The 72,089-nt window shown below is 38.9% G+C and overlaps 1 protein-coding gene across 3 annotated transcripts; it reads left to right on the top strand.

The window, feature by feature from the left end:
* Window positions 1–20,363: 20,363 nt before the first annotated feature.
* On the top strand, window positions 20,364–70,110 carry TMEM161B (transmembrane protein 161B). 3 transcript variants are annotated; one of them, XM_075021854.1, is made up of 12 exons: window positions 20,364–20,477; window positions 31,946–32,049; window positions 37,309–37,389; window positions 42,643–42,740; window positions 44,601–44,757; window positions 51,355–51,506; window positions 52,059–52,119; window positions 53,823–53,963; window positions 57,314–57,427; window positions 58,576–58,750; window positions 60,941–61,037; window positions 61,919–70,110. In XM_075021854.1, exons 1-12 carry the CDS (start codon window positions 20,475–20,477, stop codon window positions 62,194–62,196), a joined length of 1,461 nt encoding a protein of 486 aa, XP_074877955.1. In that variant the 5' UTR covers window positions 20,364–20,474; the 3' UTR covers window positions 62,197–70,110. The 3 variants fall into 3 exon arrangements, with proteins under 3 accessions (XP_074877955.1, XP_074877957.1, XP_074877954.1); XM_075021853.1 differs by lacking the exon at window positions 20,364–20,477 and adding an exon at window positions 31,833–31,858; XM_075021856.1 differs by lacking the exons at window positions 20,364–20,477; window positions 53,823–53,963 and adding an exon at window positions 31,832–31,858.
* Window positions 70,111–72,089: the final 1,979 nt, after the last annotated feature.

Below are 72,089 nucleotides of genomic sequence, written 5' to 3'. Positions count from 1 at the left end.
GCTGGGTGGGAGAGATGCTCCCAGATACCCCAAGCCAGCACCCGGGGCGGGGTGGGGGGGACGGTGCGTGTGTATGGGTGTGCATCACCAACGAGGGGCGATAGCCTGGGGGCTGCCGAGACCCCAAAAAACTCAGCCCACCGCCTCCGCGGACAAAGCCCAGGGCAAGATTTACGGCTCCAAATCTACTCCCCCCCCCCCACCCCAGGTGTGATTTAGGGAGCGCCGAGGCAAAGGACAGGGGGGCGAGTTACCTGGGGGACACCTCCGCAAAGCGGGGGGGGGGGGGGTGTCGATCTGCGGTGTGGGCACAAAATTAAATACTCACACCCTTCTGCAGGACACCGGCGCTAATGCCATTAAGAGGAGAAGAATGAGTTAATTATCTTTATACGCGAGGAAATCAATCTGTTAGAGGATGTGATCTGCTCTTACCCAGGGAGGAGAAGAGACCCCCCCCTCCGTGAGCCCCCGCGGTGGCCGGGGGTGCGCAAGAAACTTCTCCTCATCGAGATAACAGTGATGATAAGTCGAATAAAAATGGCACGTACTTAGTTTGCTTGCACTGGAAATAAAAATATTGTCGTCGTCGCCCTTCCCCCTCCGCCCCGGCCCCCCCCCTCCCTCGGCCGAGGAAGACACACACGCACACGGGAGTTTTTTCGGGGTTAAGTTTAGTTAAAGGAGGAGTTGCGTGTGCCACAGGCAGGTTCAGGCTTCTCTGATAAAGGCGGCGAGGAGAGATGATGCGTTTTGCCCGGTTCCTGCACTGATACGGACTGGACGGTGCTTTATTTCGGGGGCGGGGAGGGAGAGGTGATAATTGTTTTCCTCCTAATCAGCATTTCTTTTCCCTTTTGGAAATGGATCTCGGTAATTGTTGTGTATAAAGCTTTTAGAAAAATTCTCGAAAACATGAGAAACAAAAGTTTGGTTTATGCTGTTTGCAAGAGGAGAAATAAGAGGGGGGGGCCTTCCTTTTTTTTTGTTTTGTTTTTTTTTTGGTGCGTGCCCGCGTGTGAGCGGATGCATGTGTATGGGGGATATTATTCTGAAACACCAGAGTCACGAATTATCAGTGTCCTCAGAGTTATAAACAACACTTAGTACTTCCAACGCGCTTTGCATTTACGAAGAGCTGACGAAACACACACTAATTAGCCTTGCTATTTTATTTTGCATTTCCAGACTTTTTTTTTTTTAAGGGCGAAAAGTTTTCCATTTCCCCCACAAGTTTTCAAACAAATTAAAACGCGCTATGTTCAAGCTACTATTGAAAGTTTGATAATAAAGTGCCAATAGTGGCATAATCGATAACGTCTGTAACAGCTAATCCTGAATCGAATAGTCTGCATGTTAATGACGGTGTGGCTGACAGCGTTTATTTCATTGACAAATAGCTTCACACCCTTATTCTCACCTATTGGTGTTTGAGTTTTGAATTTCAGATTTTAGCTTTCCTTTTAGAAAGCTATAACAAGGTAGGAATTGCATAATGCTCGTTGGTGCAATTATTAAGTTACAATAAGCAGGTTTGGTTTGGGGGGGGCATTTTTTTTTTTGAGTCGATATCTTTAAACTATACAATACTTTAAGTACAAAGTTAAGAATTGCATTAAATATTTCTTTTGTTGAAATAAGATCGACATATTGAAATGGAATCGACGTTAACAGGGCGTTAAAGCTCTTCAGCTTTCCACAGAGTCAATGTGAACGATTAAAACAGTAAATCGGTCTTTCAATAAATATCACCAATATTAGCGAGAACGAAGTTAGTTTGGGAGAGGGAGCGTCCAGGAGATTTCCTGTTTTATCATTCCTGAACGGTATACCTGCACGTTAGTTTGCAGACAAATTAATCTTGTTCGGAAGAATAATATTTTGCTTACATATTTGCTTTCTGTAAATACATCTCCACAAAGAGCCATAGAATGCAAAAATTAAGTTTCATTCATATGTATGAGTAAATATAAAGGCAGATGTAGTATCCTTGTAACCGCGAGGCAGCGATTGCCTTAAGTGCCAAAGGGGAATGCAACTTTTCTATAGTATATGGAATGATGAAAATATCTTTTTGCATATCAAGTACTACCTTCGAGGCTAATTAGGGTGAAAGGCAATAAGACAGTAAAAAGAAAGACTGGGTGGAAAAGAACCAAGGAGAAAAAGTGCAATATGACACCCACAAGATGGCTGCCTTTGCATTCTTTCTCTATGATTATGGTCCAATTTCTATAGGAAAATTAATGAAAAATGTTCTTTAGCACATTAGCCTGAGGAACTACAGTCGCGTTCTCCGAACGCATGTGCAAACAGTAATAAAACGGATTAAACACAGTTAAGCTCGTATAAATACAGCAGAACATGATATAGGTTTGTCTGGAGCAACGCCTCCTGCACATGTTAGTCGTCATACTAATATCGACAAGTTTGGGTGCGTGAGAAGGACTGTAAGGTACAGGCGAATACATAAGATAAAAGGGATCCCTTCAATATGAAAGGCAGAATTAGAGTAAGCGTATGCAACAACTACATCGTTTTAGCAGATGAGAAATTACAACGTGAAAAATACATCTGGATATTTAAAACATCCTTAGGCTTTCTCTAGGGAGGTTTCTCAAATTATAAAAAATATATCTTTGTATGATCGTATTAACTCCTCTCCTCTTGGCCGAAATCTACAATTATTAAAAATGATGGCAATAAAATAAAGAGAACGTTCACCGTTGGAGCAGAAGCTTAATAAAAAAAGACCAATCTACATTACAAAACATTAGATTCAATCCAGCGAGTTTACACAAAAATAAGGCTTCATACAAACTGTAAATAGTTTGGATTTTAGCCTATTCAGCAAAAATTGGTAGGTTACAAGGTTACTATGTGGGCTGAGACTACAGACGAAGAACAAAGCAAATGGTTCAGTTTCAATAGGAAATATAATAAAACCCCCTTTATCTAAAAGCCATCAGGGACAAGCACTCAATACAAGTTAACAAGCAGGAACTGATAAGATAACATTTATATGAGGTCAGAAGTCAAATGCCAGTCAAAGGCTTTTAACCTCTTGGGTCATAAACAGGAATAGTTAAAACACATAGATAGTTATTTATCGGATTTTAAAGGTATCTGATCATTGTGAGTGAATAACGCGATCATTTAACTAATTGGGATTTATAGAAGAGGAACTTTGTCGTCGTTAACATAAAAAACAAAGCCTCTAGCCTGTAATTCTTTTTTTTTCTTTCCTCCTTTTTTTTTTTTTTTTTTTTTTTTTTAAATTCGCCTTTCTGTCTCTCATAAATCTGTAAGACCAAAGCAGACAGGCGACCAAAACGATAAACATTGTCTTAAAACAGGCGCATATTCAGTCAATACGTGGATTGATCTGTGCACTGCAAGGCTTGTCTGAGGATTCAATAGCCTAAATATTTACAGTCAACATACATAAAAGAACAATAACCACCCTCCCTATTGTGGTGTTAATGCCACTGGAGATTTGTTTTGCTGCTTTTCTTCGAGTCCACTAAAGTAAAAAGAAATCTCGTTCCACAGTAAAAATGAAGGGGTTTCCCTTAATGAAAAAACAGTATCTGATATTAAAAAATTACCTCATTTTAAGTGCATAAATACTGCGGGTGGATTTAGAAGAGCTTTAATTACACTTCTAACCTAGCCGGGAACAGTAATTTCTCCTTTAAGTAGTTTTTATTTCCTCTTGCAGATTGAGTCTCCAAATTCTGTAACTTGCCTACATTTATGTCCAAACGTGCATTTTGAAGGTAATGCTAAAAAATTACCGAATAAAATACAATATCCATCGTCCAAGACAGACACAGGGACTGATGGAAGGCCTTTCTAGGCCCACCGTTTCTTTAAACAGAGTTCACAATACACTAGGCGAACATTGTGGATTTAAAACGCTTTTAAATATTTATCAGAAGTATTTTATCACCATATTCAAATGACACCTGGAGTGCACTCACCTTTATTGACAATCTCTGTTCTGAAAGTCCATTTGCTTCACGAAAGCCCCCCAAGCAGAACAACAAGGACTAACCGTTTTCATTCAGTTAATGTTTAGTAAAAAACCAAGCAACCTTAATCAGCATGCTGATTGCATCGTCAACTAACAAATAATTTACTACTCTGAGCATTGCATTCCATTAAAAGCTCATTAAATTTTCTGTTCTCCAATGGGAGCTTTAGCTTTTGAACTGCATGCTTTTGCTCCGAATTATCATTTATTCAAATTTTTTTTTTTTTTGCAAATTTTTTTTTCCAACGCATAGGTGATAATTTCAATGCCTAGATACACGAAAGCCATGGGAAAATAGATCTCAGATTTTGATTTCTGTTGTAAATTTAAGATCCTTGCATGTCGGGGAGTGCAGAGGGAAACTACTTTGCCAGATTCTCACTCAAGCAGTTTAACTTTGGTGAAACACCCTTCTTCCACGGAGGGGAATGGTGGGTGATTTAGGTGTGGGTATGCTTTGAACAAGTCCGGGGGGCGGGGAATATAACAGGCAACATTTTGTCCCCTAAGTTGGAAGGGATGGCTTAACGAAAAAGGAAAGAAAAAAATGTAAGAAACCCCAAGCTCCTTCTATTTTATTCGTGTATACAATGAACAAAAGAGGGGGGAAAAACCCCCACCAAAACCACCCTTTGGGTTACGGAGTACAAAACTTCTTGCCCGTCCTAAATATCAGGGACTGTAGTTAGGATGCTTTGGGGTGCTCATGGGGGGAGTAAAAAGCTCATCTTTCTCAGCCTTGCATACTAAGCTGCACATAATCGTTATGTTTAATAAGTAAAACGCAAGAAAATGTCAGCCCCTAAATTAACATGCATCCTTGGATTGCTAATTGTGCTCATTGCAAATTTGGGTCATTTTGCATGAGTGACTCTAATGTAGGGCTGAGATTGCCATATAGCGCAGTGGATTCCTGATTCCCTGTGCTAATCCTGAACTCGGTGATTGTGTCAGGTGCAGTTCTGTATGCTCCAGCAGCTGGTTCATCCTCATCAATGCAAATAAGGCAACTCCTACAATCAAAGCCTCGTGAGTCTAAAGCCTGATTGCTGAGGGCAGGCTAAAGCGCCGCACAGGCTCACTTTCAAATCACACTAACTGACAAGACAACTGTAATGTCCCTCCGGTTCAAAAACAGCCTTTTGCTAAACAAAACAAACCAACAGTTAAAAAGAAAAAATACAGGGACATGCATCAGTTTGGGGGTGTACCAACTATAGTCAGGTTTTCCGTGGTAGGTGGGTGAAATAAAATATATATATATATATATTTATATGCCCTCTGAACTTAAATGAAAGTCTGCAGTGGCGATAATTAACGTAATATTTGAATACGTATGAGGAAGACGGGCAGCCAGTGATTACATGCAAAGGGCGGGCCGCCTCTTTTCTCAAGGACATTTCCTCAGGACTCTTCCAAAGCCCCCGTCCATTTCCAGGGGCGCAGCGGGGAAGCCCGGGCGAAAGGTGGGCGCCTTCCCCCCACCCGGCTCTGCCCCGCCGACGACCCCAAAGGGGAACCGGGTTTGGGGTGTCCCTCGCCCACCCACTCACCTTTTCCTCCCGGTTCTCGGGAAAACCCTAAGGAGACACTCCTACCGAAATCCCTCCTCTGCCTGCCCCCAAACTTGGGGTGTTGTCCTAGCTGCCTTTCCAGAAAGCCCCCAAACGTGAGCAAAACGTTGCCTGAAAACGATTAAGGGCGCCAGAGGGACTGTAAAAAACCAAAGGCCACTCCAGTGGATCCGAATCAACGTACAGAATACGTGCATATACTATAAATGTAACACATACAATAATATAAATGCAAAACAAGGAAAAATTAACCTTGGCAGCAGGAGGTTACCAACCCTCACGGACAGGGGAAAGTAGCGACCTGCAGCCCCAGCAGCACCGCCCGGAGGCTGAAAATCCGGAGCAGGCAATATTTGGTGCTGGAAAGCCCCCCTCCCAGGCAGCGGGAGCTGTGCCGCATCCCTCCCGCCTGCCCGCAGACCGGCATCGGGCGGGGGATGCGGGGATGCGGGGATGCGGGGATACAGGGATACAGGGATGCCGGGATACAGGGATACAGGGATACAGGGATGCCGGGGTACAGGGATGCAGGGATGCAGGCATGAAGGGACACAGGGATGCCGGGGTACAGGGATGCAGGGACACAGGGATGCCGGGGTACAGGGATACAGGGATGCAGGGATACAGGCGTCGGCAGCCCGGGCCGAAGACAGGGCTCCAAGCCGACCCCCTGAGGGGAAACGGGGAAATCAAACATCCCCTGCAAAGTTTGCGGAAAGGAAACACCAGATTTCCCTTTCCCCTTCCCTCCGCACCTCCCCACTCCTGCCGCCCCCCCTCCCCGTTCACAGGGTTTGGGGCGGGGGGCAGCGCCAAAAGGTGCGACGGGTAAACCCAACCCCAAAATCCCGGATTTTCACAGCGGCTGCAGCCACACTCCCGGTCCGCGCCCCCTCGTCCCTCTCCCCCTCCCTTCCCCTAATAGGATTAACAGACATTTTCCTAAAAGCAAATCAGAATTTGCCAAATCGTGTGTGACAGTCGATTTGCTCACAATATCCACTTTCTTCCGCTACGGGGACAGCACCGTCCTCAGACAGTTTAATCCTGGCTGACATCTTTCAGGCAACCGTTTGCTTTGGCAAAGCACCTACACCCACCTGAATTCTTCACCTCTCCTTCAAGCACCCCCGAGCAGGGGGGGGTCCCAGCGCCTGAGGGACCCTGGTATCCTGGAGATGCAATCCGTGCACAGCATTATTGCCGTGAAATGTTCTTTTTTTTTTTTTTTTTTTGTCATCTGCTTTCTGCTCTGTCCCAGGTTCAACAATCCTTTTTTTTGGCTCCCAGAGCGGTGCCGGCGGGGGGGGTGTCCCTGGGGTGGCCCCATGCCCATTCCCTCCCCAAGACCCTCCGACCCTTCCCCGCTGCACTAGTCTTCAGGGCACCGCTGCGACTTGCACACGCTGCAGGAGGAAAGCAAGCTCTGCCCATCCAGAACCGGACCGAATCCTGCAAATGAATACACCTGGAGTCCGGCTTTCGGGTCGTGCTCACCCACCTCGTCCCCGGCCTTGGGCTAGCGGCTGGGCTGCTCGGGGGAGATGCTCTGTGCCCTCCAGGTGCTGCAGCTACATCTCCATCCTCTTGCAGGGGTCTCAAAAAGAAAAAAACCTGTTCCACTCCGAAATTCCCTTTACTTTAGAGGTTTCGGGTTTATTTCTTCTTTTTTTTTTTTTTTAATTTTTCTTCTTTGCAGCAGAGAACCTCCAGAGATATCTCTTTTACACAGAAGACCATACAAACTCTCTTGCCGCAGTTAACATTACAAATAAAGTTTCCTAGGTTGATCTGAGCTCTGATTTTGCTACACATTGTGAGGACAGAATGAGGACTCTGCGATTATTTAACTTCCAGTAACTATATATCCGTACCTCAATAAATATGTGCTGTTTTCTCTGTTCTTTACAGGTGAGGACATCAGATTTGAATCAAAGGTTACTTGACTTTGCAGCAACCTTCTTATAAACTAACTAGAACCTGGTGAAAATAACAGTAAAAATTGTTTAAAAAGGTTAATTTAAGTTTTCCACAAGTCATATTCTATTCTAATGTCATTCTCCCTCCTGCTTTTTAAAGCATTTCCTCTATTTGCAACCAATGAACTTTGAAGAGTGAGGGAGAGGTACACATTACCAAAGTGATACACTAACTTGTGAAACTTAAGAAATATAGAGTGAGCCACATATCCTAAGTAATTCTGAGGGAGACAATGGAGCAGTAGCTCCACAGTTAGCAGTCATAAAGAACATGACACAAAGGCTTTAACTGTGTCCAAATTGAGGAAACAACACTGCATATGCAAATAAATAATCTTTACAGCAAGGGACTCCCCAGCCAGCAGCAACCTCCTCAATCCATTTGACCAGAAACAAGGGCAACTCTTCCCAAGGTAACCCGAGAGCTGTTTGGCTAACAGCTTTCCAGGACTAGTCAACTAAATTGAACATTGGACAAATTCGTCCCCTCTTAGAAAGACTAAAAACTACCTTACACTCATTTCTACAAGCCTCTTGGTGGGCTTGGTAAACTCGTTGCAGATTGAGCTAGCCTCCTGCCTTCTTCCTGACCAAAGCAGAAACAGAGACACTAAACTCTCCCTGCTTTTCTTATAATGTCAGCTAAGGATTTCTGACTTGTCCCACAGTGAGGGCCAAATACTTCTTTGTCACTGAGGGAGAAATTATGACAGAGGTTCATGCCCATTATAAACACACAAAAATACTTCAGAAGCCTGCGCCTGATCAGTGACTGTCCTTGAAAAGGTTATTTAAGTAACTACTGTTAACTGATCTATTTTAATACTGCTCAGCCTTTGCTCACACTCCTTAGAGCCACCCTGTGTAGATGAGTTTGTAGCAAATACTTACTATGTATTACTGTGTTCTTATACTCCCATGAGTTATCACAGCCATTATGTTTTATGAGTCAGGATGTCCATTCAGTACAGGCTGAACAAACAAACCAGGTAGGCGAATAAAAAAAGCAATGTACCTCAAAAAAAGCTAATAATGAATATATGAATATGATCTAATATTGAAATGGCTCAGTGATACATACTAACCACACAATTTCTAGGTAACAATAGCATATTGCATGCTAAGAGTCACAGTTTTGGTCAACACAGGCTGTTGAAATGACAGTGCCCAGAATGAAACGTTAGTCCTAAAGCTAAATCTAAGAAGTCAGCTGCCATGGACAGAAACTGTACCAAACTCAGTTTTCCTTGTGGGTCAAGTGCAGAGATGGATATATACCAGGGTACACACAAGAAAAGCTCAGCAAGATGCAGGTTGCAAGACAACAGGGAGAAGACAGAATGACCCGGGCTAGCAAAGAGATGAGGAAGCTCCCGGCAGAGCTGGTGTGGATAGGCGTGCAGGAGGGGATGTGAAGTTTGGTGCCAATGACTCCCTAAAAGCCCATGTACACGACACCATCTCTCAGCTAGTCACAAAAATTTCAGCCCTGTACAAGACAAGAGGGAAAAAACACATGTCAGAACATAAGGTCGTTTTAGGTACCTGCTGTAATGTTCAGCATTTATGATTCCATCTTTATTCTGGGTACCAAGCTTGGTTTGAAAGCACAGCTATGACACCTACACATTCATATAATTATCGCACTGTTCTAGGACAGGTTCTCTGGACTCTTGAATTTACCCTATTTGTACACCAACATGCCTTAGCCAAAGTTCCTAAAAAAACTGGAAAATGATCATATAATTTTTAAAATGCCAGCTCTGACCATTAAGGCAATATCCAAGATACTCTGCTGGCAAACAAAGAGGAACAATACTTGCTGTGAAGGCACAATGTGCCAAATCAAAGATATCAAAACCAATTTCATTTTCCATTTTTTTCTGATTTTCTGCTCTCTCATTGCACAGACAACTAGTTAGTATTTAAAGGAACATGGGAGGGTGGAGCTGGTTGTAAGGTATTTACTCAAGTAAGTACTTGGGTGTAGTAATGAGTTTGTTTTAAAATATTCATATTATATAAATGTTAGTTGAAGTTGACAGTAAATATTGAATAGACATATCAAAAGGGCAGCATGTCATCTTCACTTCTATGTTGTCTACCATTCAGGCAGCTGTTTGCTCTGTTTGTATCCATTTTCTTATAGAAAATTAATTTTTAAAAATTATACTGAAATGATGATTGAGTATGACAGAAGAAGAAAGAGATTATGACCAAATTCCCAGGACTACTGTTTGATTTGTACCAATAATTAGTACTCAGCTATTAAGCCTCTTTTTCAGGACATTAGAACGAGAGACGCATGGAAGGGCGAGGTCTAAAGCTGTTGTAATTTTTCAGCACAAGGGAAGCATCAGGAAAGTGCTGTTACTAAAAAAACCCCTTCCATCATTTTTTTCCAAGTGATGCACGACAAATAAGTGTTTCATAAGCATTCATGCAGATATGGCAAAGATCAAAAACACTCCTGAGACAGGGACAGAAAGAAGAAAATAGTACTAAAAGTGGTGTGAGAGAATGTCTCAGCTACATGTTTCCCATCGTGTCTAAAGGCAAAATGCTCTGATTCCCTCCCGCCTTTTACAATATGGTTTCTAAATATGGCATTACTTACCGAGAAAGCTGATACTGTTCACATCCTTTTTAAGCTAAAAAAATTCTCCCACACCCAAAAGATCTTGGTGTAAATGTCTCCACAACACTTATGCTCTTAAAGATGCTACATGCAGGAGTCTGAAATGGAGGACAGGTCTACTGGATTCAAAATACTGCTTGTGTGATGTGAGCAGAGATTTGAAAAGGGAAGAGATAGTGCCATCAAATTTTCTCTTAATTTAATATTGATGTAATTCGGTCTGCTACTAGAGGGTTACTGGGGTTGGGGCTTGCATTCCTTGTGTCCTCTACAATCCTTAAGAATTTATATGGGTAGATGGTATTCAGCATGTGCAAATGCAAATGTATTCACAATTATGTTTGTTTACTTTCATAACTAAAATACTTTTTGTTTGTCTTTTGGGCTTGTTCGCACTTGTATATAACCAATGCAACTATTTGCAAAGCACTTCTGAACTAGTATCCCATTATGAATGTTTCCTTGTTCAGTGGCCAGGCTGAGTTCAAACGTTTTTGCAGAGAACTTAGTTCTTGGCGGGGGGGGGGGTTCATGTGGGTTTCTTTTTTTTTCCCCATAGACAACCAAACCAAAATGCTTTGAAATATTTATAAAACACTCACAAAGGGGGAAAAAGCCTCACCTGGTTGCAGTGAATAGAGAAGCACTTTGAAAGCCAAACGGCTACTTAAGCATTTCTTAGCTCTTCTTTTTCCCCTCATAGTCAGCAAAGCCTTTCTGCATAAAAACATATCAGAATCCTTCACTGCTAAGCTGCCATATGCAGTTTTGGTTAGAGAATTGTCATTAAACTATTGTTTTCCAACCATCTTACATCAACGGAGGACATAGAAGCATTTACATGCCAGGAAATCAAGACACGTGATGCAAAAGTAATTTTTCTTGGGGCACTTTGCCACCAGCAGTTTAATGATTTTAAGTCTCAGACTTAACTAATTTCTCATTTGACACAGATGGTCCTTGTCTTTGGGCTGTAATTGAGAAAACACTTTCTTTTGCAAGTGCTCTCATGCCATAGGCATGCTGGACTCATCTGTCCCACCTTACGTAAAGGTCCACTCCTCTACTTACCTGGAATAGAGGAGGTGGAAGGGGAGGGGAGGGAAGGGAAGCACTTGCCTGATGCAGTCCTTCTGCCTGAAGACCAGTATTTGCACAAGAGGTACATAAACTCATTTTGATAAATAAATTTTTTGGTCACCTAAGTGCCTCACTTTTCAAAGATTCAGCTCAGCACTCTCCACTGGAGTCTAAGTGCAAAGTCCGCAACTGAGACACCTACTCACAAATTTTAACTAAGAATGTGGCGACAGCATTTTGTCTAGCTTTCTGTAAATATAAACATATATAGTATATAGAGACACACGTGTACATAAACACACACATAGATATATATATATATGTTTCAGGGCTTTTCATACATACATATATACACACATACACATATATAGTATTTCTCTCTCTCTCTGTACTTTGGAGTATCTGCAAGGCCAGGTGCAGACCCGCCTTGGAACATTTGTGAAGAACACTTCACAGATTATTGCGTATAAGACAGTGCATAAATTCTAAAAAAGCCTTTAAAACAGGCAACTTTCTCTTCCAGGGTGCTATTAAACGACAGACTCAAATTTGCCTGAGTACAAATATCACATTAGCAGCGGAGCTAATGATGCCTGCTCTCCTTTGTATTTGTGTCTTCTGCTTGGATTTGCTAATGTCTGAATAAGATATGAGGGCCAGCTGATGCTTTGCCTGTGTTTAGCGTGCTCTTCCATGTAGATTTTAATAAGGGGTAAGTTCACACTGCGGTGTCAATAATTAGGGTTTTCTCTTGACACTGGCTTCACATTTTCAGGAGACTTGGAAGAACTTGGCATCCTTCAGGCAGGTTTGGAAGGAACTGGGCAACAAGCTCTGAAGTATCCAGGTGAAAGACTATGAAACTATCATGCACGCACTCACACACAAACACAGAGTGATTACAAACAGTTTAATTCCTCAGGAAAACAGGCTTAAATGTTTAAGAATGAAAAAACATGCTTACTTCCAGTATGTTTGAGTTTTCCTGTGATCCATAGTATTGCAGGCTGTTAGAGAATCATTTTAGAGGAGGTACCTCTACAGCAGAGAGTTTGCCAGCAGAACTGTTTTTATTTTTTGTAAATCTTTTTCAATTTTTACTTTATTATTTCCTTTTAATCTCAGAGAACTAAAAGGGCATGACTGAAAACATTCAGCTTTTTCAAACAGGTGCCAAAACTCAAGGGTCCTGGCATTCAGAACTGTGTATTCCCAGTTAACACCGAAACACTGACTGTTTCAGCATCATTTAGCCGAAGCCAGTTTATAAAACTCATTGATCTCTCCTTTGCATACCACAGAACTAACGCTAACTCTGCCTCTGTGACACTGCATGTTACAGAAGGATGGTAGAGTTCTTCAGGTTTTTACCTCAGGGCTACGTTGGAATCATAGTAAGGCACATGAGGGCACAGTTGAAAGCACTCAACAGACGTGTTGTTCTGTTTCACTTTTTAATTTGAGCCTTACATCTCGACTACATTTATTTTAGACATTTTTGACCCAGATTCATCCTTAGTGTGGCTGTGCTGAAATAAATGGATTTACATTGGGGATTAATTTGGCCCGTTACGCTAACATCCCTATTTCTTCACGATCAGCCTGCATCGAGATGTTTTCAGGGTTTCCTTTATTTTAAACTGAGTGAAGAATTGCTCCTATAAATAACACTCTGATAGGGGGAGAGGGAGGAGAGAGAGAAAAAACACAGAGATAAATAAGTACAGGCAACAAAACTCCTTGAGAGCTTTTATTCTGTGATCACAGAGCATCATTTCCAGCTAATGCTACTGAAGCAATGCAAGACTTCACTATTGGGTATAAACAACATATAATGAGCATCTATGGGACACCGGATAACTCCCATTAGTGAGGAAAGATCTTCATAACTCACATGTTGGTTTACCACTTCATTTTATTAACTCTCACTCATAGATGGCAGCGGTGCTTTCAGCTACAACGACAGTCAACTTCTTTAGGGCCCACTGCATGACAGGTTTCCTGCTGCTGGCCTTTTGGTTTTTTTTCTGAAGAGCGGATGGCACACATGATTTGCTTGGGTGTTGTCGGAAAGGTAGCCAGAGCTGACAAATAAAAATGAAGGGCTGCTTGGTTTTCCGTGCATGCAGCCCTCTGTACACAGCTGACTGAGCCAGCCCTGTCTCCTTCCCAGGCAGCATAGGGAAGTAGAAAATTCATCACTGACCTTGATCTCCTCTTCTAGCAGAGGGACTGGGACAGGGGAAAACCTGTCTCCTGACCCTCGTCTCCCCTTTGACAGCACGGGACTAGAACAAGAACAAGTCACTGCCTGATCTCCACCCACTCATGGTCATTCATTCTGGGGCCCCTGTCATGGTTTAGAGCTCTACAAATCATCATTCTTATGTGGAATGCAGAGGCATGTGCTCGGAGTATCAACAGGGGGTGGAGGACTCCTTGTCCTGGGCCTTACAAACACTGCTTATTTAATTTGATTCATAGAAGGAATGGCACCTTGGGGTGCCAAGTTTTCGTTTACCTTTTTTTTTTTTTTAATTTTACAAACAGAATCACCTGAAGGCTCGTAACAATACTTTGCAAGTGCTTGGAATACATTTCTGCATGCCCAAGGAACTGAGACACTGAGTAGAGGTCTATGGCACTTTTGCCGAGCGTTTGAAGAATGCTCCTGTCAGGTTGTTACCTTGCTCCCAAGCCTCCAAACATACCAGAGTTGCTTTGTTCATTACACTGCTTCCCCGTGAAGCAGAGGATTGATTTTAAAATTCTCTTTCTGACCTGCAAGACCCTCTGTGGTCCAGTTCCTGCAAGCCAGCACAAGCTCTTTTCCCCATGTGCACTGCAGATTGGAATGCCCTGTTCATCATCTGCTGCTAGCTCCAATACCAAAATACCAAAGAACTTCACCTTTTTTTGCAATACACATCTGGAACACTTCACCAATTTGTAGTACGCTCACCCGCGGTAAGATTTTTTACACATGAATGCCACTCTGGGAAACTGCAGCATGTACTGGCCCATAGCTGATATAATTACGTTCTGCTTGCTGCTGTTATGACTTTATCTTTCAAACACTTTAGTGTCTATTAAAACAATGTAGATGAAGCCTTAAGGTACAGTACAAAGAAGAAAACATCAAAACCACTCAGTGCTTTTTAAAAAGAAATATTACTGTCAGAGGCATTTTAAATTCTTTTAAGATGTAGTGGTTAAGTGAAGTCACAACACACCACATGCCTTTCTAGCTCTACTGCACTGCTCAGCAAGAAGGCACTTGCTGCTCAGTAACTTGATTTTTCAGGAAAAAAAGGAAATGTGTGTTCACCAGCAGAAAGTATATTTCAAGTTAGCTTAATTGAACAGAACAGTAACCACTTCAGAAGTGACGCACAGTAGATAGAATGAGGAGCACCTTGTTTTACGTGGCAAATTCAGAGCCTACAGTTTGATTAGTCTGTTGTCTGTTGTGTTCCCATTTGGAAGAGCATGTCTTTTAGGTAACACAAGTTTTCTATGCATATAAATATATATATATATGTGTGTGTGTGTGTGTGTGAAATGTGTGTGTGCATGGCATAGCTGTGGGAATGAATATCTAAAAAGATGTCTTTTCATACACAAAATAATTTGGTCATAATTTCAAAGTATGATAAGAGATGTTGGGGGTGGTGATTAACATCTAGAAAACTCAGGCCAGACCTAGGTCCTGTGAGGTGACTTAGTACACACACGCTCACACGCACACAAACAAACCCACTGCCTTTGTAGTCATCACTTCTCGTCTTATGGCACAGTAAAACAGGTGAAATGAACACACTGCTGGCACAAACACAAGTGTTTTCTTTATGGTCTTATTTCCTAAGGAAATAAGGCATATATGGTCCTGCAGCGTGGCTATACGTAAACCCATATGGATGTGCGAATCTGTCTGCTTGTATGCTGGTGATTTTTCATTCAGTTTGGAACCCACTGGCCTGTATCAAACACATTTGTAAAGTAAAATTCTCAATTATTACTACACTGCCTGTGTGTAGACCAGAGACATCGTAAAGGCCCCAAACCCCCACACTCTTAAAGCAGAAACTTGCATTTCTAATCTATCAATCATGAGATAGAAATTCACAGGAAACCAAGCTTCATTAGCCCCACTATTCACAGAAATAGTTTAAATAAGCTGAGCAGCCACCTACCTAAATCAAAAGAATGACCAAGTAACCCGCCTTCCATTTTGTATGCTAAATGCCTCTGTTTTATTTTAAAATGCTGGGAAATATTCTTATTTTACTCAGAAGATTCAGAATTATTCATCTAAATGGAAACTTTCCAGTCTGACACTCTGTCTTCCAAAAAAGAAACTAACAAGCCCTCTCTGGAACACATTTTGATGGTCTTGCCACCATTTTCCTTCAATATCCTCTTGTGTCAACTTAGGCTTTAAGTGAGTCTCTTAATAGTCTTCACCTTACAAAAACGGAAAGTATCACCAGAAATGGAAAGTTAAAAGTAAAGAGAACACAGTGCAATGACGTGTTCTTGTTGTTCCCTTCATAAATAACTTCATACTGATATAGGACTGTAAATTTTCACATATTTACAGGGATTTGTTCACCTGCAGAAAACCCCAGTGATTTTAAAAGAACTTAACATAAAGGTCAGCTTTGGCTTTATCTGAGATTCCTGTTCACAGAAAATTGCAACTTCCCTTACCTGGTTGGTAAACTCTAATGCCAAATCCACGAGAGATCCCCATGCTACAGTACTGGCAAGGGAGAGTAACACCTACTGTTGCATTCAGGACCTTGAAAGGACCAGGGAAAATAAGGGAAAATTTTCAGGTGGCCAAAACTGCACCCAAGTTTTGGTGGGTAAGTAGGGGGTAGACTGTTCCAGTATCCGATTCAGATCTCTGAATGACTGCCAGAGACAGTTAAACCTCTTCATAATTAGCCAGAGAGACTCAGGAGGTATTTCAGCCATCCAAATGTGAGCCATAAGATTTATGAATATACTGTAAGTGATAAACCGGTGTTACATTTCATATCAACTTTTAGAAGTCTTACAGTTGGCTCTGCTTCACTACGTGCAACAAATTCTTCAGAGCAAGCAAAGATGCTCTTTAATTTTTCTCATAGATCCAATGAGAGGCAGAACTTCCACAAATCTAGGAAAACAAACAGGAACATTCATTTCTTTAAGCAGCTTTTGTTCACGCTTGTGGCATAACAATGGAAGAAGAGGTTCCTTAAATATGTCTCCATGTTTGATTCAGAAGAACACGGGAAATTTCTAGTATGTTTTATGTTTTGGCTTATGCTAGACAACTCAAATCCCAGCATATCGTAGGAAGTGGAGCTCTTATTCTTTCCTGCAACTTGCTCTAAAATGTTGCTAAGTAACTGCATTGTTGTTTTTTTTTTTTAAATTAGGTAACTTTGTTGATCTAAACTTACCTTCTGCTTACCATCCTGTCATCTAGGGACTGTAGATGGTATTATAATAAAATAAATATTCTCTTTTAAATGTTGTTTCAGCAGCTTGGTTGCCTTGCTTTAGCATTGTATTGCAGACTTCTCAAGTGTCTGTAAGTGTTTCAACTCCTTCCAGGTTCATTTTCCAGAGAAGGATTTCTTGGGCTTTTTGCTGTGTGGGAAGCTGTGAGATAAAATGCATCTTCAAAAACATTTATAACATTTTATCACTTTCAAATGATAAGCATCAGCTGGAAGTCACTGAAACCCCCCAACTCCTGACAGCAAAGTACTGTTCCAAAGATAACGATGAGATTAGATCTCCTTAGCACTTCACTTGAAAAAAAGAGAATCTCCTTGATAGAAGTCTTCCTCCTCTCTGTTTGCCTTTGTCTGAAGCAAGACTGCTGCCCTTTCAGAGAGTGCAAAGTTATTTCATAACGTAGTTGTGCTGGAGATCAGAAACAATTGTGTCACAGCCCTGTTAAGCTTCCTTTATAGCCCCAACGATGTAAAGGTCTGCTGCATACAAAAGTGCAGGTGATCCTTGACAACATGTTAACTGTGATATCATGAGGAACTTCAAAGCCGGAGGACCCTGTTTAGATATTTTCTCACTAAATCTGATTAAGATGATGTTGTCTCCCTCACTCTCTTTGTTGGAAGTCATTACCCGTGTGGCCATGGCAGCAGAATGAGACCCATGGCACAGCCTCGCAACGGTCACACACACTTAAACCACTCATGAAACAGCTCGTCTCAAAAACCACAACAGTGGAAATGCTCTTCATAAAGACGGTGGGACAGTGACTGGCTTTAATACCAAGCTTAAGGAAGGAGCTCATAGAGACTGTAATGAAAACGTTCTCAGAGCTTGTCAGCGTGGCGAGTCCTGCTCCTGCCTACAGGCGGAAAATTTTTCTGAACCCCTAATGATGTGATCTCAGCATACATTCAGCAAAACTGGCAAGCTTACATCTGCTTAGACCTAAAGTAGAGTTTAAGTTACACTAGTTGCCATATAACATGTTGCATGTTACGCAAAAAAATCGATTTTTTTCCGTGGTTAAATAATCCTTGGGGCGGGGGGACGAAACGGTAACCCGGAGGAAAAGAGAGTTTAGCGATGTGGAATAAAGAGAATGGAGAGGCTGCGGAGCCCACATTTGACAGCCTAGAAATGGCTAGGTATTTTGGGGGAGCCTTGCCCGTTTCCTGAAGAATGAGGCATACGTGTTCCACTTAATCCAGCCTTGCATCCAGGCAGCATGGGCAGCAAGGCCGTGTCTGTTCTAACGGGCTTCTTAAAACTTGCCCGCTGTGTGAGACGAGTGGGTCTAGAAGAGCACCAGCATGGGTGAGACGGTGTTTGTATCAGCGGCACTTAATAATGCATAGGACAATCTTCTTCAGCTTGCTTGCGGCAAAGGTCCTACTCAGCCCATATAAAACCTTTCAAAAAATCCATTTTTGCATAGTGATTACAACAACTTTGGCCTCATTTTTGTGTGAATATTAATTCAGTAACACTATAACTAAAATACTAGGGCGCTAAACTCATGCTTGTTATAGAGTTCAAGCCAACCAATGCATAATTCTTGTTTCAGTTAATGAAATAGCTCTGCTTGTTGACAATTTGCTTATTTTTCTTAAAATGCTACCAAATCCTTATCAGCGATGAAATCTCATGCCAAAGAGCTCCACAGGCAAGCTACGAGTGTCCTTTAAAAGACACACACTTTTGAGACTTTTACATTCAGAAGTGTTAAATGTCTCTCAAATCAGCTGCTGTCCAAGTGCATCTGATCTCTTACCATTCCTACACTAGGACAGGACAAATGCTTCTCAGTTATAACTATGCTTTTTTTAAGAACTTCCTAATTTTCTTTAGTATTCCCTGTAAGCCAGAAATGCATGATCAATGGTGTAAACAGCATGCCTTTAGACTTTGTTATTTCCTTAACTTGACAGTGCTCTTCTCTACCATGCCACATTTGCCACAAACGTCACCAAATTAGCATTGATAAATTGGGAGGCCCGAGACTTGTTGACTAAAATGAAATGGTTTGAACAGGACAAAACCTTCTCATCTTTGTCCCCGGTACTATAATCTCTGGTATCTGAGAGGATTTCCTTTGCTGTCTGTTTGCTCTATTGTTTTATTATTGTGATGTTGAGTGAGTTGTGTCGGGCTTTTCTTTTAGCCGCCACGTATTTCAAAGGAACAATTAAAAATGTCAGAACGTCAGAGTTTGTAAGTCTCCATGACAGTTGTTAAGATGTTACTGAATTATCTTAAGTATTTGTGCGTGGAGCGAGATTCACTGTGAATCCCCCCCTTGGGATTCTTGGAAAAGCAGGTAAAGCTTGTTAAAATACCAACAGACATAGATAAATATTTTCTATAAAAATACTATCTATCCATTCAAGCAGAATGCTTGCGCTTCAGTTCCCAGTTCACGCATGACGGACCGTGGCGGTACATTTAAAGCAGCAGGATTTACAAGAAAGACGTTATTTCGGTTACAAATGCGCCAACGTGCCCCCGCTCTTTTGGGGCAGGCGTCGTGACAGGAAAGAACGCGGGAAACGGACCGAAGCTCAACGAGCCCACATCGTTTTTGCCTGGAAGGGTTGCGGGCAGGCGGGTAGGGGGTACATTCTCCTCAGGTCGAACGGCTCCGCGCCCTTCCCCGCCGCCTCAAGCCCATCGGCCGGCCCGTGAGGCGGCGGTGGGCCCTATTCCCCTCAGGAAACGCCCCCGCGTCCCTCCGGGGTGTGTGTGTGGGCTTTTCGGAAGGCCTCGTTACACGCTCGCACCCCTCAGGGGATCAGCGCTTACCGCCGACAGCCCCGCCATGGCTGAGGGAAGGCGGAGAGAGGAGGGGGGGGGGCGGGGCCGGAGACCGCGCGCCGCCAACGGCCGTTGGCGGCTCGCGGTCTCCGGCCCCGCCCCCCCGCCTTCATCCACCCGCTCTGCGCATGCGCCTCAGCGCCGCCCGCCCCCCCCGCAGAAGGGGACGGCGGGGGGGGGAACGGCCACGGCGCATGCGCGGGGTGCCCCCCCCCCCCGCCCCCCGCCGTACACCCTCCCCAGCCCCCTCCCCTCGTTTCACAGGGGAAATGAATGACCCCGCCGCCGCCGCCCCCGGTTTCTCTCCCGGTGGACACCGGTTCCGCCGCCCTTCCGCGGGGTGGAGTAGGGAAGCCGGCTTGTCGGGTGAGGAAAGACCTCCCGTGTCACGTGACCGGGGTCGCGCCAGTGCCCTGCCCGGCACCGGCTGCCCTTCGCGGTGCCTGACGGGGCTCGCGCAAAAAAAAATGTGCCCCGGTGACCGCTTCCCCCCGCCGCCGCCGCTTTTCCTTCCGCCCACGGGGGGCAGCGGAGGGGACCCGGAACGGTAGGCGGGGGAATTTGGCTGCCAAAGCGCGGCCTCGGCGCTCAGCCGTCCCCGCTCCCTTTTCCGCTCAGGCAGTTGCGCGGACAACACAAGCGGGCTTCGGGCTGTCGGCGGAGGGGTCCTAGCGTGACCTCTGCGGCGAGGCGTGCGCCGGGCGGGAGCCGGCGCGGCGGGGCCTGGCGGGAGCGGCGGACGGTCGGTCGGTCGGTCGGCCGGCCGGCGGATTTATGTGCTGGGAGAGGGGCCGGGCCGGGCGGCTGAAGCGGTGGAGGCGGGTGGGGCCGGTTCGAGCATCATGGTGAGCGGGGAGGGGGGGGGGGGGCTGTGTGGGGTTCGGGAGGTGGGACGGGGCGGCGGCGGTGGTGGTCGGGGTCTGTGTCGGGTGCTGAGCCCGGCGGCGGGGACTCGCTGCGTTCCGCTCCGCTGATGTCCCGTGGCTCGGGGTTGAGGTCCTGCCGTCCCCGGGCCCGCCGTGGCTGCAGCAACAGGTCGTGGGTTTGGGGACGGCTGGAGCGGGGTGGGGGTGGGGGCGGAGGCCTTTCCTACCCGTTATTAGTACTCATTAAGAAAACGGCCTGTCGTCTGCTTCCTCCCCGCGACTGTACGCCGAGAGGCGGTTTTACTTCCCAGTGGTTATTTCTTTCCTCCCTGGTTTTCACCGAGGAGGAGAGCGACCCGCTGCACTCGATGGCCTGTGCCAGCTTTAAAACGGGTTTTTCTAGATATATAGAACTGCCTGTTCGTATCTCCTGTAGAGCTCCTGCAAATAGATCATTTAATTAGCTGTGGTCTTGAATGTGCCTACAGAACTTTGCCGAACGCTTTGGTTGTCATTGCTGCTAGTTCATTTTCAGTGCCCTGGGTTACGTCGCAGCCGTAGTATATGCTGTGGCGAATACATGCGAATACATTGGGTTTATGAAAAATCCTGCCTCAGATTACTTTTGTCGACGGGTGTTTTAGCACAGACACAACTTACTGCACTTGGCATAATACGCAGTAAATGAACTTGTAATATAGGTAGTAGCAGAAGAGCAGAGTTTGGTGTAACGGCTGCTAATGAGCTCGTCGGACATATATAGCTTGAATAGTGGAGGCCGAGTATTTCATGAGTGGACCTCCTTGGCTATAAAGATGTGCTGAATTTTGCTTTTTGGTCTTAGTTACCATTTAAAACACCAAAGTTGATTGGTTCTGCTTTTGAACTACTTATTTTACAAGTATGAGACATACACAGCACCATAGGGGTACATGAATGCAGGTGTAAAAACATATTTTGTATGTGCCATCAATGCATATGTTTTTCTTCCATATGGATATAAATGTCAATATGTCATGTTAACTATGATGACATAGTGTTTGTTCAAATGATGAAAGTCTTGCTTAGGGAATATACTTTAGAGTTATACTGTGAGTAAAATCTGACTTTAACAGTTCTAATACTTAAATATTTGATCATCTGATTCTACTAAGGTATTTTTTAATTATGTATGTTTTGAAATCTGAAAGGAACTGTGCAGGTTTTTTTCTCACTATGTCTTTTCCTCCATATTTTTTTTCCCTATTCTTTTCTGTAGAGGTTAATCAAAAGGTCTTGAGAGACTCTTGTCATTTGTAGGACTGCATGGGTGCTGTTGTCTAGCTCTGTATTTGAAGCTGCTTTTGGAAAGTTGCAAGCAAATACAACTTTTCCTCTCAGTGTAGGTCCTTATTTAAATAAACTGAGTGCTTGCTTCTGTTGCCTGATGGGGTTGAAAAATCAGGTCACTTTTCTTTGCTAGTTGCTGGCAGTGTGGACAAATAATCTTTGTGTGTGATTCCATGATGTAAGCAAAGTGAAAAGATGATAGTCTACTTTTAGGCAGTTTGGAAGCTGTATTCTCCGGTTCCAAAGCAACTGGAGAATGAAATGCTCATCAGTTTCTTTTGCATCAAGAGGCTTATAAATCAAGTCATCAAAACAATTTACTGGCAGCGCTCTGCCAAGTTGGGACTGCCAGGACTCATCTGTGTAGTTGCAACACCAGTTATGCTCACAACTTTAAACTCTGCACAAGTATCTTAATACTGTATAAGGCCATGGTGTTTTAGACTGTTCAGCAGAGACATGAAACACTTTTTGCTTTTTGTCCTTGGAAGGATTCCTGTAATGGCAAGGCCTGCTATTTAAAAAGCAAATGTTCTGGAGAGTGAGAGCTTCCAGAGTTCCTACTTGTGTTAATTGGAGAAGTATAGGTAAACTGGATTTTTAAAACCTTTGAATAGTGATAGTAGAATATAACCTTGTTTTTTCCTTTGTACTAGATCAGTTCTCTGAACTAGTTTTACTTGTAATTTAATAATACATTGGATATGTGTTGGTGTTCTGCACAACAGACATTCTGTATTGGCTTCTTCAGTAATAATGATAATTCTGTGATTTTATAAATGCCCTTGTTCCAGTCATGAGACTTCTATAGCAATAACTTGATTTGCCTAATGATCACTAGTTCTGTAATCCTTGTGCTTAGAGAGCCTCAGTGGAAAAAGAAGCAAGACTGTCAGGTAAAACACAGTTGACTGACTGGAATATAGTTTCGGTTTGAAACAAAACACCTTTTTCAAAGGGATTCATGCTGCTGTTGACTGCTTCCATCTAGCAGTTTATGGCTCTCCTTTGAATACGTGTAAAGACACTGGTCAGGAGGGAAGTGAAGTTTGGGTGGGAAAGAGCCACAAAGGTGAGCAGTTTGGTAGTCCTGAATTTCTTGTATGTTCTTCATGCCACCTTATGCATCTTTTGTTTATCTCTGCTATGTTGTAAACAGTGGTAGGTGTAGGAAAATACAAATTCAGTGAAAACTTGGCCATGAAAAAAGAAAAAAAAAAATGTGAATTTTGAAGAGGTCTCTTGGCATAGATTTCTTTCCCAAAATAAGCTTTATGAATGTCTGATTTTTACAAATAGTAAGATTTGAACTGCCTCAGATTGCCAACTATACAAGTTATCATTCTGACTATAGGTATTTTGTGAAAGTAGCCTTTTTTTCACAGGAGGCATTCATTTTAAGACTTTGCACAGTAAGCTCACTTTTTTTGGCCATCCCATATAATGTTTTCTACTGTTCAGCAAACAATTTTGAATTGCATTTATGTTTCAGGAGAGCACTGACTTGCTTTTGTAAGCTGCAGCTTGAGCATGGATGTATACAAATGGAAGAATTTTGCATATCGAAAAGTCTCAGATAATAGCAAGAGCAATAATGTGTCATCGATTAAATGGCATGTCAAATAGGTTGTATAGATTTAGCTTCTAGGCTTCGCAAACACCATTGCACTTTTGGAATTGCAGTAGATAAGAGTATTTGTTATATTCTCGTAGAGGTCTTACTGGTTGCTACTAATATAAAAGCTTTTCCATTTCTTACTTGATGATTCACAGCCTTGTTAGTATGTTTGTGTGCTACCACTGAAAGAGATTGGTAGGCCCTGAATTAACGTCTGTAGAACACTCCAGTGCACTTGTGTGAAAATCTTGTTTTTACAAGACTTGCCACTTCAGAAAGTAAGTAGCTGGCATTGCATTTCTGAATGTGAAGTTGTAAATTGGATTCTACTAGCTGCTTTTTCAGGCATGCACTTGTATTGCTACTGCAATCCTGGTGCATGTGGCGGTTGGCTTCAGCTCAAGGCCCTTGTCTTGTATCGGAGGAGATGGTTATTGTTAGAGAACAAGTAGTTTCAAAGTCCTGTATAAAGCTAGGTGTTTGAATTATTTGTAATATCTAGGTATGTGGTAAGGGAAAAAAGAGGGAAAAGCCTGACCTGTTACTACCAGTGTGAGAGAATAACCTTGGGCAAGGTCAGAATGAGGAAACTGGAGTGGTGTCTTGGCATAAAACTATTAACCTTGGTTATCTTTGCTTTGCATCTTCCGTAAATCAATTCATGATGAAAAGAAAAATGTCCTTTAGGCAGAAACACTTTTAAAAATTTGTTTGTTTTTTTTTTTTGTTACTATTCCGAGATAGCTGTCGCTGTGTTATAAGTATACTTAACTGGTAGATAAGAGTATTGTAACTTTATCTTAAATGCTTATTCTTACTTTTTGTTCTCCTAATTATCAGCAGCTGTGTCCCCAGGTATGTAGTATAAAAGGCATAGACTGTGAAACCCAAAGTCTAAATTATAGTTTTTTCAATCTTATACTGTTGCCTTTTGGACCTGTCATCTTTTTTTTTCATGATTTAAAAAATTTGGCAACCTTCCCTTTAATGTAGCTGCTAAGACTTCTCTTGTAGACCACTTACGCATTCTGTGCTATGTTTTATTACAAGCTTTCTTGTATGACATGTGCTATATTGCACAAGCAAAAGTAAGAATGCCGTACCTACTTCAGGTCCTGGAACTGAGGACAGTCATCAAGACTTTTAAGACACCTCTAACCAAAGACCTCCCTCTGTCACTGAAACACAGCCAGACCGCAGTTTATTAGACAGTGTAGTCCCTACGTGGTTGTACTATTTCAGTCTCATCTTTGACCAAGAAGTTGCTTGCCAGCCTCTATTTTGCAGAGAAACTGACTTAACTGTCTTACATAGTCGTCTTTTCTTTGGGCTGAGTGGTTCCCGGCGTTATACAGTTTGACAGAAATGTCTCTGACCAGTGAAATACTGACTTCTCTCTCCAGTGTCTTGAATTTGGATTTCAGATTCCAAGCTGGGAAGCTGAAGCATGATATGGACATGGCTGTATGTGGAAACAGAGAGTGCCGAAGGTCTTATGAAATGTATTTAGATAATGTAATTTTCCACAAACTGTTCTGTAGCTGCAGACCCTTTACTTAATCTGTGCAGCAGTTCCTTATCTCTAAGAGGTGAATAGTGCTTCTATTACTTTTGAGTCAGGCCTGTTAATGACTGTGTACTCAATTACTTTATCACAGATCACATGGGTTGATGGGTTCCAGGTTTTGTTCACCAGAGGCCTTCAAAACCCCCATGTGATTGTAGACTTTGCCCTTGAGCATCTTCTTGCTCAAACACATACACCCTATGAAGCAGGGCTAGATTTTTTAAGTTGTGGATTTCTGGCCAAATTCTAAATTCTGTGTCCTCTAACTTAGAGTATGGCAAGTAGAGGATTTACAATACTGGTGGGAACCAACACCTAATCTTCATTCATGTTCCTGAAACGAGTAGTTTTGAATTTAAACTGGTATTAGTGGTAATGGGAAGACTTAAAAGTATGTGGGAGACTTGATCTAGACAGAGCCTGAATTGGAATGAATGCTGTATTTTGGGGTTTTGTGTGTGTGGGAAAAAAACTCCCACGTGTTCTAGTGTTGCAATATGAGATAGTTCAGGATGTTGTAGATTTTTCCAGAGTGTATTAATAAACATATAAGTAGTGTGTAACCATGTACAGGCAAAAGAGTAGAGTTGGGAAAATATGCTTTGCACACAGCATGTTATTGTGAGTGGATGTATCACTTACTGTATTCCAGTGCCATGTGTTCTTGGCTGATTGCAAGAAGATTTATGTGGTGGAATTTTTTAATTTCATGCGACAGCTTTACTCTGTTAACCTATGGCTTGTGGTTGATTACTAACCTTCAGGAATCAAGAGAAAAATGCCCTGATCAAGTGAGTTGATATATCCATTTTTTAATTGCTTGAAGTATAGAAAAATACTAGAAGGGTATTTCCACCACAAAGTCAGATTTAAAATTAAGATTACAGTTATCATTGTTTTTTTAAATTTTTTTTTAATGGCTTAAAATTTGCTAAGTTGTTTTGAGTTGTAAGCTGAAATATTTTTGTAGGTATTTATTTTTAAGAAATGCAACAGTAACATTTATGGGAGTGAGTAGGGTGAATTTCTGCTGAAGGGGGGCAGGGAGGATGTAGAGAGACTTTCAGTGGCTTTAAGGCAAAATGATCCTAAAGGGTTCAGTTACAACTTGCAGCCTTCACTTGAGTAAGGAACTGGGTTTTTGCACGTGCACTTCTAAATGGTCTGTTGAATTTTAAGTATTTTAGCTCAGCTGGTGGACCTGGTACCCTGTATAAAAAATAACTGCCTTGATTTGCATCATTTTCCCTCCTGTTACCTTGAGTTGAAAAGGCATTTTCTTTCCCTTACAAATAGGAAGCCCTAGGAGTAATTGAAGAGATACTCTGGCACCTGGTTAGGCAGTCCTCCTAACAAAAACATTATTCTAGAGAAATATTAATGTAACTTTACGCTGAGATAGTAAATTTTGAGGATCATGGTTTAGTAGGCAGACTAAATGGAGGGACAGTTGTTTCTCTCTCACATTGGGTCGAAGCAGTTAGGCTTATCGTGAGGTGGTCAGAATAAACATTTTATTTTAAAATGCATGGTTTGATTTGTGAACAGATTAAAGCGTATATACTTCCTGAGCAATTTAGTTAGTAATTTAAATGTATCAAATATATTATGCAGGCAGTTTGTTTTCATAAATGTTGTTTCATTTTAAGTACAGTTCCTCTTAGCTAGGGAATTGGTTTGAGTAATCTTAGGCACAGGACTCCCAAGATGCGAAGAAACCCTAATAAAGGTGGAGTGTTTAAAATGATGCATACAGCTTTCAGTCCTGATCTTGATCCCTGGTCTTGGTGACATGGAGCATAAGCCAAACTGAGGTCTTACTTTTTGAGGTACCTCAAACAATTGATGGCACCAGTGTCAAAGAGCAGTAGAAATTTCAAGGAGGGAGGAGGCAAAGAGAGGCTTGAGTCCTAAAGAAACATAATGATATCTGAAAAAAAACCCCAAAGGTGTTATTTCAAATGGTAAAAAAGTAACGAGTACTTCTAACTGATATTTGACACTTTGTTATGAGATGCGTAGTAACATATTGAAAGTGTTTACAAATGCTGAAAGATAATTTATGCTATCTTAATCTCCCTCAATCATGTTATGTTAAGGATGATACTGGACATCACATATAACATTTCATCTGCCTGTAATTTTTCATAAAAGCAGTATTGACACCATTTCTGATTTATTTAACTGAAAGAAAAGTCTTGAAGGGAGAAAAGAGAAGAACTTTCCTTAGTACAATGTTTAAGACCAAGGAAGGTATTGCTGGTAAGGAGGGGGAAAGTTGATGAAGAGTGGTGGATGCTGTAGGTTAACAGCTGGTTGCATAGTAGGTGTTGACAGCAGGGGCTTGGCTCATGTAACCGTAGGACCCTCTCTGAGGTTCGAGGACTGCCAGGAATGGACAGCATCCGCCTGACCAAGTGGGGCAAAAGCATCTTCGCCAACAGGCTGGCCAAACTGGTATGGGAAGCTTTAGACTAGGACTGAGAGAGTAATGAGGTGATGTCTCACAGATTGAGAGTTGGGTTGGCAAGCAAAGGATGCAGGGTGATGTGGAAAGAAGTCCTTGAAAACAACTGAACAGGGCAAAAGAGGACCACATGAGTATATAAACATGAACAAAAATACCTGTACACAGATAATAAGGCCAGCATTATGGGGGAGAAGCTCTTGTACCTTTTCTAGGAAATTGGCACACTTTGGTGCTCCTCTGACCTGCCTGTACACTAATGCATCCAGGATAGGGAAAAAATGGAAAGCAGGGGGCTGTATGAAGCTGTAGAGCTATGATTTCATTGTGATAACAAAGACGTGATGGGATAGCTCATACAATTGGAGCGCTGCCATGGGTGGATGCAGGCCCTTTAGGAGGACTGACTGGGATAATGACGAGGGGGACTTGCTTTTAAGTGAGAGAGCAGCGGGGATGCATGGAAGTCTGTCATGGGATGAATAATGAACCATCTGAGAGCTTATGGGTTAAGACTAGAGGGCAGAGCAACATGCATGATGTTGTAGGTGTCTGCTGTAGATAGTCTTAATCACAAAGAAGTGAAACAGAAGGCCTTCCTCAGACAATGGGAAGTATCCTCAGGTTTCCAGGCACTGGTCCTATATGATACTTAACTACCCCAATATCTTCTGAAAAGGCAAGAGAGCAGGGCACAAGCAATCCAGGAGATTTTTTTATGTGCTTTGATGGCAGTTTCCTAACACAGGTGGTTGAGGACCTGAGGAGGAGAGGTGCTCTGCTGGACCTCAGACTTGCAAACAAGGAAGAACTGATCGGTGTTGTGAAGGTCGTGCAGTCTTTGCCACAGTGACCATCAGATGGTAGAGTCCAGGAGCCTGAGAGAAGGAAATGAGGCAAATAGCAGGTTCACAGTCCTACACCTCAGAAGAGCAGACTTTGGCCTGATCACGCCTCAGCTTGGAAGAATCCTGTGGGACATGGTCCTGGAGAGAAGAGGTGTCTGGGAAAGCTGGTTGACTTTCAAGGATCACCTCCGCCAAGCTCAAGAACAGGCCGTCCTGATGTACATGGATGAACACAGAGCTCATGACAAAGCTCAAAACATAGAAAGGAAGTATGCAAGAGGTGGAAGCAGGGTCAGGAGGAATGTGGAGAAACTAAGCATGTAGGGGTGGGGTTAGGAAAGCCAAAGTCCACCTGGAATTGAGTGTGATGCAGAACATGAATGACAATAAGGAGACCTTTTACAAGTATGTCAACAGCAAATGTATTGTGACAGAAAACATGGGCCTGCTGCTGACTGGAGCAGGAGACCTGATGGCAAAGGACATGGGGAAGACCAAGATACTAATGCTGCCTTTGCCTTGGTCTTCACTGTTAAAGTTTGTTTTCAGAAATCCCAGGCTCCTGAGAACCAGTAGGAGAGTCTGGAGCAATGAAGGCTTACTTTTCATGGAAGACTCTCATGTTAGGGAACATTTAAACAAATTGTAGATACACAAGTCCATAGGTTCTGATGGGATGCACCCACCAGTGCTGAGGGAGTGGCCGATGTTGTTGTGAGGTTACTCTCTTTGGCCACCCTCACTCTATCTTTGAAAGGTCATAGCAATCAAGGGAAGTTGCTGAGAACTTCGGAAGTCAGGTGTATCTTCTACCTTCAGGTGAGAATATGGGAACTGCAAGCTGGTCAGCCTCCCCTTAATCCCCTTAAATACCCTTTAATACCCTTAAAGGAGGTAATAAAGCAAATAACCCTGGAAATTAAATTCAAATGTATTAAAGATAAGATGGTTTGGGGAGTGGTCAGGTTGGATTTATGAAGGGTGAGTCATGCTTGACCAACTTGATAGCATTCTACAATGAAACAACTAGCTTGGTGGACAAGTGGCAAAGTGGATATTGTTTATCTTTGCTTTAACAAGGCTTTCAGCAGTGTCTGCTGTAACATCCTTATAGGTAGACTGATGAGTTTTAGAAGTATGGGTTAGGTGAATCAGCAGTGAGGTAGACAAAAAACTGACTGAGATGCTGGGCTCGAAGTGTTGTGATTAGTGGCACAAAGTCCAGCTGGAGGCCGGTCACTAGTGATGTGCCCCAGGAGTTTGTACTGGTGCCAGTGTTGTTTAGCACCTTTTTTAATGACCTGGAAGGTGGAAGAGAGTACACCCTTGGCAAGTTTGCAGATGATACAAAACTTGGGAGTGGCTGCTACGTCAAGTATTTGTGTTGCCATTCAGAGGCTGGAGAAAGGGATCAATGGGAATGTCCGGCAGCACAGCAAAGGAAAGTGCCAATATTCCTGAGGAGGAATAAGCCCAGGCATCAGTACATGCTGGGGGCTGTCCACCTGGAAAACGGTTTGGCAGAAAAGGACTTGGGGATCCTGGAGATCACAAAGTTGACCATAAGCCAGCAGAGAGCCTTTGTGGCAAGGGCGGCCAACAGCACCGTGGGCTGCAGTATGCTGAGAATCACCAGCAGGCTGGCAAAGGTGCTCACCTCTGCTCAGTACTGGTGAGACACTGGAGTCCTGTGTCTGGTTTTGGGTTGCCCAGTACAAGACAGACATGGGCTTACTGGAAAGGGTCCAGCGCATGGCCACAAAAATGGTGAAGAGACTGGACCATCTGTCATACAAGGAGAGGTTGAGAGAGCTGGGACCATTGAGCCTAGAGAAGGTTCAGTAGGCATCTTATCCATGTGTATGAATACCTGATGGGGAGGACTAAAGAAGGTGAAACAAGACTCTTAGTGGTGCCCAGTGAAGGAACAAGAGGCAATGGGCACAACACAGAATATTCTATTTAAACATAAGAAAGAAAAAACCTATTTAAGGCGAGGATGGTCAAACACTGGTAGAGGTTGCCCAGAGAGGTTGTGGAGTCTCCATCCGTGGAGACATTCAAAACCTGACTGAACACATGGCTCTGAGCAACTTGTTCTAGTTGACCCTCTTCTTATTGGGGGAGGTTTGACTAATTTATCTCCAGAGGTCCCTTCCAACCTCAGATGTTCCACCATTCTGTAAGAATTGCCCTTTCCTTTTCCAGATTATCTTTATATTGAGAGAAACTTCTGGGAAAAATAATGTGTGGTTAAATTTCCTCCAAGAGAACAGGTGTGCTAGGTGGGAGAGGATGTGTTTGAACAATGGCAGTACTGCATGCTGTACTGCTAGTGGGATGTTCTCAAGGGGCAAATCCTACTCCTTGCTTTGGAGAATAGTGGAAAAAATGCTTCACAAGTGTGTGAGCTAATCTGTGTTTTATTTGCCAATGTTTAATTGCGTACTGCTTCCACAGGTAGAAATACTTTTGCCTCCTGACCTTCTATAGCACACTGCATTAGTGCAAAGCTAGTGAAGTGTAATTCCCAAATTCTACAACTATAGAAGGAAATATTTCTTCAAAATATTGTTAGTAACTAGCAATATCGGAAACTTGATATCTAAGAGTGAAAGTGAATATGAACTTTTATATGCCACCACTTAAATGTGGTGTTTTGTGTGCTCATTGAAAAAGTGCCTGTATTCCTTTCCATGAGAAAACATTCTGGAAAACAGTTTAAAAGAGTGGAAATAGCTTATTTCATTGATTCTTAGTGTCTTTACTTGTATGTTTTTGTAAATTTCCCCTGCCTGTCTGTGTTTGATACTTTTTTCTTTTTACTATTGCTTGTGATGTTTCAAGCATGAAAATCTTGCTTGTAGATAGAAGAAATATAGTGTACATGCTTCATGCTGGTTTTTAACATGGTGTTAGTTTATAGAATTTCATGTGCAGGATAAAAGTAATATGATACAATGTTTCACTCATTTAGCTTTAGAAGTTTAAAGTTGCTTTATTTAAAAAACAAAAACAAAAACCCCCAAAACAGCAACAACCAATAGTCAGAAATAAAGTTTGCCGAGTGACTGGGAATGAGATTGCTGCTGGCTCTGCTGAAGTGCCAAATCTTGATCAAGGGTTGGATGTTGAAGTGAAGCTATGCTGATTTCTGTGTGCCCTCCCCTCTCAAAGGCTGAAATTTCATGATGCAGATGTTGTGAATTACTGTTAATTCCAGGGTGGTTTTGCAGAGTCAGCTGTTAAATCCTGTCAGAACTGAAGAGACCGCAAAACCCAAGATTGTAATCAGTGATGTAATTTTAAGGCATAATGTCTTGTGAAATGCCACGTCCACATGTGGCCTTACAGTCTGTGAAACAGGGGACATACATTAGTGGCCTCGTGACCTGGGAATGCTTTTTCCCTTTGATGAAGTATGTAACTGATTATAGCAAGTTCCAGGGGATTTCTTGAAAACTGACACAGTATGTTTTTTTCCCCCTCTAGTTTAAAAAGAACCAAAAAATGTTATCTCTACCATACAAGGTATTTTTAATTTTTTTATCTGTTTTTAAAGGTACTTAGCACTTTTCTAAAACACATATTGACTGCTATTAACTTATTCCTCTACAGGGTGTGATAGGTGTACAGTTGGTGGTTACCATGGTAATGGCTAGTGTCATACAGAAGATCATACCTCACTATTCTCTTGCTCGTTGGCTTCTCTGTAGTGGCAGGTAAGATAAGAAACAGTTGCTATATGGTGTGTGAGTATGGTAATGCAATTATACATTAGCGTATTAACAGTAAAACATGCTTATTTAGGTTGTTTTCTTGAAAAATAATTAATCTGCTGTTCTTAAATTCATTATCATAGCATTGTGACACCTGACTTACAGGCTCAAGGTAAAAAGACAGTGTTGCTGTAAAAGAACAGACTTGTTTGTTGTTATTAATTGTATCAGTCATAAAGTTAGCTGTTGTCCAGCTCTTATATTATTAAAGGTGCAAACTACATACTTTAATATTAAAAAGCTAAACTGAATACAAGACGCTGAAGAATGGGTGGATTTTTTTCTCTATACTGCCTCAGTGTTCTTGATAATCCACCTGCTGATTAGCCTTGCATATAAAGAGTGCTTAGGTATTTATTAAAAATTCAATTTTTTTTAATACTTCATAGGACAGGATTAGTATAAATTTCAGTACACTACTTCCTCATAACAATAGATCAAACAGACATAATGAGTTGCAAGGGGAGCATTCCCTGCGTGGCTTTATCCATAATAAAAATGAAACCCAGCAGCTGTTTTGAATATGAATCAGTATCTTAAATATTAAAAGAATCATAGGCACTGTGTTTTTTTCATTTGGGAAGAAAAACACTTTGTATGATTAGAAGGTAGTGTGCTGTCTTTTGTAATTGTTAAAATTTTGAGAATACCAAATGTCTACTCCCTGATTTCTGAAGGAGTATCATTGAATAATAATGTGCTCCATAGGTGTCTTAACCAGTCTCGTATAATTTTCCATTGACTTTTTTCCTCTGCATCTCAGAATTACCAATTTTTTCTTTTTTATTTTCCCCATTTCATCACCCAAATAGTTGCTAACAAAAGGTTACTCTAATTGTTGTTCAGATGCGTGTTAGGTATCACTGGTTAGGTGTCATGGAAAACAGTAATTGTCAGGTGAATATGAACAGGAGTCATACTCTTAGTTGTGTAAAGTTCATTGTTGACCACATCTGCAGGATGTTAATCACCTTTTTTTGTGCTCTAAAAAGAACTTTATGTAAAGGAATATGAAATTGCATACCATTTATTTTAAGGTGTGTTACTACCATAGTATTTTCATCAGCAATTATTCATATGGCATTTTCTACTTTTTATGTCCTGTTTAAAAGATTTATTTAAATTTTTATTTCAAAATTTAAATATGTAATTGCTCTTTTAAAAGAGTTGCTCAATATTATGCCTATGTTCTTAGTTCTTGTGAAGTTTTCACTTTTTATATCCTTGTTCTAAGGCATGCCTTGTGCCAATGGTAGGGAGAGGTTTGCTGTTCAAATATTTTTCATAATCCCTTTCTCCTTTTATCTTTGCACACTTACAGATTAATAAATACATAAAGCAGGATTTCTGCACTTGTGCTTATGGAATTCTGCTCCCACTGAAGTCAATGGGACCCTTATTATTGCCTTTCATGTTAGTTGCCTTGAAAATCTCATTGTTGCTTTACAGTGTTCTTCTATTTATCTGGTAACTATTTTAGTGTATTGTAATTTCAGTCATTGTGAATAACCTCCTGAATACAAGAATTATGTAAAGAGACAGAAATAATTCTGTCTTCCAGAAATGAAAACAAGTCAGAAGCTTTGCTGCAACAAGAATCTGACTCTTAATGGCAGAAAGAAAACCAGTTCTCTTCTTAGTTTAGCTGACAAACTGTCTTACATGTTAACCCATTTTCCTTAGTGCTGCCTTTTTGCAACAGTGTTTTCTTTGACAGACTTGTGTGGTTGGGGTGGTGGAGGGTTTTGTACACAGGTAAGTATACAGACACAGACAGACACACTATTAAGCAGTCCAGCTTTCCTAGGAAAAGTTACCACCTACTCATCCTTTCCTTTGTCAATATGGTTCAAATAATCTTTGGTTCCCAAACCTGGTTTTTAATTTATTTGGCTTAAGTGTCTTTCCTCCAAAGGGTTAGGAGGCTTTTCTAAGCAAGATAGTCTGAAATGTCTACAGATAGCCCTTGCTGAATGGGAGGGAGGATAAACATATTACCAGACAAGCCAGAAACTCTTAAGTGGCCAGTTGGTTTCAAGATGCCTGTATGTCTAGATTCAAAGTCTATTAAAAAGAAACAGATATTTCAAAATTTGAAAGATAGACATAAGATAATTATTTGTTTACAGAATGAACAACTGTCATTGTTAAAAAACTATTTATTTAGATTTGTAAAGAAATGCAAACTTTTTCAATCAGTGCTATTTTTAGAGCTTTAACAGAATTTGAATATTCTTACTTATTGAAGTCAATGAAGTGGCAGCCTAAGTATCTGCATAGTCCTTTGCATTTTTAACTAATAAAGCATTCTCTACCAAAATGTTGCTTTTAAGTTGCTCAGCTATGTTCTATTTTCAGGCCACTTCAAGAAGACAGGGGAAAATGGGTGTTCTGTTGTACATTCGTTAATGACCTTCATTCAAATTAACTAGGGCATATCTGTGCTGCTGTTGTTACTCAGACTAACTTGGATATGTCAAAGCTACAGAGTAATTAGTTGTGGCATGTCAGTTTTAAGCATATATAAGCTAAAACAGATACAAACTACTTTTTTTAGCTCTACCTTTATGAAAATGTTCAGATCTCTTGGTTTTGAGATTTTAAATGCAAAGTATGTAGGGTTTATTAACTAAAAAATCCCCAAACTCTTGTATCATATTAGTTGTAATTATGAATCACTTGCAACGTAATTCTGTAGTGTAATTAAGAGCAAATTGTGGTTTAAGTGTTTGATTTGTATTAGGATGTTACACAGAACAAGAATTTTGTCTGTTCTGCTGTATTATATACTCTTTCTGTATCTGTGCAGGAAAGATTTTGAAAAATTAGCTTTCCATGATTTTCATCATTACAGAACTACTTGCAGTACTCTCAGCATGCCAAGTTCAGATCTGGGAGATGATGAATGACAGAGCAGACTATTCCTCTGCTTTCCCCCACTTTCTCTAGGTCATGTGAAAGATAGGAAGAAGTTCTTATCTTCAGTGTAGTTTTATCTTCTTGGATGAAAACGTAGATGCTCTGGTTTCTGTGTGATTCTCAATCGTAACAAAGTCTCTTTTGCAGCAGAGTTTGCAAACAGCAAATTTTTCAGCTGGAACCACACATGATAAAAATAAATTAATGAAATAACTTTCACTCCTACTGATGCCTCAAAAAAAAAACCCCAAACAAAATTCTTATACCCGCCCCCCCCAACTCCTTGTTCATGCAAAGTCTGTAGTATTTGGCATTTTCAGTTTTTGAACAGGCAGTGTTCACACTCCTTCAAGGGAAACTTGCAGTGATGGTTTGGATCTCTGTGATGTATTATTAACTGGTACTGAAGTTGTTTTCTGTTGAAGAAATCCCAGCTTTAGCTGATTCTGTACCACAGTAGTACCTACTACTGACACAGGCTCATGGAAACCCCTATTAACCAGACTGTATTCCTTGTAATATTGCTGGCTTGAACTGGTACTTATCCATTATGCCAATTTTTAAGTTAAGATGGTGTCCATGAGCTCTTTGCAACTGCCTGTTTAATGCTTCGTTATACCAGCAATTAAACTGCTGAAACTGGGAGCTCCTCGTAAGATGTGTTGTATTTTTGTTACACCATTTTTCTTTATTCCCATTTCCCTGTCCTCAGCCAAGTTCAGTGTAGTGTCAAGGACAGCATCAGGACAGATGGGCCGTGTCTCCTGTTTAAGATCTACCAGGGAGGCATATGCTCAGTGATATGTACATGTCTTTAAAATTGTACCTATTCTTTCTCATAGTCTTTATCCAATGTCTCTTGTGGCACATGTGCACACATGAAGTGTCTATGCTGTTGTAAGAAAGGTAGAAGATGTATAATATTGCTTGTTGTGGCTGCTTGCATTTAGGACCGTTTCTGCTTTTAGCATGAGGACCTCCCTCAGTATTTGTTGTGTAGATGATGTTCCATGAAGAATAACAAAATTTTTTATATTTACATGAAAGGACATATTCTGCAGATACAAAGATAGGTGGACCAGACTTCCACTTGGGACAGGAGGCCTTTCCAGAACAGAGATGGGAATTAAGTATTATCAAGTGGCTTGAGATTGTTTGGGTTTGATGTTTGTTTTCCAGATTTGCCATGCCTTTTTGAAATTGGATGTAACGTAATCTCCAATTTGCCAGCGTAGATTTGAATGGTCCTACCTGATGAGGTTTTCTCAACGTGAGAAGTACTGACGGTTGTGAATTCCATTATCATCTCTAACTATTATGCCATGTTAACCCCAGTCACCAATTAGTGGTCTCCTGCTCCAGAAAAGTACTTCCACATAAATACAGATAAATTTCCCAAGTGTGTTCCTGTTAATACCTGGGCTCTGTGCCTCAGCATTTCAGAATGGAGGTCAGAGTGACATCCTTCCTCCATCTGGACAGCAACCCTCCCTTGTTGAATGTGGAAGAGGCCTTGTTTCAGCTACTAGGGTTCTTGACATGCTTAGAGATTAAGGTAAAATGTTAGACACTTAACCATCTCTGTTTTTCCTCTTCACAATTTCCTTGTCACTACTTGCCTTTTAAGTAAATGAGCAATGGATGGTGCATTTACTCGTAAAAGTGGAAAAACCTGCCATTCAGCTACATGTAAATCAGTGTGGGTTTTTTTTTAATAGCACTTTTTCAAGTAGGAGTTGAAGATATCACTGAGGAGGTGTTTAGGAAAGGAATGTTGATGATATGATGTGCTCTGCCTCAGAAGAAAGGCTGGTAATGGTTATTTGATAATAGCTATCCTGGATTCTGGAAAATTGCTGGGTTTTTGTGAGGCATAATTATATTTATAAAATCATTTAGAATATAGTTCTGATGGGTAATTATAATGGTATAATTATTCTAGTGAACTTTTTCCAATATCGGTTTGGATAATCGGTTTAATACAACCTTGTTTGCTGTATTTGATGATGAATTGGAAATTTGGTGTCTTGAGAAGTGAACGGTAAAGTGGCAAAGCTATCTATTATCAATAAGCATCTCATACGCTGAAGAGAACTGAAGTTTATCTGGTTGTTCTGTTCAGGCAGAGTTGGTACTTGCACACAAGGGTGTTTTGCTGAGGTGTTGCAAATGACCAGTGTCTTAATATGCATATAGATCTGTGTTGTTATATAGGTTTTTTAGAAAACCACTCTAAATTGGTAATACTGACGTTGTTTTACTTGAGATTTTCTTTTTCTTTAGTTTACGGTGGTATCAGCATCCCACTGAAGAAGAACTACGGATTCTTGCAGGGAAACAAAGAGGAAGGAGCAAAAAAGATAGGTAAATACTTGTTTTAAGCTTTTTTCTTTTCTTTTTTTTTTCCCCCTCTTTTTTCTCAGCATGATCCATATAACAACTTTGCTGGCCAACGTTTGTCTTTGTGTGAGTTAAAAACTGCTAGTTGCATATGACTCCCCTGCTTGCATTAATTGTCACAGCTCTGCACCAGACTGTGTTCTTTCAGTTTAACAGGGTTGAACATGCCCAAATTGTGCAGAACAGGATGATTTCCAGTCCACAAAATTGGTCTGTGAAATTGCGAATTTGGTGGCAAGGATTTTTTTTTTTAGTGAATGTATTCATTTGGATGAAAACTGAGGAAAGCAAATCTTCTATAGGATTGAAGCTCTTCATCTTGAAGCAAGAGAAGAAAGATTTGAGTATATTAGTTCAACATAGGATTACTGTGAGCCACCCCTCTTACACAGCTGTGAAAAAGGTAAATGTGCTTCTAGGATGTATTAGGTGAGGTATTTCTAGTAGAAGAGATAGGGAAATATTAATCCTTTTGGACAAGGCACCAGTGTAGAACTTTATCTGGATTACTGTGTACAGTTCTGATCACTTGTGTTCAAGAAAAATGAATTTGTACATGAACAGGTGAACAGAGGGCTAAGATCATCCAAGAAACAGAAAGTCCATCTTGTAAGAGAAGGCTAAAAAAGCTTGGCTTGTTTAACCTAGCAAAAAGATGACTGAGAGGGATGGGATAGCTGTCTATCAGCTTAAGCTGGAAATAGATTTCTGACATTCAGGCATGAAGTTCTGGAACAGCCTTACCAGAAGTACAACTGCAGCAAGAACCAAGACATCTTGAAGTGGTGGAGCTGCCTATGTTGATGTAAGATTTCTGAATTGGCTATGTTTAAAACAAACAAACCAACCTCTCTGCCCACGCCCCCCCCCCCCCTTTTTTTTTGTGACATAAGAGGTTTCGTTTAGTCCTTTTTCTTTTATTCCAGCATGAAATCTTTTATAATTCTTAACACTTCTGTTAATCCACAGACTGCATATATAATCTGTTCATTGTAATGTGATTTTTTTTTTCCTTTTCTGTTTCATAGTTCTTAAGCTATATGGTTAGCAACCTCATTTGCCACACTTTGGAGTAAAGAATTAAGTTGTTCCTTTAATATCAAATAACTAATTTTACATGTTTGTTGCAATAGGCTTTCAAATTCAGAAACTTATTTTATCTAACAGTTTTCTGTAACAAGGTGAGGCAAAGTAATTGTGAATAGCTTTACAATTTTTAACTGTCCATTTAACCAGTGATATTTATTTATATGTAAAGTAACTTTAATTACATAACTATAACTTGTAAGTCCTCCCATAGGAACCTTAAACAGAAAAATGCAATTGCACTGCCAAATAATAATTGTACATTGCTCTTATTGCCTTTCCTCAGCCTTGCCAGTCTTCTGCCATCCAAAATGTGTGTTCTCACTTTCACCAGAGCAATTACATGCTCTCAGCTGAGTGGAAGCATGGCATGTTAATGTGTGCTGACATATAAGTTTAATTGTGTAATCTCTGGAAAACTTACTGTGAAATTTTGTAGGATCCTGTATCACAAGTCACCTATATATGCATTAAGTCCTTTTTCAGTTACTAACTTCTACATTTAATGTTTCAAAATGCAATGCTATGTTTTCATGTCTGTGCAGTCAAAATTTTGTTGGTGTGATTTAGTTATTGTAAGGTTGATACAATTATCTTACTATATTAACACGTAACCAAGAGAATACAGTTGTAGTAGTTGTAGGTAGTTGTTTGTATGAGGGTAACTGTTAATCACAGAGCGTTGTGAAACTTCAAAGAATCCAAGACGGTAGTGTGGAGGCTTAAATGATGCTTTCTTTGCTTTGCTGTTTTAACTACAGAATGAATAATGCACTTCTTAGTCAATAAATATACCTCTCTGTCCTCTAAAGAAGTGGCTGGTGTTGGAGGAGAACTGTAGTTTAAAGTAGGAATTGTTTCTGTTGAATTGGTTTGGATGTACTGTTTTAGGTTGCACAAAATGGAATGCAGTGCGCCCTTGAGCCAAGGAGATGTGAAACAGATGGTGTAGGACAAATAAGGATGCATCTACATGATTTTCCCCGTGTCTTTCCAAGATAAAGAATTTGCTTTGTCAAGTCCATAGTCTTGCAAAATGTAGTACGTGCTCCTTACCTAAATACTTTCCCAATATGAACTAATTAAAAGAGAAATAACAAAAGGAGGTCCAAGGAACTTGCTTGAAAATTAGCCTTAGAAACAGCTGTAGTGTGAAATTCTACTCCATTTTATTCAATGCATATTACACTTCAGTGTATTATGCTGTAGGTTTTAATAGCACTTGAATATTAGGCAGATTTTCTATTTCAGAATAATTTGTGTTACATTAAATTGTTAGGCTAATGAAAAGGTCCATAGCTACTATGAATTACTTGAACTAAAGCTGTCAATGATCCTGGGTATGTTCTGACTGTGTCTCTTGGATTATTTGTCCCCTGGGATAATTAAAGTGTAGGAACACCAAATTTTGTTGAGCTGAAATGGCTTCAGTTATCAAAATGCTCATCTCACTCAAGATGATGGTACTCCTGGGTGCATGTAGTAGGAAAACATCAGAGTACAGCTAGGGGCAGGGAAGCACACAGAAACTTGTACTCAAGTGGCTGGGCAGTGTTTGGGACTTCTTGTTTAGACCTGAGCCCCTGAATTTTCTGAGTAATGCTTTAGATTCCTATCCTCAGTTTTAGTTTGTCCATTAAAATTCTTGTGGTTCGGATGATACTAGGAATTAATATCAACTGGAAAAAAATTATTAATGCTTTCTGCTTGTATTCTTATCTCACTTATTAGCTGAGACGACATCATTCCTTACAAATAAGCTCACAATTGATTGACTGAATTTCTTTTTAATGCTTATGTCTCAGTAACTCATCTTTCTATGGAAAACCCACCTTTCCTTTTCTAATTTCAGAGGTGCTATTCTAAAATGTGGTAAAGTTTACTGTTTCCTTCTAGCCATTTAGGGTTTTTAAGTTTTGGGTTTGAATTTTTTTTTTTTAAACCTAACAAAACATTTTCTGATCTGCTTTAATGATTTTTTTTTTTTTTTTAATAGTGATGAGGTAAGTTTTACCTTAGTTAGTGATGGCAATCTCTCAGCCCAATTTCACATATCTTTGACTTTGTTCAGGTTCTTTTAAGAGCATTTGGTTTTCTTCAATTTAAAGTCTAGTAGTGTGGCTTGTTTTCAGGAAAGTGAATATCATGATGTAGGTGTAGTTTCAGAGCTCCAGACGAAAATGAGCCTTTTGCTCTACTACTGTGTTGTAGAAGGAGACACTGAATGATGTTAGTAGAGTAGATTTAAGGACTTCTCAATTTTGGACACACATTGTGGAACTTGGTGTCACAAGACACTACGCAGCTCAGCAAGTTTCATACTGGTTGTCGTGGTTTAACCCCAGCCAGCAACTAAGCACCACGTAGCTGCTCACTGACCCCCCCTCGCCCCCCTCTCCCCCCAGTGGGATGGGGGAGAAAATCGGGAAAAGAAGTAAAACTCGTGGGTTGAGATAAGAATGGTTTAATAGAACAGAAAAGAAGAAACTAATAATGATAATGATAACATTAATAAAATGACAGCAGTAATAATAAAAGGATTGGAATATACAAATGATGCACAGTGCAATTGCTCACCACCCACCGATCGATGCCCTGTTAGTCCCTGAGTGGTGATCTCCCCTGCCCCTTCCTCCCCCCAGTTTATGTACTGGATGTAACGTCACGCAGTATGGAATACCCTGTTGGCCAGTTTGGGTTCGCTGCCCTGGCTGTGTCCCATTCCAACTTCTTGTGCTCTTCCAGTGCTCTCGCTGGCTGGGCATGAGAAGCTGAATAATCCTTGATTTTAGACTAAATGTTACTTAGCAATAACTGAAAACATCAGTGCTGTCAACGTTCTTCTCATACTGAACTCAGAAACATAGCACTGTACCAGCTACTAGGAAGACAATTAACTCTGTCCCACCTGAAACTAGGACACTGGTTCAGAAAGGGATTAGGCAAATTCAAGTAAGTTTTGAAAAGTGATGGTTTCAGAAGATGATGCAATCCCTGGCTCAGATTATCCTCAAGTTGCTTAATACTGGAAGCCAGGAAGGGTTTAGCAGTGTGAGGATCAGCCACTGGTTGCCTTATTCTTTCCTTTTGTGTAAGCAAGCAGCCACCTCTATGATAGGAACAAATGAATCTGTGTGTTACTCTTATGGACCTGGAACATAGCTTTGATCCCTGGTGCTGTATGTATCGTGATGTACTTAGCCTCGTCTGTCTCCCCAAAGAGAGCACGATGGATTTACTGGATCACTGGGATTGCTAGTAATACTGTGGTAATGTTTTTTTTTGCTTATTTTCATAAGCAGGGTATGAATTGAAACAAGTCTATAGTATTTCTACACATACCCTTTTAGATTAGAAAACTGTCTTAAAATTGTCTCTGATTGATGGCTAGCAGGATGGATTTTTCAAGGATCTAGGTTAGTCTAGCTCACATGATGTACTTGCTGAGCACCCTGTTGTGACAAAAAAGCCTAATGCTTTTTTGGGAAATATGGTTTTTTATCTTTTGTTTCTTATCAGCTATCTTCCAAGATAGATTACTGCTTGTTATTTCCAGTGAATGTTCAATAAATTAACGCTGCCAAGTCTGTCTGTTGTTCTTTACTTACTTTCAATCCAAAGACTTTAATACTCCTGTCTTTCAGCTTCCTGGTATAGACTTCAATTAAAAAGTCTGAGTTTAGTTTGATTTTCTTCAGGGTATCTGTATGGCGGGGTGGATATATTCTGTTCTGTAGCTGTGCTTGTATCACTAACCTTTTGAGACTGTGAGAACTTACTAGAACACCCTGTAGCTCCCTGAACAGAGAAAATCAGTGGGCTGAAGTAAATACTGGCCACTGGATCTTGCCCTAATACATGCTCAGGATGCAGCATATAGAAGCTATTTAAACCCACACCACAGTAGTATGTCAGAGCCTTGCAAGATAAAGCTGGGAATCATTGACATACCTGGTTGTTTCTCAAAATTTGAACTGGAGCTAATGCTTTTAGGTAGATAGATAAAAGTGTTTGCATTTGGCAAAAAAGTGGTCTGCACTTTTCTTAAATTTGGAATGCTGTTATATATTGAAAAAATTTATTTTGTTATATCCATGTGTGTATTATCTGTTTGTTTATTTATTTTTACAGAAAATATAATGGTCATATTGAAAACAAACCCTTAACCATTCCGAAAGACATTGATCTTCATCTGGAAACAAAATCTGTGACTGAAAGGGACACTATTGGTAAGAACAAGTGGATGAAGATGATATTACTTTATTTCAAATATATCCTGATTCTTCCTATCAAATGCCTGTTTGCAGTGAATGTTGGAATATCTTTTTTTTTATAGACAATGAATAAATAGAAGAACAACTGATAATAATGTTAAATGAGAAGGCAAGAATTAGGGCTAAGTCTCTGTTGTGGTATAACCCCAGCTGGCAACTAATCCCCACACAGCTGCTTGCTCACTCCTCCCTGGCGGGAGGGGGGAGACAATCAGAAGGGTAAAAATGAGAAAACTCCTGGGTTCAGATAAAACAGTTTAATAGGTAAAGCAAAAGCCACATGCCCTAGCAAAGCAAAACAAGGAATTCCTGCAGCACTTCCCACAGGCAGGCAGGAGTTCAGCCATCTCCAGGACAGCAGGGCTCCATCACGCCTAACCATGACTTGGGAAGGCAAACTCCATCACTCCGAACGTCCCCCCCCTTCCTTCTTCTCCTTCTTCCCCAGCTTTCTATGTTGAGCATGATGTCCTATGGCATGGGATCTCCCTTGGGTCAGTTGGGGTCAGCTGTCCCGGCTGTGTCCCCTCCCGACTCCTTGTGCCCCCCCAGCCTGCTCCCTGGTGGGGTGGGGGGAGAAGCAGAACAGCCCTTGGCTCTGTGCAAGCACTGCTCAGCAATAACTAACACATCCCTGTGTTATCAATGCTGTTTCCAGCACAAATCCAAAACATAGTCCCATACTAGCTGCTATGAAGAAAATCAACTCTGCCCCAGCCAAAACCAGCATTTTCTCCTTGCTTGTTCTGTGGGTGACATCTTAATAGCAGTGTTATAGAAAAGGATGAGTAGGTGAAATTCAGCATAAAGCACATCTATTGTTGTATCCGGCATCCATAGCAATATGAGACAACACTGAAAGGATCACATCATAGTCTATTTGAAATAGAGATCATAGCTTTGTACAAGAAAATGACAATTGGCAGATGTTGAAACATACTTTCTGCTCATCTGAAATAGGAAATGCGCTGTAGCATTGAAACCTAGACCTTTCCAAACACACATCTGAAACATAGAGGTAAAATGCCTAGAAACTGAAAGTGACAGTACAGAAATAAGCAGCATTAAGTGTTTTGGAAGTTGCAGGTTTTTTACATGGTCATTTTTGATTCCTTAATCATAACCAGTCATTCTGTTACAGAAAACTCATATATGGATATGTATTCATGTGTGATACACATTTTCTTCCTATCTACGTTTTTATATGCATGTTCTCTCTTTGTAAATCACCCAACCTGCATGCAACACAGTATGATCCCCAGAATTTTTAGAGTGGAATTTACACAATGATTTATTGCTGTACAGGAGATACTAACAAAACCTGGAAGAACAAACCATCAGTATCTTACTGGTTTTGTAAAGAAAAAGAGGAAGTGATTATATGTAGTATTTTAAATGATTGCCGATGAGCTTTTAATCTTTAACAAAGAGTCAAAAAAACTCTTACCTAGAATTGCAGCTAGGCTCAACTGGAGAACCATTTTCTGTCATGATGTTGAGATCTAAATTATGTATGCATTTTGAATTTAGGATGTTAATGTATAAAAGCTGAGATGACAAAATAGTAAAATCTTGTAGCCTTATAAATTTGAGTAGTCATCAAGTATCGAGTAACAGAAGTGAAGAGTGAGGCTCAGGTTGCCGAGTGGAAAAAATGTGGCTTTTTCGCTGTTGTTGCTCTTTACTTGGATGATCTGGGCCTACCTAGACCTCAGTTAATTCAAAACATTTTAAAATTGTCACTCCATTCTATATATACCAGTAACTGCCTTAAAAATATCACACCTTTAACATTTGCAATCTTGTATTTTTCAGCATTGCATTATTTTCCAGAATATCAGTGGTTGGTGGATTTCACTGTTGCAGCTACAGTTGTGTATGTGGTGACGGAAGCCTATTACAGTATTGTGAAGCCCTCACAAGAAATGAATATAAGTGTAGTGTGGTGTCTGCTTGTCTTGGCTTTTGCAGTGTATCCTTTTCTGTTTTCTTAAATGACACTATCTGTTCCAAATAGTTTACATCTTTCTGCAATTCATATAAAGCTCTGTATTGTTGATTGGCAAGAGTCACAAATATTAAGCATTTGGAAAAAGGATCGTGTAAGCTAGTGCCATTGTTAGGGAATGTATATGCTGTACGTGCTCTTTGTACATGCTGATATCACTAGCTTGTTAACATTAATACCAAACCATTTATGGAAAAAAATACATGTATGTGAACATACAGTTAGTGCTCATCTATTATATGTAGTAGTTCTAAACGAATTTGGTTTTGCCCAGTTTGGCAGTCAGAAATAAATTTTTCTACAGAAAGTATTTACAGCTTTTGGAGAAGTGTGCAATTTACTCCACACTTTCTGTTTTCAGTATGTTTAATCTGATAGTTCCTGAACAAAATGGGACAGTAATGTGTATACTAATTTATTGCAAAGATACATGTATGGATTCATGATATTAAAATACATTCAAGACACTAAAAAAGACTGCAGAAGAAAAAATGTGTGGACAGTTGTAGGAGCTGAGGTGGTACATTTTCAAAGCTCTGTGAAAAGCTGAACTTCCCTCTGAAACTGAGGGAAAAAAAAGTGGGGTATTTAGGAAACAGGCAATGTCAAACCATAAAAAGAAGCAGCTGTTATATTTGTTTTTACTAGAGAAAGCAGTATCAGACATGGATGCTTGCATGGTAATTAACTGCTTTCCACATACCAATCCAGATGTACACTTTAGGGAGGAAAGTTGTCTTTTAAAGATGTGATAGGTGATAAAGCAGTGGAATTGAATAAGGGCCTGCAAGAGTGCAGGTTATGGAAAGGTGAGTTAGAAAATGAATTTCTTCAACTCCTCTGCTCCCTCAGCAGCTGACAACCAGATCAAGTGCTAAGTTAGGGTCGATATAGCACTTGAATATTCAAAATTGATTCTTCTGTATAAATGCCTGTTCTTCAGTAGAGATTCTTACTGTGTTGTGGGTGGTTTGGTTTTTTTATTTTTCTGGTGTTAGCAATAGCTGATGGTGTTATGTAAAACCCTTGAACTCTTGTTTAGTTCTGAATGTTTAGTTATATTTGGCTAACAGTTCTGGATATGCTTAATGCTTGTCTGTTCTTGTTAATTATTAAAATGTGTCCTGCCTTTACGATAAGGATGGGAATTCTTTTCTTAAGTCGCCTGAAGTGTAAATGATATCCAGAATTTTTCTTGTAAAGAGTAAAAACTTACTGGAAGAGGGAGTTGTTTCACATTATGGAAAAGACTGTCACTAGCTTGCTTCCAGACCAGGTATTTCTCCTTTGAATTGTCAGTGGACAGATCCACAGTCCAAAAGGTGGTTTTTCTAGTCTACTAGGTAGTGACAGGAAAGTCAGGGTCTGGCTTTTGTGCACCTTATAATTATATTAGAGCTATATTATAGCTAATATAGAGCTGTTATTGCACAGCCTTTATTTTATTTGTTTGGGTGAAGTCAGGAATTCTAGTTTAATCTTGGCAGAGGGAAGGAGAGAGAGGCAGCTCCTGCTTAAGAAATCAGAAATGAAAGCCAACACCTTTGACTCCCATTTTGAGGATGAGGGGGAGGTTAATAGAACTAATGGAAAAACAAGCTTCAAATACTAAAGCCACAGTGTCCTCTTAAATTTATTGGTGGCAACACCCCATTTGCTTCATCTTTCAAATCTCGGGTGTAGCCAGCTTAAATAATACTACAATGATTGCAACTCTAGGTGAAGTAGAGTTGTGAATTATATATTGTAGGAAAATATTCTGCAATAACTCTTTCTTACAGTGGTATTTGAATACAATTCTAACCACTGCTTTCATTTGGTTATCAATTCAGGGCAAAGCCAAATGCAGAAATTAAAAAAGATTAAGTTGCCTGGCAGTGCAAGCTTTCTGTCTCTTTGAGCATGCAAGTAGCTATTGGGGTCTTTTTTTGATTGTTTCTTTCTCACCTTCCATTTTTATATGAATTGAGCCTAAACGAGCATTTCCAGTTTTATCCTAATCTGGCTGAAGCACTTGAGATCTAATTGCACGTTTGGCCCTGGAGGAGATTGAAACAGATCTAGTATTCCCTGCATGTTAGAAGCACATTAGCTATATTTTCTCACTAGCCTTCCTACATGACTGAAAGGGAAGTAAGATCAGATACAATAGTATTAAAAGCAAAAGATCATGTGCTAAAACCTAGATTTTATTTAACAAGCTGTAAACAGTCTGTTGCATGCTTTAGCATTTTTGTACCTAGGCGTGTATTGTCTAAGGAACGAATATTGTTTTGAGTTTTTGGTAAAAGGCAGTATACTTCAGAGAGAAAATTCTTAAGGACTTCTATCAGTTTTTTGGGGTGCGAGAAAGGTTAGAGAAATTAAAGTTTAAAATTCATGTGACACTTCTAAAAACATATGCAGATGTGGGAAAGCCTAGAGAAGAATGGCCTGATATGTAGGACCAGGCCTTCAGAAATAAATAAATTCTGGGAAATAAGAAACCTGTATACAAGTGTCACCTTGTATAAGTATAATTACTTATCCAGTGCTAGGTAGTTGAACAGTCATTGATTATACAAAGGAAACAAATAGTCAGAACTAGTTTTCTGCCACTTTGTACAGCTTTTATTTACTTTTTGTTTCTGTGGCATTAAAGAGACCTTGTTTTTATTTGAGGCTTCTGCACAGGGTAAGCAATTTTCTAGAAATCCTTGTAAAGTCACTGCTTCCTAATATTAAATAGGACTTTCCTTAATTGCCTGTATGGTTCCTGGACCGAGGGGATGAAGTAGTGTGATCCTGTACAGTCTGAGGGGTTAGTGGCAATGCAGAAGGCTGCAGTACCAGGAAGCACACTCTAAACTTTGTATTAGAGTTAACATCTCCATAAATACGTTAACATAACTTATTCCGGGCATTATGGGTTTTTGGGTGAAGGAGGATGGTGCAAAGAGTGATACACAGAGGTATTGATAACAATCCTTGTGATCACCGGAAACTAGGACGGTGAAAAGAGATTTCAGAAGAAAGCTGGTTCATTCATGTGTTGTGACATCAGGCCTCTGGGATGCTGAGAATACTTCAAAATTTATACAACTATTTACTAATTCAGTGTTTCGAGACCAGAAACGATTCACTGTAATTAAAGTGCTAGAAAAATTTGGTTGCTTCCATATTTTCAGTTGAAAGCAGTCAACGTGATACATCAAGAACTAATTCTAGAACAATTTTGTGTTTTGATGGCAGGTGTTTTTTCTGTGTCATGTCTGCGTGTTAAGAGGTGATAGGTTGTACTAAGGATTTGGCTGACAGAATGACCAAGAAAAGCTTAGAGAAGTTGGAAGTGATGATTGGAATTTTTTTCAGCTGTGTCTTCCAGAAATGGATGTTTTGATGCAGTGCAGTAACCCACTATTAGCATTTTTTAATGTTCATAGTGTAGATATTCAGAAAAATTCCAGAAGTTCAACTAGTAACTATTCACAATAGTAACTATTCACAGATTGATGATTTCTATTATTTGGAAACTTGGAAAGGTGGCTTCTGTCAGAAAAAATATTCAAAATTAGCAAACTGAGTTATTGATCACTATTTTAAATATAGCAGTTGCAGCCAGCTTACTTGCAAAAGATGGGGTTTGTAAAATAACAAACTACTTTATTGGTGTGAGGAAGAATGTGCATGAGGATAGAGTAAGATGGACAATACAGAGATGATCCATCTTAATAGTAGCGTGTACCTAATTTAAATTACTGTACTTATACAGCTGTTTAAAATTCATCACTGAGAACAGCTGAGTAAGTCAGGTTACTTAATTTTTTGTGTATAAACTTTTAAACAGTGTTGTATGCAATCATTTCTGTTGCAAAGGCAAGGTATTTAGGCAAATTAATGTGGTATAGCAAAAGTAAGGTATTTCTCAGCTGGGAGGCTGTCTTATCTGAAAAGATTTAAGTAACCTGATTTCATTGGTAGATTAGTAAATTTCACTGGCTACTTTTGGAAAACATATCGATGGCATAGCAAAGGAAAGCGACAGTCTTAACTTGACTGAAGGTTCATCTAGGGAAAATCAGTCATCAAATACCTTAAAATAACCTCTAAGCCTTAAACTGTAATATTTTCTACATACATGCAATTAGAAATAATATAGAGGAGTTTATCTGGTTTTCAATTGTGAATCCAAAAGTTTCGTTTATTTTAATAGAAACAGAAGATGGATGTTTTTCTCTTCAACCATGTGCATAAATACCAGTGGACTATATAATAAAAAAAATTCCATAATTGCAGCAATTTAAAACATAAAATTATTTTTGTAAAAGTGTATACCATGAATTCTACAGGCATATCACCTTTTATGACCAAAAATAAAAAAAAAGATTACAAAAAGTGGGGTGGGGAGGGTGAGGAATCTATTAACTTAGCACTGTATATTCCTGAATTATTTCTTCAGTAGGTCCTAAAACGTAGGTCAAGCAGTGAAAGGAATTGATGAAGCAAGCCATAATGCTTTGATTTTTTCCATCCCTAAAATAGGTAGCAGTGGTGATTATTCAAGTAACAGGGTTTCATTCACATATAGTTTGCATAATCATTAATTTATATATATGGTTCTGAATCTGCACTGTAATTGGAATTTACTGTCAGTATGCTTTCTTTTTCCTGGCTGCATTTTCCACATCCTTTAGGCACAATCCATAGTTGAAAACATGAAGTGTCTAGGGGATTATAAATCTGTTTATAGGTTAGGACTATTGATCACAAACTGTTATGAAGTCCTTTGTATAACTTCGAGATTTGAAATCAATGTGTTTTCAATTTGTGACCGATGTCCCTAGATGTAAGAAGACACTTCGTTTAAGAACATATTATTAGAGAAACAGAGGTTTCTGGAACACATTCTATATGATCCATTAGGTACCTCTTTTTAGGATTATTTAAGTCTTCCTTTAGATAAATCAGTTCTTTCCGTGAAGTATGAAGGGAGCTTAAGTTGAGTACTGTGAACTTAAGAGTCATTAGATGCTGTGCTTAGGCCACATTACTGTGTGCTTATGAGTACCTCTGCATATACATGAAATACAGCAATGTGTATGTTAAATATGTGCTGCTTAATGAAGTGAGATATTGCATAATCATATAGTTTCTTGAGAGATTAACTGATGACTGTTCAAATGTTTTACTGAATAGATACTCTATAACATGTTTTCATGTAATCTACATCTGAAAATACTTCCACTGTTAGAAAAAGTGCAAATATGAATGAGTATGTGTCCTGGTTTGTGCATAGTGGAAAAAGAGTACAGTTTACACTAAAAATCTTCTTTTTTTCTTTTTCTTTTTCATTTTTCCAAACAGGTAATGTCTGGAGTGATCTCCAAGTACTTTTTTAAAATATGGACTGGATATTGCCTGCCATTTAGAAAAAAAAATAATTATAATGGGCTGTAGTTCATTGTAATAAAAGTTGACAATGTATCATGAAAAACTTATCCTAATCTACTGTTTAACTTTGGAGCTAATTATGTTTAGAAATGTGTTAAAAAGGAAAATACTCCATAAACATTTTAAAAACAGCTTGATAACAGAGCAGGTGATGTCTTAGATGTTCATATTTGTGGCACTGGGGTTACATGAAAGGACTTAATATATCATACCAGACTATATAGGTTTTTTTAAGGTTTTTTTTTGTTGGTGGTGGTTGGTTTTTTTTCCCCCCAAGATGAGCAGTGGGTAGATTTTCTTTCCGAGATGGTACCAAATGTGCTGTTGTTTTACTATCTTTGATAGCTGAGAAATCTCAAACACGTGCACGTGAAAGTAGAGAAATATAAATTTCATCTTTGCACTTGTTTTCTGTTTATTAAACAGTCACATAATAATCTAAGCAACAATCCCATGCCATTTTTAAGTTTCTTGTAGGGCAGGTCTATGCTCCCTGAGAGGCGAAGTTTTCATAGTTGAGAAATTTTGTCCCGTTATTGATAGAAGTGCTTGTTGGAGCATCGTCTTCTTGCTGTTGGTATTTATACCTTAGGGTTGTGCATCTAGGAGGAACACATATAGCTCCTCTGTGGTTAAAAAAGTGTTTATTCACTTCCCTGCCACCACAGTTGTTCCATTCAAAAGCAGTGTTTTGGATTTTGAAATTAAGTTATATTAAATCTTGACTTGTATGGTTTGATGAAATACTTGTCATTTAGCTCGATATTTTGCATTGAAGATACAATTGTCTTATTTTTTTCTTTGATGTAATTTATGATTATGTAGTCATTTACATTTAAACTGCAGTTTAATTCTCCTAGATTGGTAGTGAATGTTGCTGCAGTTGACTATTAGTAAGCCTAAATCAAAACTATACTCCAAACTAGTGTATTCCTGGGTACCCATTATGTGATTATTATGCTTTACAGTATTCTGTAATTTTAACCTGAAATTGGTTGAACACATATTACTTCTTTAAAAAACCTGCACATTACAGAACAGCCCTAGTATAGGTGACCAAAATACAGCTTCATAATTCTTAAATATAGTTATTTTACAGACTTAATTTTCCTTGACCTTTTTCTTGTGTAGTAAGGTACTGTTTTCGTTGACTACCCATTATTTCAAAGTAGAGGATGGAGGTGAAAGATCAGTCTGTGTCACCTTTGGTTTTTTCTTCTTTGTGAAAGCAATGGCAATTCTCATTGTCACAGAAAACTATCTAGAGTTTGGACTGGAATCAGGTAACTCCTTTCTTTAATGTTTGCAACAGCTCTCGTGATTGCAAGACCTGAAAAATTTTATTTCCAGTCTTTTAGGTTTTTTTTTTTTTTAAATAGCTGTGTTAAAGTAAATTCTATATGTCCTATATGTCACAAGAAATTTTGCTTTGGAATGCAGATTCTGAGTGATATCCTGTGTATTTCCCTGTTTTCTCTTAAATAGTGTAATCTTTGCCTATGTTGTTTGTTATGTTAATTATATTTGCCTTCCAGTTTTACATTTAACCTATTTTGCCTTTCATAGTAAAGTGAAGCTCCTTTAGTGAAAAAAAAAAGGAAATACTTATGTTTGTAAAAAATACTGTTAATTTTATTCATGTTTCGGAAGTGTACAAATATCAGAGATGTTAATAATCAAGTTTTATTGCCTTATGGCTTACTAATTAGCACATGAAAGAGCTATTCTAGACCTATGAAAATTTGTTTAAAAGATGACCTGTTACCTAGCATTTTATTTGAAAAATGGGATTTTGCATTTGTACTGCAATAAAATACATATATGTGTCTCTGCAGGATTCTCGAATTTCTCAGAAAGTGCTATGCAGTTTCTTGAAAAGCAGGGTTTGGAATCCCAGTAAGTTTCTGGAAATATATTTGTCTGTTTTATGTGTGTATTTATAACTGAACCACTTGGATTTTCTTAGCAAGCATTTGTCTTGCATGTTTTGCTCTTGTACGTGCTTAAAATCTCTATAATAATGTGAAGAAGTGGATTAATGAAAATAATTCATCAGTACTCACAAGTAACTTAAGTTGCATCTGTGTTTTCTCTTTTTAATTTGGAGATAGTTTCTACCCTGACATTTTGGTTGTAGTTTATAAAGTAGAGTTCAAAACTATAAACACTTTTTTCATGGTAATTCCCTTCAGCTTTGCAAGGATTGCTTAAAACAGGTGGTAGGTATTTCTTGCCATTCCTGTGGTATGCAAGAGGATGAGTGTGCAAAAGCTACAGGTGGAGCTTGTGATAAAGTTGGCATTAGGAGTAAATTTTGGTGTTCAATCCTGTTTTCAGGTTGTGATAGTGTTTTCCTATTATGGAATAACATCTGCTTGCTACAGGACATCCAACTTTTGTATAGACTGTCAAAGGAACATGCCATAGCTTGTGATGTTACATAAATACACAATTGCTGTCGTAGACAGCCTTTGTATATTGTAAAATGGATTTCTGTTGCAATTCTTCCCTTATACACAGGCTCTAAAATGCATTTGTAGGGTGTGTCATCACAGTGGGAGCACAACTTTGAATTTCTTGCTTAGAAATTCACAAGTAACATGGGGAAGCTATGGAATCTCTTTATTTTTGAGGAACAGAAGTTTCCTCAAACTAGATTAGTGGGTCATTTATGAGTAAACTCATGGGAAACCCTTAACTGAATCCCATGTGGTTTTTAGCCTTTCTTCACCCTGCTTTTCCTAAGCTATTGCAAGTTTACTACTGTATTAATTTTCCTGTTAAGTGTGTATTTATTTTTGAACTTTTGCAGTGCTTTGGCTGTTTACAGCAGCGATTGAGTTGATGATGGTGTCTCTTGGTAGTTTATACGACGTAGATTAAGAAAGAATCTGAAACTCATGTGGATCACTAGATTTGTTTTTGTTCCTCTTTAATCTGTGTTAGTTACATGTCACTTGTTTTTTTGTGTAATCCAGTGTTCGTTAATTCCATAATTTAGTTTCTACTGGATATTTTTTCAGTAATTTTTTTTATATACTCCATAGTTCATTAAAACCAACTATATTCATCACTTGGAAGAGACACATTAATTGGCCACATATATGTTTTAGATAAATCTGTGAAAAACTGCAGTAATAACAGTTTGATAGAGCTTTTTAATGGATAAAGATAGAATGTAAATAGTATAACTTAAATATCCACTTTGTCTTTGACCAGCTAAACTTATGATGCATCTGTTCCTCTCTTAAAGACATAATCATTAAATTCAATTAGCTATTTCTGTTATATAATTTGTTGTTAATTACAATATAAAATTATTCTTTTTTTTTTTGTTCTTCTCTACTAACAAACTTAACATCTTATAGGCAGTAGCTTAGGTTTTCTATTTTTCTAGGAAACAAATAGGTGACGTTTTTAATTTTTAACTCCTGATGGGTTTGTAATAATGCTGATATTCCAGAGGAAGACTATAGAATACTGTTTGGGTTTTTTATTAAATGTTAGATACTGTTGAGTTGAAAGTATTCTCTGTTACCCCTCCCCCCCCCCCCAACTTCCTCCCCAAGAAAATGCTTATTTCCTTTCTTTTCTTTTAGGGGTCCTGTGTCTAAACTAACCTTCAAATTGTTCCTGGCTGTTCTGTGTTCACTTATTGGTGCTTTTTTGACATTCCCTGGCTTGCGACTGGCTCAAATGCATCTGGATGCTCTGAATTTAGCAACAGAAAAAATAACACAGTAAGAGAAAATATATGCACATAGGTATATGCTACTCAGTCTTAAATCTTTAATGTCTGAAAATAAACAAAGCAAACTATTCCAACAAGAGGGTAGTAGTGACTAAGACTTCTGTTGCTGCCAGCTTTTTGTATCTTGAGCAGACTTGCCACCTGCCTGTTTCTGCTCAACCTGTGCTCTGCCAGTCTGTTAGATTCTTTGCCTTGTAATTAGAGTCCCAATTAAAGGAGCGTTCCTTTCCTCCTGGAAGAGCTCCACCATGGATGTTTCTGCTTACTGCTTCCTTTCTCCCATCATATCTTTCTGGAAGTTAAGATAACTTTCAGGAAGTAGAGGTGCAGCCACAGGCTTTTTTTTTTCCACCTGGATCTCCAGGTGGGCATCATGCCTTTAATAAGTTTAGGGTAAGATACAAAGAAAAAATGACCCAGAATATTTAATAAGGGTCAGATGTTTATACCAATTTAAAGGAATATTTTCTTTTTCAGCCATCCTTGAGTTTGGTAGTAAAATGTTTTCTCCGATTTAACTATTTCTCTTCAGCATTCTCTGATTGAGGGGGAAACTCCAAATGTCTTTCATAGATCTTGACCTTTGATGTTTAATACATGTTAATGACAGATTCTGCAGCACCAGCCATTGTTATCATTTAGTTTGGTCACTTTCCTGAGAGAACAGTTACATTTTCTGATACAAAAATTATTTATGTTCAAACTGTATTCTTTTTTTCTCTTCCCCCCAAAATGCCCATCTTAAAAATTAATCTGTGTTTATAGTGGGTCCTTACTCTTGGTAAATTTATAACCAAGTACTTTGTGTTATACTTGCACTCTTTGTAGTTGAACACATCCAGGTACAGCTGCAAGCTGTTGGCTTGCTGTATCTGCTGTTAAGTTTCTGTCTGTGTAGACTGTGACTGGGTCACTTCCTAATCTGTTCTTTTCAGCTAAGTAAACTGCTTAGTTTTTCATTTTTATGGTTCTCAATATTTTAAAATTTCTTGTGCCTTTTCTGTAAGTATCCTTTAATTTTTCAACACCTTTCCTGATCTGTGGACATGAGATCCTAGGCAGAAACATAACATCTCTGAAACAGAAGTTCATTAATCAAGAACTAAAAGGGTAATTAATATCCACTAGAATGGGGTTACGAAAAATAAGTCTTCTCTAACTTAAAGTTTAGAGGATGTTGGAACTGATTGTTGAGGATAACTCAACACCAAGAATTATTTTCAAAAGTCTACTGATACTTTGACTGTTCAGCTGGAACAATATAAAAATTATGTTAAATGGATTAAAACTTCGTCCGATATCACTGTAATTAGGTAATGCCATTATAGACAAAGAATCATTGTCAAATGATAGGTTCTAATTGAAGACATCAGTATTTGCCCTTAGTGATGTGTTTTTATTGATGAGTAGATCATTATTGACTGTTTGCAGTTGTTTGACAGTGACTAAGGGAGAGTAGTAAATGAGGATGATGTGTCATTGACACAAAGCTCTCTAATTTGGCTGCAGGAAAACAATGCCTTTCTCTGCAGTCAAATACATTGTCTACTTTTGGGAAATAAAACCAAAAAGCAAAACCAACCAAATAAACAAAAAAAAAATCCAAAACTAACCCCAAATCCCCCAAATCCCCAAAGCTGCCCAAAAAACCCACCAGCCCCCAAGCTCCCTCAAAAAAATCCAACAAAAGAAAAAGAAAAAAGCCCCAAAACTCACAGAAGAAGAAAACAGAGGGAACAAGCTCCCTTTCTCATTCCATTACAGGGAATGCTGACAGAAGAAAAAAAAAAGAAAAAAAAAATAATTATTAACTACCACTTCACTAATATGTTCAAAATGATTAATGTGGTTCTTTTATGTCTATAGGGAGTAAGTTTTTTGGGGTTTGGTTTTTTTTTGTAAACAGAATAAAAATAATCTGGTGTCTCTTTTGGTATTGATACCTAGTTTGATTTTTTTTTCTTTAGCAGCAATATCCTTCCCTGCATATATTTTGGACTCTTCTTGATCAATTTGTACCATTTTCATATACGTTCCCTCATTCTCCAGAGCCTGCTTCAAGCGCCTTTCAGCCTTTCTCCCTGTACTCAAATAAACAGAAAGGGATTCTTGCCACCCTTTGGCATACTTGAGTCCATTAACTCAGTAGGATATCTTAAATAAGTAGAAGCTCAGGTAAAATGCTTTCACAAGTTACTGGAATGCTTTGGACTGTTCTTTGATGCTGTCGTGTTCCCTAGCAACACTGAATAACTAGCAGTGCTTATTTCTTCATCTGAAACCAATGATTTAAATGTGTATGTGATGACATTTGAAACGTGCAAACATTTTAATGGTTTTAGGAAGCTTGGTAGTTTGAAATCAGTAAGGTCTTGTGTTCTTCAGAATAACTTTCGATTACCTCATTTTTTCTGTAGTGTAGAAGCACTCCGGTTGGAGATGGAAGTATAGACAAGCTGATTCTGTTAGTGAGGATGCATTGCGCTAGCAAAACCACCAGTTCTGCAGCACTGAAGTCTTCAGCTGTTCTAATTTCATTTTAGTAATGAAAAATGATTGGCATATGGGGTTCAGAAATGAAGAAGGATATTAATTGCAGGAAAAACTCCAGAAAACTATCCCCTCTTTTTAAATTTTGTTGTCTGTTTTGTACCCAAAGATTACAAAAACTACTACTTTTACGTTAACTGTGCGGTTTCATACAATGCTTTTAAAGTGGAGTATCTGTGCTGGCTTTTTTTTTTTTTAATTGTCTGAGTATCTTTAATTGAATGTAAGTACCAAGTCTCATTTAGTCAAGGTTCCTAAGTAAAAATCTTCATTAAACTGGGAAATCTGACCTCTCAAAACTGTTTCCCCTGGTCTGTATAGATAATGGAAATGAATCTGGGTACATTTTTAATAGACCAAAAAATTAGTAATATAACAGCATATTTCCCATAATTATCTGAGGTGCTGACTCTCTGGAGTAAAACTGCAATAGCTAGTGCAGTTTGGTATTACGTTGTCGTACGGAAATTTTCAACAACTGTCTTTTACTATAGTGTGACATAATGCAGGTAGCTCCTTTGGTTAGATTTTTTTGAATAAATCAAGTTTTCAGATATTCTGAGAGCACTCTTTTTAAGCCACAACCTGTATGATTTCACAGTATGTAATTTTACTGTTTTGTTGAAACATAAGTCATACCTATAAAATAGGGAAGTAATTTTCCTATTTACCTTTCTCCCAACTATTTTAAAATCTGGATTTCTCCTTTTGAATCTGTACCCCCTGTTTCAACAGTATGGTAATTCTTTATATTTAATAACTTCCCCCTTTTTTTTTTTCTTCTTTCAGAACATTGCTACATATAAACTTCTTGGCACCTTTATTTATGGTTCTACTGTGGGTAAAACCAATCACTAAGGACTACATTATGAACCCACCTTTGGGCAAAGAGAGCGTCCCTTTGTAAGATTCCCTTTAAAAATTCTTTGTGGGTTATGGGGAACAAAACCATAAGTCTAAGCAGTGCCCTGTGAAAGTCACAGAAACGTGAAAGACTTAAAATTTAATAGCATCTGCTGTCAGAGGTATTGTGGAAGTTGCAGCTGAGCTCTAAAGACCTTCTGTTATTTCAGAAGAATGAGAATTAGTTGCAGAGTGTTGAATGTTAAGGTGGTTGTTCCCCAAAAGCTGCTATCTTCTGGCATCTCCTTGACAGTGATGGGTTGTTCTTCCTAGGGGTGGAGTACCACCACACTGCTGCCTTCTGGAATCCTGTATCTTACATATTGGTGTAGGAGAGGAATGGTTTTACTGAGGACAGTTGAGATTCATTGGTATGAGAACTGACCTCAGCAATTTGTCTTAAGATCCATGTGTGGATGAATTGTGTATGGAATTGATAGCTAAAATTTTTAAAACATAAAAAGAGAAAAAAATTTCAGGAAGAGTGGTAGCTGAAATAAATATTGTGTAAGTAGCATAGGTGATTGTCATTGTCACTATTAGTCTAGATAATTCAAAACAGTAGTACTCAAATAGACTTGAAACAGGTACAATTGGCTGAGACTTTTATTGCTTTCTAGGTCAAAGTTTTACTTCTAAGGTGATTCTATGACCACTGAACTATTACATAAAACATTGCAAATATACCTATGTTGTACTTCCATTTTGTTTCTCACTTTATCTTAAAGTGAGGGTTGTGCTCTAGCAGAGTATCTAAGGTAACTGAAGTACACATTTGTTATCTAGAACTGGGTGTCTCAAAACCTGTAATTATCTGAGCAAGCTTGTTTTTCAGTGTCCTCTCTTCATTACTCAGCATTTAAGCATTTAAGAGCTATTCTTGTTTGCAGACAAATAGATACTAATTTGGATCTAATGCTGTAATAGGTCTACTAAGAAGTAGCAGTAGAGAGAGAAGCAGAGGGCAAAAGTAAATATTACTTGCACGAGAACTTCCTAACTGTAGATTGTGCGTTAAGTATTTTTGACAATATGCTTCAGTATTTCATTACAGATGATACAAACAACTCTGTACCAGTAGAGTGACCTTTGGAAAACAGCATTACCCTTTTTTTCTTTTTTTTTTTTTTTTTTTTTTTAATCCACAGAATATCAGAAGATACATTTGACACCGTGAGGTTGTGGATTATAATCCTGTTGTGTGCTTTACGGTTGGCTATGATGCGTCATCATTTACAGGCCTATCTGAATTTAGCCCAGAAAAGCGTGGATCAGATGAAAAAAGAAGCTGGCAGAATAAGTATGGTTGATTTACAGAAAATGGTAAGTATGGTAGCACTGAAGTTACATATTTGGAGTGCTCTGTCTGTACAAATGTTTTTTTTTTTTTTTCCAGTTTGTTATGTCTTCTGTGGCACTAGACCTGAAATCTGAATGAAGCTTCCTAAACTCTATCTCCTACAAAAGTAGCACCATTGCAGAGAAATTCTGCAAACCAAAAATATGCAGAGATGTATCATCTGTATTATGCAGATAGCTTGTCTGAAGTTATTCAGAAGTTGTTATAAAAGTTCCCTTCATGAATTGTTCTTTACAGATATGTACAAATGTGATGTGTTTCTGTTCAGCATGAATAGATCTTGGGGAGGGCACAGAGTGAGTGGCGATCTGTACCTACAACATGGGGAAAAAAAAGAAGTTGAATTTAGATAGAAGGTTAAAATACTGTTGCCTAATCCCAACTATGATTTTTAAATTGAGGCAAACTTCAAGATAAGGTGGCTATATTTTGGGATAAAATGACATGTTTAATTCTGTCAGACCACTCTCAAGTGCACAAGCTAGTTAAAAAACTGTCTGCCCATCTTGTTACTGTGGCAAAGGAAAAATTTCTTTGACTTTTTTTTTTTTTTGGTAAGAAAAGTAATAAAACATACCATCAACCAATTGAAGAATTAGAAATTCCTAAGCTTATTGTAGAATGGTGTTGTGTGTTGCCTGCAAAATAAGCTTACATTTCTAGTGTTGCATGATAGTGCTGCCTGATGGTCCTGCTGAGTTGGGGTGTATTCCAGGAGGAATACTGAAGTATGCTATAAGACAGATTCCTCTCTTAGGATTGTCACTATTACTTATAATCTTGCCCTTGGCTTCACTGAACATCAGAAGGTTGTAAGGGGACTATGCAGTAGTTATTTACGAACAAAGTGGCTAGCAGTTTGCTTCAGAAAAAAGATTAGGAAATACAGGTAGAAGCAACTGGTTAGGATAGAACTGTTCTGGTTGCTGTGAACACATAATTTTATTTCTGGGAGCATTCATCTTATCTATAAAACAACAATAATGTTTCATGTGGTGTTTCCTAAATCCATTTATCCAGTATCTCCATATCTTCTCTCTGAGAAGGCCATAGCCATTAGATGAAGTCCTGTCTTGTTTTACTAGCCATGTCTGCTTTATCATCTTCTGGAACTTCTGCCAGTAAAGTCTTCCCTATCTCATCCTACAGTGATCATTACTTCTTAATTTGTTCTTTTTATCATATTCCATCAATTACCTTACAATATTTTTTGTCTCATGCTTTTTCTTCTGTCAGTGTCTTACTACTTTTTCTTCTCGTGTTAGTTTTTTGATGCTTGCTCATCACAAAGCCCTTTTGAGGTTTTAGTGATATTTCCAAAAATGTCTTGTCTGCCTTTATCTTTTTTTGCCACTCTGTATTCTGTTTTTTCTAAAATCTAGTTAGTTTTATTTCATTGCTTGCTTGCTATTGATTTTATGACTTTTTTCCTTCTTTATTTAGTCTAGTCTTTTAGGTCAATAGCTTATATAAAACACATAATGTGACAATCTTGAGAACGATGGAACAGATTGGGAGCAGGGGGAGGGATAAATCTGAGTGGATTTCACTGAACCATAATGTATACCTGAAATAAAGACCATTTAAATGCTGTTGTAGATCAACTGTTAATGAAAAATCATCTTGTCACTGTTTTTAAAATACTGGTGTTTCACAGTTGGAAATCTTAAAAATATCTTGCCTTTGAAAAAGGACTGCAATATTAACCAAACTTTCATTTACTTTTTATGAGGCTTTGGACTGTGACTACTACTTCATTTTTGAAGTGGGATTTAGTTTGTAAATCACTGTGGACTTTAAAAATTAAATTTATATTTAGCTTTGATTCTGGTGTATTGAAATAGGAATCTTTGAATGATGACATGTAGTTTGCAGAAGCAAATTGATTCTGTTTGTTTTAACAGAACTGATGCTTTTAGTTATTTCCTCTCAGATTTGTAAATGTCCTGAAAGTAGAGTTCATTATAGGGATTTCTTCATTAGGTCTTTTGAAGATAATATGTCACATGCCAAGATGTGCTAGAAAACTTTTAAAACAGCATTAATGCATAAGTACTGCTTTTTTAATAAATTGCTTGTTTTTCCTAGGCATGTTCATAAAGGTTTGCTTTGATCAGCCAGAACTCATGAATTACTCTCTTCTGTTTTCCCAGGTGGCCCGGGTATTCTATTATCTTTGTGTAATTGCACTGCAGTATGTTGCACCATTGGTAATGCTCCTTCACACAACTCTGCTCTTGAAAACACTAGGTAGGCAAAATTGGATCAACAAAAATGTGTTCTGTTCTACACAGAACTTTTATATTTTCAGCTTACTAAAGAGAATTAGAACGTACAGGTACTTGCAATACAGAAATACATTGTAGTTTCCTGCAATTTAAAACATACTGATGTGCTGCTTTTAAGCAGTCCTCTTGTGTTGCTGCTTTTGACATCTTTCAATGATATGCTAATTTTTTTGATTTATTTCTGAGAAATTGTGTAATACAACCAATTAAGCTGTTTACTTCTATTGAAATATTTGTCTTTTTAAAAGTATTTTAAAAGTGATCTGTATAAAGCATTGTTGATTTAACCTTATGAGCATCTGTTAAAGGAATTTTTTTCAGCTTTTCAATCTTAAGTAGGATTTTTAAATGGAAATTGCGAGGTATGGGGTTCATTTCATTACTGGGAGATCTGCTGTCACTCTGGTTTTGGTTGGTTTTGGTTTTTTTTTCTTTCTTGTGAGGGCTGTCTTTCACAGCCTGCCATGCAGTCATGGCATTCTTTTTGCAAAATGTCAACGGAAAGACATAGATTTTATTAGGCTGTGATTTATCCCGTTCTGGAGTAGACATCTACATCTGGTGAGATGAATCGTACCCAGCACTGACAGGGGTCCCAAGGCAACTGTATCACATGTAGATGTTAGGATGTCAAAAGGTAAGATGAATCCTACCCTAATAGCTTACTAGTATGATCAGGAAGCCATGCAGATGAATACAGTTAGTGTTTACTAGGTTATAAGAACTTCAATGTTTTTCTTCTGTTGTGTGTGTGAAAAATATATATAGGATCTATAGAGTGATAGAAATAACAAAAATTGAATTTAATTATACAAAAATCTGTTGCTCATTTCTTTTTAACAGGTAATTACTCTTGGGGCATCTACCCGGAATTGAATTCTGACACTCCAGTAGAAAACAGTCTGCTTCCCAGTTCAGTTTATTCTGAGTCTCCACCTGCTGATGGAAAGATGAAAGTAACTGTAGTACAAATAACAATGGCTTTGGGAAGCCTAAAGAATATTTTCACTCCTCTCCTGTTCCGGGGACTCCTGTCTTTCCTCACCTGGTGGATTGCTGCTTGCCTCTTTTCTACAAGCCTTTTTGGGCTTTTCTATCACCAGTACCTGACTGTGGCGTGAACAGGTCAACTGACAAAGCAAGTGTGAGGTCAAATACTAGATACAAACCCAGCTACCCAAGAGGAGATGAAGAGAAGAGAAGAAAACTATATATGAAGAGAAAACATATCAATTTTTTTTAAACACTTCCTCTGTGTTCTCAGGGTGAATATTCTTATAATGTTTAAAATTGTGACTGGGTTTGCAATTTTTGTTACCCAAATGGTAGGTAACTAATTGAATTATAGTATCGGGTCTGACTGATGTTATTGTGTGGCAGGTGGTGGTGAGTGTGCTGAAAAGATACGACCTCTGAATATCTTGGTTCCATAAACAGCAAGCCAACCTCAAAACTTTGTGTTTTAAGCATCAACAGTCAGTGACTGAACTGTGTTAGAAGGGTACTGGTTATAGTGATGGTGGCTGCCTATCAATTAAATCTTGAAACTGAGCCATACAATGGAAGGAGAGAGGGGATTTAAAAAAAATTCTGTTGGATAGCTATCGATCACTTTTCTCTATGAAAAATGAAATAATCCAACAGGACAAAAGAGATACTGTATATTACAGTAAGGAAAGTTGTATAAAATTTAAATTTAACAGGAATAGATATATGGACCTGACAGGTATTGCTGCCTAAATATTTTGCAGGAATGCTTGTGCAGTAAGAGGAAAATTATAAATATATTATTTCAGTCCCTGCAGTCATTTTGAAGTAATGGCCATCTGTATTGGTGCTAATATTGATCCACAGATTCCATTTGGATCTTTTAAATTTCTTCTTTTCAGGTAATAGATAAATTCCATTGAATTCACAGAATAATAAAAGAAGATTAGTGACACCAATCAAACATTTCAAAACAAAACAGTTTAATCCTGCTGACTGAGAGTGTATGTATCTGTGTAATGTACATAAAATATATATTATATATTAAATATATAATATATATGAAGTTATAAAATATGGAATCTTTATTTTAAATTACTGAATGTATCTTACAGGGCCATGGAAGAGGGATGTATGTGTATCTAGTAATTTCAGGATCCCTTTTGAAATGAAAATTAAATTTTTTTTAAAAGTTCAGTTGAAAGGGCTATTTGTTTTTGGTGCCTCTTCAAAGGTACTTAGCTATACTAAAGAACTTAGACTCTTTTGGAAGAAAAGATCTACTTAAACTGTTAATCTTGAAATTTCTGCTCTGTCAGATTGTCATCTTTTGCCACTCTAATCTGTGTTAACCTGGCCATATAGTAATAACTAATATCTCTTTGCTTCAGAAATAGATTTTCTGTATAATAAAACAGCTATAGTAAGGAGGAGCAAAGCATTAACTTTACAAGTTTTGCTTAAATGGAGGGATAGATTCCAAGTATAAAACCATTGCAAAACAAGGTAGAATGACAATTTTTCAGATGTTTTCTGTAATTGCAAAATAAGAATGGGAATTTATATGCAGCAGCTTTTTTAAAAAGTTAATATTACACTTTGCAGAGGTCAGTGGGTTTTTTAACTAATACTAGCTGGTTTTATGTTACTGTTCTTTTTCTCTTGAATTTGTGTACAGCTTTGGCATATAATAAGCATTTATAAATGGAAAAGCTTAACTAAATATTTAATATGTAGCAAACCTACCATATGGGGAAACAAACTGTCAACAATGCAGAAAATCAAGAATTTAAGCTGGTGATAAACAGTCTTACTATGTTGAATGCCTTTTAAATTATTTATTTGTTTCTTAAATTGCATTTACTGATACTAGGGAAACATTTGTGTACACCAGCTAGTACCTACCGCATGTGTTTGGGATGTCTGAGAACGCCTTGCATGATTCTACAGGTTTCATTGCAGTATAGTGTTTCAGTGCTACTGGTTCTGCAAGCTTTGTTTTTTCATGCCAAGTTTTCATAACTAATGGGGACAAAGACTTAACTGTGTGAATTGGCCTAAAGAATAATATTTGACTTCATAGATTCAGATCTCAAAATATTCATAGGAAATATCTTACAAAATATGACAGGTCCAGTAGTACTGGACCCACTTTCTATTAGTTCAGGATGTATCACTACTAATAGAATTAATAAGACCAGTTTTTTAAGTTACAGTTAGGTATCCAATGTTAATGTTTAATTCAGGAAAATAAAACAATGTAGTGCAGTTTGATTCTGATAGTGAACTTGGCTCAGGAAGCTCACTATATAGGAGATATAACCTATTGCTGCAATCTGAAGCATAGGAATAAACTTTGGATGCTGGAGAAGACTTCAAAATAATGTTAAGTGACAGTTTCTGTTGGCGTAGGTATTTATTCTGAAAGCTCGTAAGTGAACTGTAGTTATATAATATTGCATTCAGAAAAGGTAATTGATCGTGTGTGTAGCTGAGCTTCACAGAGCTTTTGGTGAGAGCTCATGCTGTCTTATTCTCCAGACGTCACACTGATCACAGTGAAAAATAGGCACCTGGATATTGCTAACATTAAGATCAACGCTTCTGGCCATTGCTGTTTCATTGTTCCGCAGAACTGAATGGTTGACCTTCTGGTCAGCAATCTGATCTGAGTGGGGATGGTCTTTCTTTGTATCCATTTAATCCTTACATGAGTCTAGAAGGCTTATTAAAAACTAAAATATAGCAATAAATGCCTTTGAAATGTGAGGTGACAGTGAAACTAGAGGGAGCATATTGCTATGGTTGTGAGCAATGCTTCCTACAGCTACTTGATATGCTCAAAAGTGACTTTTAAAGTAAAATAGCAACCCTGATAGCCCTGACTTCCATGTATATTATGTAAACTTCAAAGGAGTATCTGCTCACTTCTTTAGTAAGTTTCTTTAAAACAGGAGCTGGCAAATGCTTTTTTTTTTCATGGACACCTTTATCAGCACCTGGGGGGCGAGGGGGGAGGAAAGCATCTTGCAGAAGTGGAAAAGCAGGTAAAGCATGACTGAAAGGTTAGTAGTTATTCAGGATTCTTAAACATTTTGTCTTGCTTTTTGCCTACTACCTACTTAATTTCTGAGAGATTTTGGAAGGAAAGGTGCCTTTGACAAAGAATCAATGTTTCTTTCTTTCTTTCTTCCTCATTTCAGATCTTCCTCTCTCACTCCAGTACTGTGACTTGTTAGCTTGAGTCCTTTTTCCTATCCACAGCTTTTTCCCTACATTCCTTGCACAGGACTGACTGGTCTAAACGAGTTCAGGACTGTATTGTGATTTTTATTGTTTTGGTATAAATTAATCTATTTTTGAAGGACTAATTCCTTTAAGTAGTTTAAATAACTTTGAATTCCACCTGACATATAAACAAACTTGTTAAGGATTATTTAAGCACTGCACTTTTATTATGGAAGTCCCTTTAGGCAAAGTATTAAGGTAGTGATAAATCCAAGTCTTCCAGCACGTTCAGGGAAGTCCAAACATGACATTTGGGCTATTTCTGAGCTTAGAGAAGTTGATTAGGAAAAGGAGAATAGATTATAACAAGTCTATTCTTCCACTTTTCAGGTGATGTTCTGCAACAGCACTTGTCCTGTTTTGATACCTTCTCAAGCTATAGGATTTGCCAGGTTTTGAGGTATTTTTAGCTGCATGTTTTCCCTCTTCCAGACTTCTCTTGCATAAGAATCAACAGATAAAGTAATGGGGGGAAAACCAGGTAGTATAGGTATAAGAGAACATCCTTGTACAGAAGGACATGCTTTAGAAAATTAATTTCTATGGCAGTTGTTCTTCACCTTCTTTGAGTTACAAGTACTGGAGGATGTGTGAATAGAGATGCGTGCTTAAAGTTTTAAAGTCAAACTCGCCTACGAACAAAAATGCCACCAAGATGCATGGACATGAAATTAGGTAGCATAACTCAGTGTATAAAACAGTTAGTAAGTACAGAAATTTCAACTAACCTCAAAGGAACAATTAAAAGTTTTGCATTTTTTCACAGTAACTACAGCTAAATGGTAATAGAGGTCTTGGATTTACCGCATAGAAAATTTATAGTATCTAATCTTAAAGCTGTTGGAAGGTTCTACAAGGTAAAAGGCCTTATGCCTCTTTATTTTCAAAGGCCCCTGTTTTCCTTTAGAATGTTAGCTTGTTTCTGCAGAGACTTAAAACAGTTTTTAAATGCTATGCTTCATGTTGTGTCATATGACACTAGTTGTGCATTTATTTGTCAGCTACAAAGATTCTAGACTTAACCCCACACTTCATTTTGTCACTAGAAAGTTACTAGAATGTTTTAGTTAAGACTGAAGAATTAAGTGCATGGTGAAAATGGAAGCACTGAATGAAAATGAGGCCAAAGAAAATTGTGTTCTCTTGGAGGAACCTTTCTCTTGTGGCTGAGCAAAATCTTAATAGAGGAAGGCAACAGCAGGTCACTTGTATCCTAAATCAAATATTAAATATGAATGTTTACCATTACGAGTAAATAAGACTGTTAATTTCAGCATTTGCAGCCTAAGTCCTAAATCCCAAATGGTAAATGAAGAGCAATATTTTGACCTCACTGATACTTACTCTAAAGAGCATCTGGGCAACAAGTATTGAAGCCAAATGTCTGATCTAGTTAAGCAAGCTGATGCAGAGTAGTCAGGCTGTGCTTCAGAGTGATTTTTTTGCAAGTTCTTTAGGAAGGTCTGCCATGCTTTGTAGCTCTGGCAGTGCATGCACTGAAATGGGTGGCAGGTCTAATCTCCTAATGCTAGACTGAAAGGTATTCCTCCTCTGTGGGAGAGATCGTGAGGCCAAGATGTTATTTCAAGGCTGCTTTTACTGACATCTGTATATGCTGCACTTAACTTTTTCAAGTCTCTCACTGTGGACTGCCAGGAGAGTAATGCTGCACTGGACATTGTTTTGCATGCCAGTGTATGTGTATTTTTATAACTTTGATTTCAATGGCGTTTTTAATGGAAATTATTTTTAATCCTAGTACCATGGATCATCTTTTCATTTTTTGAATTAATATCAGTGCCTGCAACTAGAAGTCAAATACTTCTACACTAATTTTTTTTTTAAACTTTATGTCCAGATTGAAGTATTAACAAGTATGCAGTTTTATATTGAAATGTGAAATCCACCTGTAAATACCAAACTTTTTCCATATGTGATCACACATCAGTCAAGAATCCTTATTCAGATATGCAGCATTTCTCTCAACGACATGCTATCCGTGTGACTCTGCTATTTATAAAACAAACAAACACCTCAGAGTTTTGAGAGTAGCTTTTTACAAACATCTTAGTTGTAGGCCATTTCTATTTATTTCATGATGCTGCTAAGTATTTTTTAAAACCTGGCTTAAAATACCTTGTGCTTAAAGTCAACCTTGTTCTCTTTTCCTCTGTTCATTGTAATTCTGCTTTCCATATATGTTCTAAGCTTCAAGAATGCATATTTATAGTATTTTTGATAAAAACTTAGGACAAAGAAAAATGCACCAAAAATTTTATTTTGTAAGTACAGTTCATACCATGTCATGATGTGCCAACAAACAGTGTTTATTTTTACTGTCTTCAATCATTCCTTTGTCCTGTTGTTAACAATCTGGCACATTTTCAGTTATGTAAGGTTTTCTAGGAAGAATACATGTGGAGAAATACTCTGTAATAGCAGTCGCAGGAAACTTTGTCAAATGTTTCAGTCTTCCCATTTTTGTGAGCAAATATTAATGTAAAGATGCTATTAAATAATTTAAGTCTAAAATTTCTCATAAGGTAGACTTGTTACAAATTGCGCAGGGAACATCTTGTAAATATTTTACTTTAAATACATCTCTTTGTTGCTGGGAACACACATAAATTCAGTGTTGTTATTCTGTTAATAGTTGTGGTTTTTTTTTCTTTTTAAGTGAAAAGCGCATAATACTTCCTATTCTAAAACAAACCTAAGAACAGAAGACTCCTCTCCCTTCATTTCAGTATTTGCTAAATGGGAAAGACTCTGATGTTATTTATGTAAATTCTAGCTTCCTCTTACTGCTAAATTACTGTTAAAATACAATTTTTATAGTTGCAGCTTTACAAGTATTAAGACCGTTATGTTTCACGGTGAAGATGGTGGCAAATGGTTGTTGTGTTATATTGACCTGTCCTGACTGGTGTTGTATTACCTGCTCTTTCAAAACAAATTGTCTTGTTTGCTTTATGCTTTAGAGGTTTATCGGGATCTGTGAACAGGAGAGTGCAGCACGTGTTGGAAAAGCGGGGGAGTTGCTTTATTTTGGGTTGGGGGTTTGTGGGCATTTGTTGGTGTGGTGGGTTTTTTTAGTTGTTGTGGATAATACTTAGGTACAGTTACTACAAATAATAAACAACCTACGGTAACATTGCATTCTTTATGTAAACTGTAGACAAGTGCCTAAATGTGGGTGGTCTCTAGAAGACATGCTTTAAATTTCTTGCATGTACCTTTGTAGTTATTTTGCTACATAATAGACGGTTAACTTTTGGAAAGAAAATGCAAGAACTGCTTGCCCTTAAAATGGAATTTGCTATAAAATTACTGTTTCCTTACAGTTTTTGGCATATAGAATGTCCATGTGTGTTTATGGGTTACTACACATTGGAGGCAAATAAGATTTTGAAGAAATCTTTTCCCTTCCTGTTACTTTAATGATAATCTAACAGCTTCACCCACTACCTGACTGGTAATATAACACCCCACTGTCACCTATGCATTCGGTTTTCTTTTTCGATGACTGAGGGAAAGGACTTACACAATCCTGAAAGGGTTGACTTTTAATAAAGTTTTGTAGTGACACCCTGGGTGTTACTTACGCCCCAGTTGTGCAGGCACATGGGTGACTTCAGCCAGGTAAGTAGTTCTGCTTGAGCTCAGAAAGGCTGAAGTTGGCCACATACACTTGGATTTGGGGCAGAAAGAGTACAAAAGAGCCGGCTTGTAACACGCTGGCTGGCACCGAGCAAAGCAGCTCCAAAAGAAAGGGCACAAGTTACGCCTTGTACCGATTTTGTAGAATGCTGTTAGGGTATTGAATAGCAAAACCACCCTTATCTATCAGCTGCTCCCCCGCCTCCGAGAATGGCAGGAGCTGAAGGTGAAACCTGCCTGGTCTGGTTCAGCAGGGAAATTAAAACAGTGAGGAAACAGCAGGTGCCTACTCTTGAGTTAATTATGCATTCTAAATGTGAAGTGCTTGTAAGCTGAGATGGTGTTGATTCAAATCTACCAAAGGAAGCCTTCCTCTGAGGAAGGCTTATAAAAGCATTTTGAGCTTTTAGCTCTAAAAAGTGGCTGTAGCAATCTGTACTGTATATAGTACGCTGTTTCGGAAAACTTGCTCCAGTAAGCTTACTAAACATTTTCTTACACTATGTGTAAGAAGTTATATTACTTTTTTTTTTACTGTAGAGCATTTAAGTAGCTGGTTTTGTCCTGCTTAATGTTACCATGTATCAGGCAGCATTTTATTAATGTGAAAATAGTGAGAATTGGTTTGTCATCTAAACGCTTAAATTACTTTAATATCAGTAAATTTTCCAAAGTGAAGCAAGATTATACTTTCTTATTCCCCATTCATTCTGTTGAAATGTTATAATTTAACTTTGTTTTTGTAATGCACAGATTATTAAAATTAAATTTATATCTATTAGTTACTAATGGTAATACCACAGCAAATCTAAGAGAAACTGTGATATCTGCTGTATATTAACTGCCCCATCAACTTGCCTGCCTTTGTAAAGCGTTGATCCATGTTAGATATTTAAGGTCTACTGCAGTGATGCTCATACAGTATTTTAGTATCCCTACATGTACTCTGCATGCCTTGCATTTCTGCACTGTAAAAGGATAGACTGTTTTACAGTATTTACTCTAGGTTTAAAAAAAAATTCCATTATTTTATATAGTATTTCCCATATCTAAAATAGGACAATTTCTAAAGCCAAAGATCAATAAATGTTTATTGTCTATCAGTGTGATTTTTTTTTCCCCCTATTCTATAATATACATCCCACTTGTTATCAGCTTGTGCAAAGTCTCCAGGTTTGCCAAAGAATGTGTGGTAACCAGACTTTTTCTCAGTTTCTGTGCTAGCCTAAAATGTTTATCTTTCTTAAAAATAATTGAGTATTTATCCCCTCCTCGTTTGGGGTGCAGCAGAATAAACAATTTTTTAGTATAAATGTAGATAATGTCTTATTCACATGAATAGCAGTTTACCCACAAAGGCGTACAGGTTTGATATAAATGTTTTCATTTCTGAGTGTTTCAGAATTAAAATTTGGGAACAATTTAAGGGGAAAAGATTGGCTGCACACCATGGTGAGTGGAGGAGATTCTGAGTTTCCGCATACACTCACAGGATTTATCACCTTTCTTCTTGACTGTCGCCCTTCCTGATAGGAAACCACTTAAAAAGGGGTTGTATTTGCTGTCTTAAAAAAAGAGAAGTAGTGTGTTTAAAAACACATTACATGGTGTCTTCTATTTGTTTCATCCTAGCGTCACTGACAAGGAATATATTTAAAGTAATTATGTCTTGTAACCTTTGTTTTTTTTAATTTGATTTTTGGGATATCATATTTAGCTATGCATGGGTTTTCTTTCCATGTGTGCAACACGAACAGATGAATGATGCCAAAACTGCTCAGGTAGTTCTACAGCAGTAAAAAAATCCTTGAGAAAACAGCCTCTCTTAACCTACAACCAAAGGGGTACCAAAGACCCCTTCAATTACAAAGGACAGTCCTGTTGCAGAGAGGAAAAATGCCCCATAGTCCCTAGGAAGAGCCAGTCTTGATTTCTGGGGTGGGGATTTGAAAGTGTACAAGGCATCTGGGCTGTGGGACCCCCTCCTGAAAGTGATCAACCTGTCTCAGATACAGTGAGTTTAAAATCATGGTTAGGAGGAAGGTAATGAGCTATGGTGGGAGATATGTTTGTCTCTCAGAAGCTATCTCAGCCTTCTGCTTTCTCCATGCAGCCTGAAGCATGAGACTGCCTTGAGACTCTACAATCCCCAAGGCTTTGCAGTAGAATAGGTGTTTAGCCCGGCAGGTTCTTCTTAACAGTTTTTATAGTCCATGCTTCTACTTTGGATAATGTGTTGATGCTAGTTCAATACTTCCAGTTAATCAGTGGATGCTGACACAGTGTAGGTGCTTCTCAAGATTTTTTTTCTAGGCTAGGTTTCTGTGCCCTACAAAGTTTGTTGTGTTTAACCTTCAAAAGGACTTCAGCTGGAGCCCTACTGAGCACAGTCAGGTTACTTGGGCTGTTGACTACAGCATCTTTTCTACCTGTGAAGTGTTCCAAGTGCTGGAGAGCTCAGACAATCGAGCAGTTGCCTGAAAAAAGCATCCATCCCTCTGCTAGCCGCAGCCCTGGTTGCCACGAAGATGTGTGCTCTGCTTTTCCAGCTCTTCACATTCATCTGCTCTGCTGCTGTGAGAGCCTTGGCAGTGTGCTCCTGGAATGAAAGTGAGCCTTAGATTTCAAGGGTTATATGAAGTCTTGCTTTTGAACCCATCAGGTTCACACTCTAAAGCCCCACTGATTTAAAAGGTCTTCAGTGAGGAAAAGTAGCAAAGCTGGCCTCTGCTGTCAAGTGCAAGCACGCAGGATTCAGTGTAATAGCCTAGGGACTATCCAACTTTTTGAAATGTTAATTTTAGCAGAGTATGTTCTGTGGTAGATGAAGGCGTGGGAGTGTACTGCAGCCAAGAGGGCAAGCATCTGGTACCGGTCCAGACGGGGCTGAGAAAATAATGAAGATGTTGCTGTTTTAATTCAGATTTTATGAAGAATTTTCAAAGAAGATATTACACAATTATTATTGCTTGCCTGCTTAATAGGCAGGCTGTTAACTGGTAGACTGCAAAAGGCATGCAGCAGAGACTGGGAGATCGCTCTTTTGGAGGAATATTCAGTTTCCCTCTAAATCTACATT

Source organism: Buteo buteo, chromosome Z (genome assembly GCF_964188355.1).
Source record: "Buteo buteo chromosome Z, bButBut1.hap1.1, whole genome shotgun sequence".
Classification (NCBI taxonomy): Eukaryota; Metazoa; Chordata; class Aves; order Accipitriformes; family Accipitridae; genus Buteo; species Buteo buteo.
The sequence above is the reverse complement of the archived record's forward strand: the minus strand, read 5'-3'. Positions and strand labels throughout refer to the sequence as shown.

Coding starts and splice junctions, on each gene's coding strand:
- TMEM161B (XM_075021853.1), top strand. CDS start 31,838: ATGTTATCTCTACCATACAAG. Junction 52,120..53,822: donor AAGCAGGGTTTGGAATCCCA/GTAAGTTTCTGG, acceptor CTTTTCTTTTAG/GGGTCCTGTGTCTAAACTAA. Junction 57,428..58,575: donor GGCAAAGAGAGCGTCCCTTT/GTAAGATTCCCT, acceptor TTTAATCCACAG/AATATCAGAAGATACATTTG.